Consider the following 72,089-nt stretch of genomic DNA (forward strand, 5'->3'; position numbering starts at 1 on the left):
TGCTTCCAGCAATTTCTCATACGTACAGGTCATGGCACTGTCACTCGTATGCGTCGTGCGAAGCCCCGGATATTAGGTTTCCAACGCAACTAGAACCGCCTCATTTGGACCTCTGTAGCTCAAGTTATGGTTGATTAAGTACCAAGAGGTCAGGCTGGACAGCTTTAGCAGTTCCTTCAGTTTCTTATATTCCTTCCACTTTTGCATGCTTCCTTTCCATCCTCTAAGCCATTCCTACCCTGTAATCCCTGAAATCACTTAACGCACATATCACGGCATCGAATGGTAATAAGAGAGGGTTAATATTAGCAATTTAAAGGCCCATGAAACATGTTTTCAATCATAGCACAAAATCAGGAAGGAAAACGTAAAACATGCGAATTGTATGAATAAGTATGAGAATAATGGATAAAATCCACTAGATTAAGCACAGGATAAACCCTAAAAATGGGGTTTATCAAAGGCCAAGAAACGAACAGACTTCCCTCACAGAAGAGGGGTAAGGCATACTAAAAATAACATTGACATTTTTTGGATCAACAGAGATCCCATCATTAGAGACAATATGCCCTAAAACAATACCTTGTCTAACCATAAAATAGCATTTCTCAAAATTTAACACAAGGTTTGATTTAGTACACATCTCTAATACTTTTGCATGATTGCCTAGACAAAGATCAAAGGAATCCCCATAGACGCTAAAATAGTCCATAAACACCTCCATGCAATGCTCCAAAAGATCCACAAGTATACTCATCATACACCTTAGGAATGTTGCCGGTGTGTTGCACAAGCCAAATGGCATTCTTTTACACACATACATTCTGAAAGGGCATGTGAAGGTGGTTTTCTCTTGATCTTCCGGAGCAATGTGGATTTGAAAATATCCGGAATAGCCATCTAAGAAACAGTAATGAGATTTACCGCATAGGTGATCAAGCATTTGATCGATGAACGGCAGTGAGAAGTGATCCTTCCTAGTGTCTAAGTTCAATCACCGATAGTCAATACACATCCTCCATAAGTTTTGGACTCTTGTGGCTATAAGCTCCCCCTTCTCATTCTTGATTGTAGTAACACCGGATTTCTTTGGAACCACTTGGACGGGGCTCACCCACTCACTATCCGAAATCGAATAGATAATATCCGCTTCTAATAACCGGGTGACCTCCTTCTTCACAACCTCTAGAATGGTAGGATTTAGACGCCTTTGAGGTTGTCTAACGGGTTTGGCTCCTTTTTCTAGGAAAATTTGGTGTTCACACACTTGGAGGTTAATGCCAATCAAGTCTGTCAAGCTCCACCCAATGGCCTTCTTGTTCCTCCTCAAGACATTAAGCAAGTTCTCCTCTTGATGGGAGGAGAGCTCCTTTGCAACAATTACCGGGAGCTTTTGGTCATCATTAAAGAAGGCATATTTTAGGTGGGATGGGAGTGATTTCGAATCTATCTTTTGTTCATGACTCGGCACTTTTTCATCTGGTGACATTGGAGGTGATAAGGCATCTTCTTCACATATATGGGAACTCCTTACACTTGGACTTTGAATCATACTTGTCTCTTCAAAACCATCTTGATGGACTTTGGCTACCACATTATCAATCAAATCACACTGGAAAATAGAGTGATCCTCCGGTGGATGTCTCATGGCTTCGTCAAGATTAAAGCTCACTTTTCTTCTATCGATCTCAAATGAGTAGGTACCCAAAAACGCATTTAATTTGAACCGGGAGGTCTTCAAGAATGGTCTCCCAAGCAAAATAGATGATGTCCGCCTGGAATCATTAGGGGGCATCTTAAGAATATGAAAATTAATCGGGAAGACCAACCCATTTATACTCACTAGTACATTCTCCGCAATACCAACTATGGAAATTATGCTTTTGTCCGCCAAAACAAACCGGACGGCCGACCATTTCAACGGCGGAAGCTTTAAGACCTCATAAATGGACAAGGGCATAATACTCACACAAGCGCCAAGATCGCACATACAATCAACAAATTCTACCCCATCTATGGTGCAAGTTACTAGGCAAGGGCCGGGGTCACCACACTTCTCCGGCACATCATCCATTAAAGCAGAGATTGAGCTTCCCAATGGAATAGTTTCTAAATCATTAAGCTTCTCCTTGTTCATGCATAGGTCCTTTAGAAATTTGGCATATTTTGGTACTTGGCGGATAGCATCAAAGAGAGGAATGGTTACCTCAACTTTCTTAAACATCTCCACCATTTTGGGATCCAACTCAACTCGCTTCTTGGTCTTCCTAGCCAATGTGGAAAATGGAATTAGAGTGGCTTCTTGCAAGACATTTCCATCTTTAGGAATTCCACCCCTAGGTTGGGCAATCACTTCTTCAACTACCTCTTGGGCTTCATCCTCCTCTTCGACTTCTTCTATCTCAACCACATCCTCATCTTGAGTGATCTCTATTGGACTTGGCTCTTCATGAATCCTCTCTTGCAATTTGGTACCGGACCTCAAGGTGATGGCATTGATGCCACCCTTGGGGTTGGATAAAGGTTGAGAGGGTAAGGCACTAGAACGTGGGGTTTGAGTGGTAGAGGTAGAGGTTGATTCTATGCGAGAAATAAGGGCTTGGATGGTAGAGGTAAGACCATTGATGCTAGAGTTAATCGAAGCTTGAAACTCTTTTTGGCCTTAAATGAGAGAATGGATCTCATCTTGGTTGGAGGGAGAAGAAGAAGGATAAGTAATTTGGGGGGCTTGTGGTTGGTTGGATTGAGGGGCTTGCCTTTGATGAGGTGCTTGGTAGGTTTGGTAGGCTCTTCTTTGGCTTTGGTTTTAGTATGGAGGGTTTTGTTGGTATCGATTTTGTTGGTTGTTGTTGTTGCTCTATCTTTGGTTCCCACCGTTATCCCTTCCCCCTTGATTATAATTGTCCCTCTATCCTTGGTTCCCACCGTTGTCCCTTCTTCCTTGATTATAATTTTCCCTCCATCCTTGGTTGGAGTTGTCTTGCCAACCTTGGTTATAATTACCCCCTTAATTATAGTTGCCTCCTTCTTGGTGATAACCTTGGTTTGGACGATTGTAATAGGCATTAGTAGCCGCTAAGGTATTATCATCTTGGAGGTTTGGGCATTCATCGGTGTAATGGGTGTAACAAGAGCAAATTTCACACACTCTTTGGGGACCAATTATTGACTTTGTTGTGGTTGAGGAGGTGGAGGTTGTTGTTGATTAAGTTGGAGTTGCTTAAGAATATTTGTCATCTCTCCCAAGGTTTGGGTAAGGGCGGCAGTCTCACCAGTAGTAGAAATTTTATTTATAGCTCTCGGATGAGTGTTCCTTTGTCTAGCGTGTTGGGTCGACTCGGCCAAATCGGTAATCAATTGCCATGCCTCCTCTGTCGTTCTATACTTTGTCAAGGAACCATTGCTTGAGGCATTCAAAAGGATCTTTTCTTGTGGTTTCATTCCTTGGCAAAAATAGCTAATTAACACTAGAGTGTCAATTATATGGTGGGGACATGAGTCAAGTAGCCTCCAAAACCGTTCCCAATACTCGTATAGGATTTCCATTTCACCTTGAACAATGCATGAAATTTCTTTCCTCAATCTATCCGTCACCTCTGAAGGAAAGAATTTGTCTAAGAACTCCCTTCTAAGCAAATTCCAATCACTAACAATTTTATCGGGCAATGTGTAGAACCTCTCTTTGGCTCTTCCCTCTAGAGAGAAGGGGAAGGCAAACAACCAAATAGGAACCTCATCGGAACCCTCCCGCCTTGTTGTTGAGCATACACCTTGAAAGTCCCTAAGGTGTCTAATAGGATCTTGGGCGGAGAGTCTATGAAACTTGGGTAGAAGATGAATCAAGGCAGTTTTGAGTTCAATATTAGCATTTAACTCCGGATGACGTACTTGAAGTGGTTGAAGAACAAAGTCCGGAGCACCGGCTTCCTTAAGAATGACTCTCCTTGGAGCGGCCATCGGTTCGGTACCTAGATTGATAGAAGAAGAATTAGTAGTATCGATGGAAGAATAGATGGTTTCCTCCTCAAATGACATTTTCGATTCAACCTCGGATAAGGTTGGTGAATTAGTAGGAACCCTTTCACCACCTCCAAAGGCTAACCGTCTCTGAGCTTGCCTAAGATGAATTAAATTCTCTCAATTTCGGGATTAAATGTGTCTAAGCTTGGATCCGGTAGTGAACGCGTCATTCAATGGAAGAAGCGTAGAGCTTATGACAACAAGATGTGCTAAACAAAGATTAATCCTAACTGACAATTAAACTAGAAAACAATCAAGAAAGAATGCAAGTATTCACATATCCATATATTTACACTAACCAACAACATGGCACACAATTGCAACTCCCCGACAACGGCGCCATTTTGATGAGAGATATTTTGTCAGTATAGAAATTTCCAATAGGATTATGTCGTGAGTATAGTCTAAACCAACAAACTATAACGTATCAAACATAGAAATGTGTGTCCACAATTCAAAATCAATAACTGAGAGTACAAGTCCCGATTCGTTCTCCCTAGGAGTTGCCCTAAGATGCACATCATTGGTTAGGAGTTCTCTTGTCGTTTGAGGTTGAGTACGAGAAATGTAAACAAACTTGCATAAAAGCAATGAACAAATAACAAGTAGACTAAGGGACACAAGAAATTGAACGAAACAAGGGTGAATGACAATCAATCAATATAAGGGCCTTGGCTAGGGTTGGGAATTGGAATTCCTATCCTCATTATTTCTAACAATTGTGATGAGAATTAGTTGTTGCTCCACTTAGTTAACCTCTAACTATGAAGGAAAGTCAAGTGGAGATAATCAATTTGAATCCACAAGTCCTAGTCAAATCCTAAGAAAAGTCTAGAGTTAGTGTCATTCAAATCAATTAGCAATTTTCAATTATCAATCAACAAAAGGCTTTGACAATTTAAGTGTCTCCAATTATCCAACCCCTAAGCCAAGAGTGAAAATCTACTCCATAGCTATAGTTGACATTTTCTCAAACAATTGGTGAACAAGAATGAAAGGCATTGTGAAATTGAGGAGAGAATTTGAATTCAAGCTATCTAACACAAGCAATCAACAACAATAAAGTAATTGATAACAATGAATATGAAATTCCTCAATGTATTAATAGAAATCAAAGTAACAAGATCCAAATCCAAGATCAACAATGCTAGAGTAGCAAAAACACTAAATTGAGAGTAGAAGAGTGAGATCTACAAACTAGAACAATATAGAATTGAGATTGAATTCAGATCTAACCAAAGGATCCAAGTGAAAATTGAGATTGAGAATGCCAAAACCTAGAGAGAAGTTAGAATTTCTCTCTCTAGAAACCTCCAAAACTAACTACCAAAAATATCTAAAAGTGTGTAAAGTGTGAATCTCCTTCAATCCTTAGTCCTTTTAGATCTTTTCCCTCCAAAATTCACCTCAAAACTGGACCAGAAGCTCTTCAGAATTCGCTAGTCACGATTTCACTAAAGAGGTCACGTGCCGAGCGTCACGCGTACGCGTGGGTCACGCGTACGCGTGGGTCACGCGTACGGGTGGGTCACGCGTATGCGTCATCTGGGTTTTTGCGATCCACGCGTACGCGTCAGGCGCGCGTACGCGTTGATTGAAAATTCTGCCCAGCCACGCATATGCATCCATATTTGCGCGCCAATCCCAAATTCAGCTCCCACGCGTGCGCGTCGGCTATGTGTGCGCGTCGATGTCAATACTTCAAAGCTCCATTTTTCATGCTCCTTCCACTTATGCATGCTTCCTTCATCTCTTCTAGACCATTCTTGCTCCCCTATAAACTCTGGAATCACTCATCAAATGGATCACGGCATCGAATGGTAATGGAGGGAGATTAAAATATAGCTTATTTAGGGCCTAAAAAGCATGTTTTCAATCATCAAGCAAAATTAGGAAGGAAACATAAAACCATGCATTTTATATGGATAAGTGTGATAGGATGTTGATAAAACCCTCTAAATTCTACACAAAGTGAACCCTAAGATTGGGGTTCATCATAGTCCTTGGCCACAAAATCTCTAACAAGGGCATAGAGTTGGAGAGCTAAGGTGGAGGTGATTGAAAAATTGCCCCCACCTTGCAATGTGAAAGTGATGACAAGTCATCTTAGCCTAGTTTCACTAGCCTTTTTCTTTGTTTTTATTAGGTTTTATGCACTTTCTTGCATTCTAAGTAAGTAATTTGGAATGAAAATCCATGCCTTCTTTAAATCAAACAACCACCATGTAATTGATGCTAAATCATGAGATTTAAGCTAAATTTAATTGATAATTAATTGATTTATAAACCTTGTAAAATTTGTGATACTTTGATTGGTTGAATTGATTACTTGTAGGTGAAGAAAGAAGAAAATAAGAAAAGCGTGGCTTAAGAAGCGTGCCCAAGGAAAGAAAAAGCGTGGCAAAAATCAAAGAAGAGTGAAAGCTAAGTTGAGAAAGCAAACTGAGCTTCACAAGGACAAATGGGAGAAGGCAAGGCACCAAGCTCAGTTCAATTAGTTAACTGAGCACTAAAGAAAGCAAGGAAACAACATAAGGCTCAGTTCACTAAGTGAACTTTATCGGGGGCTTCTCAAAATTAATTCAAGATGAAATTCCAAGGGAGGAAGCCATCAAGTTTCGAACTCATGAACTCAAGGAAGGCAAGGAACGCTCCTTGCAAGGAAAATCAAGAAGAAATGGCCAAAATGCTTCCTCCAAGGTTCGAACATGGAACCTCACGCTACCAAGCTTGCAAGGAAAATAAGCCAAAATTTGCCAAAAAACATTCACCAAGACTTGAACCTTGCGCCTAAAGGATGACAAGAAGGCGCTACTCCAAGGAGGCAAAGGCGCTCAGTTGCTTTACTTAACTGAGCGCTACATTATATTGCTAGGCATAAGGAAAATTGACTCCACAAAATGCATTCACTAGGATTCGAACTTGGGAGCCTCTCACTTGCAAGGAAGGAGCGCTACTCTTGGTGAAAGGAAAATGAGCCAAGATGGCTCCCCCAAGGTTCGAACCTGGAGCTTCCTTCTACAAGCACTCCTTACACTCCACTCCTCCAAGGAAAATAAACTCTCATTTGCTTCCACCAAGAGTTGAACCTGGGACCTTGGAGTGCAAAGCTAAGCGCTACACAAGGGGAGCTCAGTTGGTTTTTCCAACTGAGCACTACCTCCCCAATCTTCCCCACACTTTGACATGGCCATGACACCATGAGGCGCATCACATTGACACACATAGAGCTCAGTTCAAAATTCCAACTGAGCTCTAGTGTCAAGCAACACAGCAAGGAGCTGGGCGCACCACACTTGACACGGGCAGCAACATTTGGGCGCTCAGTTTGGTTTTCCAACTGAGCTTTCCCCTGGGAGGTGCAGTTGGGCTGGAAATTGAATTAAAAATCCAACTTAATTCATTTCTTCACCAAATCAAAAGCCCATCCAAATTCCAAAATCCAAGAATAGAAAGTGTATAAATAGGAGCTAGTTTGATGTAATTAGGACCTCTAGACTTTACTTTGAATTTTCCTTTTAATTGTCATTTTCATTTTTGAAGCCTTTTACTTCTGAATTTGGATCTTAGAGAATTTGGTAGGAGAATTGATCTCTCTTCTTCCTGGTTCTTGCTTGAGCACTCTTTACTTTTCTTGTTTTTGATCTTGGGTGAAGAATTGAAGAACTTCTGTTTCAATCTCACCTTGAGATCTCTTGTTTACTTTCTCTGCATAATTGAATTTCCATTTCTGTTTACTTTACTGCTTCATCTTCTCTTTAATTCTGCAATTTACTTTTCTTTATCTCCTTTGCAATTGTTCTTGTTGGATCAAGGAAGGATTTGAGATCTAGACTTGTTATCTAGTCTCTTCCACTCCTGAGATCTTCAACCTCTTTTAAATTGCTGCAAATTAAGCATTGCTCATCCTCTGTTTTTTTGTTTAAATTCTCAAAGCATTTTTACTTCTCTGTTGAGATTTAGTTTAATTCAATTAATCCTCTACTCTTCTGTTTATTGCAATTTACTTCTGTCTTGTTTAATTTCTGCAATCCCAACTCCCAATTCCCTTTATGATTCAAGCAATTTACATTTCTTGCACTTTAAGATTCAGTCATTTACATTTCTTACAATTTAAGTTTCTGCAATTTACCTTACTTGTTCTTTAAGATTTAGCACATTTACTTTCCTGCTCTTTCATTTACTGCAATTTATCCCTCTCCCTTTACATTTCAAGAAATTTAGTTTCTGTCAATTACAAACCACTCAACCAATACTTGATTCGCTTGACTAAATCAACCACTAAACTAAAATTGCTCAATCCTTCAATCCCTGTGGGATCGACCTCACTCATGTGAGTTATTATCACTTGATGCGACCCGGTACACTTGCCGGTGAGTTTTGTGTTGGATCATTTTCCACACATCAAGTTTTGGCGCCGTTGCCGGGGATTGATTAGATTGACAATGATTAAGTAAGGTGGTGGTCTAGATTAAGCACTTTTTCTTTTTCTTTTTACTAAGCATACTAACTGTTTGAATTTTTGCTTAAGCTAACACTAACTTCACTCTAGCAATAGAGTGTTTAATTCTGGTTCTTGGTTCTATGTTTATGTCAGGAGGAAGAAGCGATGAATCCACACCTTTTGATCCTGAAACACTTTGGGGGTTGAGAAGAGAACCAAGAACTGGAGGAAAATCCAACAAATCCACAAGTGGGAGTGGCCAACGACAATGGTCAGCCCCAAAGGAGAGTATTGGCTTCATATACATTTGCTAATCCAAGGCATTGTGGGAGTAGCATCCTTACCCCAAATGTCGATGCAAATAACTTTGAATTGAAGTCCCAACTCATCACCTTGGTGCAGAACAACTGTTCTTATGGAGGAGGACCACTTGAAGACCCAAACCAACACTTGTCTACTTTCTTGAGGATTTGTGACACTGTCAAAACCAATGGTGTGCACCCTGACAGTTACAAGCTACTGCTATTTCCATTTTCTCTTAGAGACAAAGCCACTCAATGGTTGGAATCCTTCCCAAGAGACAGCATCAACAATTGGGATGATCTAGTAACCAAGTTCCTTGCCAAGTTTTACCCACCTCAAAGAGTTATTAGATTGAAGACTAAAGTACAAACATTCACACAAATGGATGTTGAACCCTTGTATGAGGCATGGGAACGATACAAAGCTCTAATCAGGAAGTGCCCACCTGGAATGTTCAGTGAGTGGGACAGATTGCAGAATTTCTATGAAGGCTTGACATTGAAATCTCAAGAGGCTTTAGATTATTCAGCAGGATGCTCTTTGCAACTCATGAAAACTGAAGAGGAAGCCCAAAATCTCATTGATATGGTGGCCAACAACCAGTATTTCTTTGCTCACCAAAGGCAACGCCAACCATCACAAAGGAAAGGAGTGATGGAGTTGGAAGGAGTGGACTCAATCCTAGCTCAAAACAAAATGATGCAGCAGCAAATTCAACAATAATTTGAGCAAATAGCCAAGAGGATTGACAATCTTCAAGTTGCAGTAGTCAACACAAGCCAACCATCAACCACATGGGGGCAAAATGAAGAAACTCAAGAAGATCAGCAGCAGGAACAACCTCAATATATGCACAACCAAAGCTCTGGCCAAAATGAAGTCTATGGTGACACCTACAATCCATCCTGGAAGAACCATCCAAACATAAGATGGGAAAATAACCACACTCAAAACCAGCAACCATGGCAAAGAAATTCAAACCAAAACAACTCAAGAAACAACCAAAACCACAACCATCAAAACACTAACCCCAATCCATATAGAAAACCCCAAAACAACCACCCAAATTCTAGCTACTATCCACCCAATAACCAAACCACTAACCAAAACACATACCATCAACCTTCAACATCTCACAACCAGCCACAAGCGTCACAAGACACTCAAAAAATCTCCACTTTGGAGATATTGATGGAAAAGATGATGAAGCACCAAGACATAATAATGGAGAAACTCATGAAAAATCAAGAGATGGCAAGACAAGATCAGGAAGTAGCAAGGAAAGATCAAGCCATAACAAGTAAAAACCAAGAAGCTTTAATCAAAAACCAAGAAGCTTCAATCAGAAATCTTGAGAGGCATATAGAACAAATGGCTAAACGAATTACAGAGATGGGTGAGAAGCAATCAAATGCATCCCCTAGTGCCACTCAAGACCACCCAAGGGACAAAGAAAAATCTACAAAGTGGGAGGAGTGCAAAGCAATCATAGTGGGAAGTGAGAAGGAAGCAATCAATCAGGAAGAACACAACAGACAAGTTCCACAAGAAGAGACAGAAGAGAGAAGTAAAGAGGATAAAAAGACCAAGAATGCAAAAAGCTCAAAGAGAGATAAGAACATCCTTGAAACAAAGCTACAAGAGAAGAAGGAAGGGGTGAAGCCAGATGTCCCCAAACTTCCGTACCCTCAGAGGTTCAAAAAAGAAAACGAGGATAAGCATTACTCAAAGTTCCTGGACATATTCAAGACACTCAGCATCAATATTCTTTTCTTAGAAGCACTTGAACAGATGTCATTATATGCCAAATTTATGAAAGAAGTGCTAACAAAGAAAAGATCCTTGAAGGAAGGACAGATTGTTGAAATGACAATGGAGTGTAGTGCTATTCTCCAAAGAGGTCTACCAGAGAAGAAGGATGATCCTAGAAGGTTTTATATACCTTGTACCATAGGAGACATAACTATTGAGAAATCATTCTGTGACCTTGGTGCAAGCATAAACTTGATGCCTCTATCTCTTATGAGGAAGCTTCAAATTTTTGAACTGAAACCCACTCGAATAGCTCTTCAAATGGCTGACAAGTCCATTCAGCAAGCACTTGGAGTTGTAGAGAATGTGCTGGTAAAAGTGGAGAAATTCCTTCTCCCAGCTGATTTTGTCATCCTGGATATGGAGGAAGACCCTAACACTCCCATCATCCTGGGGAGTCCTTTTCTGGCTATGGGAAGAGCATTGATAGATGTTGAAAAAGGGGAATTGTTGCTGAGAGTGCATGATGAGCACCTAGCATTCCATGTTTTTAAAACCCTGCATGAGCCCACTCAAGAAGAAGATTGTATGGAGGATAAAGCTAGGGATCAAAGCTTGAAGGAGGTAGTCAATGAGTTAGCTCCAAGACTTCTAAATCCATGCTTGAAAGTAGTAGAGATGGTGCAGCAAACCAAAGAAATCAAGAAGGAACTAGATCCAAAACCTCCAGATGAGAAATTTAACATATCAGATAAGGAACCACCAAGGCAGGGAGTATCTTTTGAGAAAGAAAAGAAGAAGAGGCCAAGAGGGTGGAGAAACAAGAAGATCCCTACTGAAGGCTTTTCACCAGGGGATAAAGTGATGTTAAACACCCAACCAATGAAGGTGTCTCCACAATTATCTGAGTACTACACTGTGAACCGGATCCTTTCACTTGAACACCTAGAGATCATCAAAGAGGAGACCAGAAGGAAGTTCACAGTAAGAGGAGAAAAGCTAAGGCACTATGATTTTCAGCCTCCATGATCAAAGAACAAGATGTCAAGCTAGTGACATTAAAAGAGCGCTTGTTGGGAGGCAACCCAACCTGAGGTAGTTTTCTTTTAATAGCTATTTTAATAAAAAGGTTAATTAGTTTATCTATATTGCAAGGAGCTAAGTTTGTGTTGCACACCAAAATAATCTAAGGGAGAATGAAGGATTCTAAGTTTGGTATTCCACCAAAATCTCATCATAAAATATATTCTCACCTTCTGCATAATACTAGCTGCAAGCAATTAGATGAACCAATTAATCAAATTGCTGTTCTCTAATATTTGATTTTATAACCTTTAGCAAAGACAAAAGAATTCATGAATGGTTAACTGGTTGCATCGGAGACATTGGCAAGGAATTAAGTTTGGTGTTCCCACACCAAAATAAGTTTGAACGCCATGCTCAATTCTTGCACACTAACCAGTTGCCTAAGGGCTTGGGGAACAAGCAACTTTCAATATCTTTTGTAGGAAGTCATTCAATCTCTTGGAGGAAAAGGTACATCATCATGGACAGAGGGAGGACATGGAATCTAACACTGATAATGACACAGAGGAAACAAATAGACTCCAAGAGGTTGTATTGTTCTCTGACTGATTCTAGTTCAACTATGTTAATTGAAAGTGCAAATATCCCCTGTTAATTAGTGTCTTCTTATATTCATTTACTGTTTGCGAGTTTGTTTGTTTTCATTCTGTTATGGCTTGCTAGTCTAAGTGCTTGATTCACTTTCATCTTACTTGAATTATATGCTTTGTTCCTCATGCTTGAGTAAAAGAAAAATAATTGTGAAATAGAGAAAGAGTAAAAGTTTGGTATGATATGAGACAAAATAAGATTATGTGGTGGTATGTGCTGGTTCATTAGTTGATTTATAAATAAGGCTGAATGCAGGCATGACTTTGTGATATGAACTTGAGTTACATTTCATGAGACTTGACAAATGAAAAAAGTCCAAAATAAAAGAAAGAAAATACAAGAGAAATAAGCAAAAAGAAATACACAAGGCTAGGCACCAATGGCTGCAAATTTGGATAAATGCCTGTGATACTCTTGTACAAAGATAAGCTTGGATAACTAGGTTCTAAGGGGTGCTTCATCACCCGGCAACTTGAGTTAACTAACCCGGGATTGCCAACTGAAAGTCCACCATCAAGAGCTACTTTGAGACAAAGCATTTAGTAACCCAAAGAGGTGCTGGGCATCAATTTCCAAAGAACAAACAGAGATGAACAAAACAAGCTAAATGCCTGTGATGTGTGTGTGCTAAGGAGAGGCTTGAGCAAGTAAGCCCATAGGGCTGTTTCAACACCTAGCATCTTGAACCAACTGGGGCGGGAATGCTGGCTGAAAGCTTACTCTAAAAAGCTGCCTTACAACATAGCATTAAACCTCAGCCAAGAAAGAGAGCAAAAAAAAAAAAAAAAAAAAACCCAGGGACCAAACAATAACAAGTTTCATTTTTTTGTGTAATTCAAGTAAGGATCCAAAGGGATGTTGATGTCTCAGCCACAGAATAAAAATCACTAAGATACCATGCATAAAAACCCCATTTACCAGTATTCAATGTCTTCCAATAAAAGGCTTATACACTTCTCTGCTTCTAGTAATTTTCTTTAAGTTTTACTGCTTGCTTGGGAACAACAAGCAAGTTTTAAGTTTGGTGTTGTGATGACAAGTCATCTTAGCCTAGTTTCACTAGCCTTTTTCTTTGTTTTTATTAGGTTTTATGCACTTTCTTGCATTCTAAGTAAGTAATTTGGAATGAAAATGCATGACTTCTTTAAATCAAACAACCACCATGTAATTGATGCTAAATCATGAGGTTTAAGCTAAATTTAATAGATAATTAATTGATTTATAAACCTTGTGAAATTTGTGATACTTTGATTGGTTGAATTGATTACTTGTAGGTGAAGAAAGAAGAAAATAAGAAAAGCGTGGCTTAATAAAGCGTGCCCAAGGAAAGAAAAAGCGTGGCAAAAATCAAAGAAGAGTGAAAGCTAAGTTGAGAAAGCAAACTGAGCTTCACAAGGACAAATGGGAGAAGGCAAGGCACCAAGCTCAGTTCAATTAGTTAACTGAGCACTAAAGAAAGCAAGGAAACAACATAAGGCTCAGCTCACTAAGTGAGCTTTATCGGGGGCTTCTCAAAATTAATTCAAGATGAAATTCCAAGGGAGGAAGCCATCAAGTTTCGAACTCATGAACTCAAGGAAGGCAAGGAACGCTCCTTGAAAGGAAAATCAAGAAGAAATGGCCAAAATGCTTCCTCCAAGGTTCGAACATGGAACCTCACGCTACCAAGCTTGCAAGGAAAATAAGCCAAAATTTGCCAAAAAGCAATCACCAAGACTTGACCCTTGCACCTAAAGGATGACAAGAAGGCGCTACTCCAAGGAGGCAAGGGCGCTCAAGTGCTTAACTTAACTGAGCGCTACATTATATTGCTAGGCATAAGGAAAATTGACTCCACAAAATGCATTCACTAGGATTTGAACTTGGGAGCCTCTCACTTGCAAGGAAGGAGCGCTACTCTTGGTGAAAGGAAAATGAGCCAAGATGGCTCCCCCAAGGTTCGAACCTGGAGCTTCCTTGTACAAGCACTCCTTACACTCCACTCCTCCAAGGAAAATAAACTCTCATTTGCTTCCACCAAGAGTTGAACCTGGGACCTTGGAGTGCAAAGCTAAGCGCTACACAAGGGGAGCTCAGTTGGTTTTTCCAACTGAGCACTACCTCCCCAATCTTCCCCACACTTTGACACGGCCATGACACCATGAGGCGCATCACATTGACACACATAGAGCTCAGTTCAAAATTCCAACTGAGCTCTAGTGTCAAGCAGCACAACAAGGAGCTGGGCGCACCAGACTTGACACGGGCAGCAACATTTGGGCGCTCAGTTTGGTTTTCCAACTGAGCTTGCCCCTGGGAGGTGCACTTGGGCTGGAAATTGAATTAAAAATCCAACTTAATTCATTTCTTCACCAAATCAAAAGCCCATCCAAATTCTAAAATCCAAGAATAGAAAGTGTATAAATAGGAGCTAGTTTGATGTAATTAGGACCTCTAGACTTTACTTTGAATTTTCCTTTTAATTGTCATTTTCATTTTTGAAGCTTTTTACTTCTGAATTTGGATCTTGGAGAATTTGGAAGGAGAATTGATCTCTCTTCTTCCTGGTTCTTGCTTGAGCACTCTTTACTTTTCTTGTTTTTGATCTTGGGTGAAGAATTGAAGAACTTCTGTTTCAATCTCACCTTGAGATCTCTTATTTACTTTCTCTGCATAATTGAATTTCCATTTCTGTTTACTTTACTGCTTCATCTTCTCTTTAATTCTGCAATTTACTTTTCTTTATCTCCTTTGCAATTGTTCTTGTTGGATCAAGGAAGGATTTGAGATCTAGACTTGTTATCTAGTCTCTTCCACTCCTGAGATCTTCAACCTCTTTTAAATTGCTGCAAATTAAGCATTGCTCATCCTCTGTTTTTTTTTTTAAATTCTTAAAGCATTTTTACTTCTCTGTTGAGATTTAGTTTAATTCAATTAATCCTCTACTTTTCTGTTTATTGCAATTTACTTCTGTCTTGTTTAATTTCTGCAATCCCAACTCCCAATTCCCTTTATGATTCAAGCAATTTACATTTCTTGAACTTTAAGATTCAGTCATTTACATTTCTTGCAATCTAAGTTTCTGCAATTTACCTTACTTGTTCTTTAAGATTCAGCACATTTACTTTCCTGCTCTTTCATTTACTGCAATTTACCCCTCTACCTTTACATTTCAAGCAATTTAGTTTCTGTCAATTACAAACCACTCAACCAATACTTGATTCGCTTGACTAAATCAACCACTAAACTAAAATTGCTCAATCCTTCAATCCCTGTGGGATCGACCTCACTCATGTGAGTTATTATTACTTGATGCGACCCGGTACACTTGCCGGTGAGTTTTGTATTGGATCGTTTTCCACACATCAGAAAGTAGTTAGGAGCTTTTTGGGGCATGCTGGCTTCTATAGAAGGTTCATTAGAGACTTTTCAAAAATTGTTAAACCATTGAGTAAGTTGCTTGTCTCTAATGTACCTGATGACATGTCATCATGTCATGTTTTTCTATGCTTTTTCATATAAGAAATTGATGATTAGTGCTTAAATATTGAATGCTTTTGTGCTTAAATGATATATTTCTTTGATCTTTTGATTTGATAAACTTTGTAGGAAATAAGTGGAAAAAGAAGCAAAGAAGCACAAAGTAAGCTCAATTAAGCTCAAAAGGAGCAAAGAGGATTTGCAACCCTGACCTCTTCACAATCCAATAAGAATAACTCGAGCTACAAGGCTCCAAAATGAGGTGATTTTAGTGGCATTGGAAAGTAGGAATCTAGAGCTTTCCAAGCATATATGGCACTGCATGGTGGACACTAAATCTGAGGGAGAAAACTTACACCGAAAGTGCAAAGATGAACATAATATCAACCTGCAGTAAGGCTAGCTGACCTCTTCAATTTCCAAGGAGGATAACTTGAGCTGTAGAGCTTTAAATGATGCGCTCTCAAATGCATTGGAAAGTAGACATCCAGAGCTTTTCAACGATATATAATAGTATGTGGTGAACATTAATTTTGGGCTTCAGAAGCTGGCGCTAACTTTGGCCTCCAAAGCAGCGTTCACTAAGTGAACGTGGCATTCACTAATTGAATGTTTTTGACCTCAAAAATAGCATGACCAGGCCTTCTTCAAAGGACCATAACTGGATCTACAGATAACCAATTGATGCACTTCTAGTTGCGTTGAAAAGCTGACATTTAGAGCTTTCCAACAATATATAACAATCTATATTTGGCATGAAATTGAAGCATAAGTGATAGGCATCTTTAAGGCAAAAAAAACACACTTGGATAGAGTTCAAAGAAGCAAACGTAGCGTTCACTTTCTCAACGTTTTCGTGACTTTCAACAAGGAAGAGTGCTCACCCAAGGTGCAGCGCTCAAAAAGTCAACTCAGCGTTCACAAAAAGAATGCTGGCTAGTGAAATTGGCACCAAGCAGAGCGCTCAAGAAGTGAACTTGACGTTCACTAAGTGAACGCTAGAGGAGAAAAATTAAGCACGTGAGGAAGCATGCAAGCAAAGTGAACATGGAGTTCACAAAGTGAACTTAACGCTCCACTGGGAGGAGACCCAAGCCACCAAATGCATCCGGATCCACTCTCATTCAAATCCAAAGCAAGCAAAGCCATTTAACATGACTCAAAGGCATAAGAAAAAGCTAGATTAGGAATTTCATTTGAATTTGTTTTCAATTTCAATTTCATTTTCATTTTGTAAAGCCTATATAAAGGCATCAATTTCATTTAATAAAGGGAGGCAGGCTCTAATAAAGAGCAGTAGGAGTAGGAGTAGAATAGAGAGCTCTCTTTTAAGTTTTCCTTTTTGAATTTGAGAATTGGAAATCAGATCTGGGTTTTCTTTTCTTTTCTGTTTCATCTTCTTTCCTCTGCAATTTCTTTTCTGTTTTGATTGAGAGAGCAATTGAGCTCTTGGCTTTCTTTCTGTTTTTGCTATTTCATTGAAATTGTTAATTTCTCTTTAGGATTTTAGAATTGATCTAAGTCTTCTTACTGTTTTGATTCTTCTACACTTTTACATTTCTGTTTTGGTACTGAATTGATCTGTTTCTGAATTTCCTCATCTGAGAGCTCTTTAGTTTACTGCACTTCACATTTTTTCAGTTCGGTTTTAATTCCCAACACCCAAATCCTTTTATTCTTCATGAAATTTAAGTTCTTTTGCAATTTATATTCAGCAATTTAAATTCCTTGCACTTTAAGATTCAGTCATTTATCTTTCTTGCAATTTAAGTTTCAGCTCTTTTATTTTCTTGCACTTTAAGATTCAGCCAATTTACTTCTTCTGCACTTTTAATTCACTGCAATTTATCTTCTTCTAGTTCCATTTCACTAAATTCACCACTGTTAGCTTGACTAAATTAATCACCTCACTAAAGTTGCTTGATCCATCAATCCCTGTGGGATTGACCTCACTCTTGTGAGTTATTACTACTTGATGCGACCCGGTACACTTGCCGGTGAGTTTATGTGGAAATCTAATTTTCACCCATGAAGTTTTTGGCGCCATTTTCGGGGATTGATTTAGATCAACAATGATTAAGTGGGTGAGAAGTCTAGATTTAGCATTTTTCGTTGTTTTTGTTCTCTGTTTTAAGTTGATAGCAAGGTGTTTGAGTTATTGCCTCACTAAGAAATTCTTCTCTGAGACATGAATTTCAATTTTCATTGGTGTTATGTTTTACAAAATTTAAATGGAGTTCAACTCATCTTGTGATCAAACAAATTTTATGGGATATTACCCACCATCACCAATTGACTATTCTAATGGTGGTTGGGAATATCACCAAGAAAATATAAATTCTGAGCACTCCAATCAATGGAGATATGTTTCAGAGCCACAAGATGAGCAAGACAATTTCATGGGATATTACCCACCACCACATGATTCATATCAGTATCCTCATGGTGACTGGGAATATCAACAAAGAATGAGGGAGTATGAACAATCAAGTGAAATGAACTGTTTTCCAGAGCCACAAAGTGACTCATACTGTTATGACATACACACAAATGATGGTTGGGAAGGAAATTGCAATAATTCACATTCTAATTATTCAAAGACATTATCACTTGATTATGCCGTCAGTACATACATGGAAGATTATCCCTCCATACCATAAAAGAATCCACATTGTGATGAATTCAATAATCACTCAAATTGTGGGTGGGAGGATCAAAACCAAACAGCATTCAATAGTTCATACCACACTCATCAAGAAACATCATCTCTGGAGTATGCTTTCAATAAGTTCATGCAAGATTGTCCCCCAATGCCACAAGATGATCCATACCATGATGAATTCAACAATGATTCACATTGTGGATGGGAGGATTGGTACGCGGAATCGTGATCTCAACATTTCTTCATAACTCCGTGCAGCTTACCAGCAAGTGCACTGAGTCGTCCAAGTAATAAACCTTACGTGAGTAAGGGTCGATCCCACGGAGATTGTCGGCTTGAAGCATGCTATGGTCATCCTTGTAAATCTCAATCAGGCGGATTAAATTGGTTATGAGGTTTTGCTAATTAAAATATAAATAAAACATAAAATAAAATAAAGTTACTTATGTAATTCAATGGTGGGAATTTCAGATAAGCATATGGAGATGCTTTGTTGCTTCTGAACCTCTACTTTTCTATTGCCTTCTTCCAACCATGCGTTACCTCCTTCCATGGCAAGCTGTATGATCCTCTCGGATGAAAACAAATTCATATGCGCTGTCACCGCACGGCTAATCATCTGTCGGTTCTCGCTAGCGTCAGAATAGGACCATTGTCCTTTTGCACACTGTCACTGCGCCCAACATTCGCAAGTTTGAAGCTCGTCACAGCCATCCCTTCCCAGATCCTACTCGGAATACCACAGACAAGGTTTAGACTTTCCGGATCTCAGGAATGCTTCTAATGGTTCTAGCCTATAACACGAAGGTTCTAATCTCAGATTCAGATGCTCTGCTGTCAGGAGAGATGATGTGAATCGTTGATTAGTGACCCAAGAGAATATACTCCAGCTGTCGTCCAATGACTATGTTGAACATCATGCAGACTGCTTTGTGGTTGTCAGGCACGCGATACTGGCTAAGCGAGTAACGAAGATTGGGTGATTGTCACGGGTCACCCCTTCATTCTGACTTAACTGAATTAAGTACGAGAGTATATCTTGGAGAAGAAGTAGGCGTGAATTGAATAGAAAAACAGTAGTAGTTGCATTAATTTATGAAGAACAACAGAGCTCCACACCTTAATCTATGGGGTGTAGAAACTCTACCGAAGAAAATACATAAGTGAAAAAGGTCTAGGCATGGCCGTATGGCCAGCCCCCCAAAACGTGAACAATGGTCTATGATAGCATAAGATTCACAAAAGACCTAAAATAAATCTCTAAAAGTAGTTTTTATACTAGACTAGTAGCCTAGGGTTACAAAAAATGAGTAACTAAGTGCAGATAGTGTACCAATCCACTTTCGGGGCCCACTTGGTGAGTGCTTGGGCTGAGCATTGAAGCTTTTTCATACATAGGCTGTTATTGGAGTTAAATGCCAGCTTTGGTGCCAGTATGAGCGTTTAACTCCAATTCTGGTGCCAGTTTGGGCGTTTTACGCCAAGATGTTTTAGGCTGACTTTGAACGCCAATTTGCGCCATCAAATCTCAGAAAAAGTATAGACTATTAATATTTCTGAAAAGCCCAGGATGTCTACTTTCCAACGCAATTGAGAGTGCGCCAATTGGGCTTCTGTAACTCTAGAAAATCCACTTCGAGTGCATGAGGGTCAGAATCCAACAGCATCTGCAGTCCTTTTTCAGCCTCTGAATAAGATTTTTGCTCAAGTCCCTCAATTTCAGCCAGAAAATATCTGAAATTATAGAAAAACACACAAACTCATGGTAAAGTCCAGAAATGTCAATTTTGCATAAATACTAATAAAAATATAATAAAAAGTAGCTAAAACATACTAAAAACTATGTAAAAACAATGCCAAAAAGGGTATAAATTATCCGCTCATCACAACACCAAACTTAAATTGTTGCTTGTCCCCAAGCAACTAAAAACAAAATAGGATAAAAAGAAGAGAAAATACAGTAAATTCCAAACTTATCAATGAAGATTACTTTCAATTAGTTTAGCGGGACTTGTAGCCTTTTTTCTTCTGAACAGTGTTTGCATCTCACTTTATCCTTTAAAGTTCAGAATGATTGTATCTATAGGAACTCAGAATTTAGATAGTGTTATTGATTCTCCTAGTTCAGTATGTTGATTCTTGAACACAGCTACTTTATGAGTCTTGGCCGTGACCCTAAGCATTTTATTTTCCAATATTACCACCGGATACATAAATGCCACAAACGCATAACTGGGTGAACCTTTTCGGATTGTGACTCAGCTTTGCTAGAGTCCCCAGTTAGAGGTGTCCAGAGCTCTTAAGTACACTCTTTTTGTTTTGGACCACGAGTTTAGCCGCTCAGTCTCAAGCTTTTTACTTGACACCTTCACACCACAACCAAATGGTTAGGGACAGCTTGGTTTAGCCACTTAGGCCAGGATTTTATTCCTGTGGGCCCTCCTATCCATTAATGCTCAAAGCCTTGGATCCTTTTTACCCTTGCCTTTTGGTTTAAAGGGTTATTAGCTTTTTTTGCTTGCTTTTTCTTTTTCTTTCTTTCTTTTTCTTTTATTTTTTGCCCCTTTTTTGTCATATTTTTTCGCAAGCTTTGTCTATTCACTACTTTTTCTTGCTTCAAGAATCAATTTTATGATTTTTCAGATTATCAAATAACATTTCTCCTTTTTCTTTATTCTTTCAAGAGCCAACAATTTTAACATTCATAAATAACAAATTCAAAAATATACACTGTTCAAGCATTCATTCAGAGAATAAAAAGTATTGCCACCACATCAAAATAATTGAACTAATTTCGACATAGAATTCAAAATCATGCATTTCTTGTTCTTTTGCAATTAAAACATTTTTCATTTAAGAAAGGTGATGGATTCATAGGACCTTCATAGCTTTAAGACATAGACACTAGACACTAATGATCATGTAAAAAAGACAAACATAAAGCATAATTTTCGAAAAACAGAAAAATAAAAATAAGGAAATTAAAGAATGGGTCCACCTTAGTGATGGCGGCTAGTTCTTCCTCTTGAAGATCTTATGGAGTGCTTGAGCTCCTCTATGTCTCTTCCTTTCCTTTGTTGCTCCTCCCTCATGACTCTTTGGTCTTCTCTGATTTCATTGAGGATAATGGAGTGCTCTTAGTGCTCCATCCTTAGTTTCCCCATGTTGGAACTCAATTCTCCTAAGGAGGTGTTGATTTGCTCCCAATAGTTTTGTGGAGGAAAGTGCATCCCTTGAGGTATCTTAGGGATTTCTTGATGAGGAATTTCCTCATGCTCTTGTTGAGGTCCATGAGTGGGCTCTCTTGTTTGCTCCATCCTCTTTCTAGTGATGTGCTTTTGAGATGAATCTCTCCATCTCCCACGACTCAGAGTTGGAAGCAACTACCTTTCCTTTTCTCTTTCTAGAGGTTTCTCCAGCCTTAGGTGCCATTGATGGTTAAGAAAAAACAAAAAAAATCTTAGCCTTTTCCACACCAAACTTAAAAGGTTTCCTCGTCCTCGAGCAAAAGAAGAAAGAAAGGAGTAGAAGAAGAAAAAATGGAGGAGATAGAGGGAGGTGAGTGGTTCGGCCAAGGGGGAAGGAAGAGTTTGTGATGTGTGAAAATAATAGTAGTGAGGAAGGGGTATTTATAGGGTAGGGGAGAGAGGGAATTCGGTTATGGGTGGGTGGGTTTGGGAGGAAAATGGTTTAAATTTTAATGGTGAGGTAGGTGGGAATTTATGAATGATGGATGTGAGTGGTAAAGAGATTATGGAGAAGAGGGTATGATTTGATAGGTGAAGGGTATTTGGGGAAGAGTTATTGATGGGATTAGTCAAGGGTATTGGGGGAATAGTGTTATGGAAAGGTGTGAAGAGGAGAAAAGAAGAGGTGGGGTAGGTGAGGATTCTGTGGGGTCTACAGATCCTGAGGTGTCAAGGAATTCTGCTCCCTGCACCATTCTGGCATTCAAACGCCTATTATGTGCCAATTCTGGCATTTAACGCCAGCTCTGCTACCTTTTCTGGCATTAAACCCCACTCTGCTGCCCATTTCTGGTGTTAAACGCTAGCCAGATACCCATTTCTGGCGTTTAACGCCAGCCAGATGCCAGACAGCCCTTTCTGGCATTAAACGCCCAGAGTGCTGCCCATTCTGGCATTTAACATCCAAAATGCTGCCAGGCTGGGCGTTAAATGCCCATTCTGCTATCCTTACTAGCGTTTAAATGCCAGTAAGCCTGTCCTCCAGGGTGTGCTATTTTTGATGCTGTTTTTCATTCTGTTTTTGATTTTTCATTTGTTTTTGTGACTTCACGTGATCATCAACCTAAAGAAAACATAAAATAACAATGGAAAATAAATAAATATAATTAAATAACATTGGGTTGCCTCCCAACAAGCGCTTCTTTAATGTCAATAGCTTGACAGTGAGCTCTTAGAGAGCTTCACAGAGACTCAAAGCTTGATGATAACCTCCCAACACCAAACTTAGAAGTTAAGTTTAGGGGCTCTGTTTGACTCTGTATTGAGCGAAGCTTTTCATGCTTCCTTTCCATGGTTACAGAAGAAGATCCTTGAGCCTTAAACACAAGGTAGTCCTTATTCAATTGTAGGACTAACTCTCCCCTGTCCACATCAATCACAGTTCTTGCTATGGCTAGGAAGGGTCTTCCAAGGATGATGGAATCATCTTCATCCTTCCCAGTGTCTAGGATTATGAAGTCAGCAGGGATGTAATAGCCTTCAACCTTCACTAAGACATCCTGTACAAGTCCATAAGCCTATTTCCTTAAATTGTCTACCATCTCTAGTGAGATTTTAGTAGCTTGTACCTCAAAGATCTCTAGTTTCTCCATTATAGAGAGGGGGCATGAGGTTTATCCCTGACCCCAGGTCACATAGAGCCTTCTCAAAGGTCATGGTGCCTATGGTACAAGGTATTAAGAACTTTCCAGGATCCTGTTTCTTCTGAGGTAATTTCAGTTGAACCAGATCATTTAGTTCATTGATGAGCAATGGGGGTTCATCCTCCCAAGTCTCATTACCAATTAACTTGGCATTCAGCTTCATGATTTCTCCTAGATATTAAGCAACTTGCTCTTCAATAATATCTTCATCCTCTTCAGAGGAAGAACACTCATCAGAGCTCATGAATGGCAATAGTAAGTTCAGTGGAATCTCTATGGTCTCTATATGAGCCTCAGATTCCTTTGGTTCCTTATTAGGGAACTCCTTGGAGTCCAGTGGACGTCCATTGAGGTCTTCCTCACTGGAAATCACTGCCTTTCCCTCCTCTACAGGTTCGGCCATGTTGGACGTATGGATGGCCTTGCACACTCTCTTTGGATTTTCTTCTGTATTGCTTGGGAGAGTACTAGGAGGGAGTTCAGTAACTCTTTTACTCAGCTGACCCACTTGTGCCTCCAAATTTCTAATAGAGGACCTTGCTTCAATCATGAAACTAAGAGTGGTCTTAGATAGATCAGAGACTACAGTTGCTAAGTCAGAGTGACTCTGCTTAGAATTCTCTGTCTGTTGCTGAGAAGATAATAGAAAAGGTTTGTTATTGCCAAACCGTGCTCTCCCACCATTATTATTATTAAAGCCTTGATTAGGCTTTTGTTGATCCTTCCATGAGAGATTAGGATGATTCCTCCATGAAGGATTGTAGGTGTTTCCATAGGATTCTCCTATGTAATTCACCTCTTCCATTCCAGGATTCTCGGGATCATAAGCTTCTTCTTCAGAGGAAGCTTCTTTAGTACTGTAGGAAGCAGCTTGCATTCCAATCAGACTCTGAGAAATCATATTGACTTGCTGAGTCAATATTTTATTCTGAGCCAATATGGCATTCAGAGTATCAATCTCCAGAACTCCTTTCTTCTAAGTTATCCCATTATTCACAGGATTCCTTTCAGAAGTGTACATGAACTGGTTATTTGTAACCATTTCAATGAGTTCCTGGGCTTCTGCAGGTGTCTTCTTCAGATGAAGAGATCCTTCAGCAGAGTGGTCTAATGACATCTTGGACAATTCAGACAGACCATCATAGAATATACATATAATACTCCATTCTGAAAACATGTAAGAAGGATACCTTCTGATCAATTTCTTGTATCTTTCCCAAGCTTCATAGAGGGATTCACCTTCCTTCTGTCTGAAGGTTTAGACTTCCACTCTAAGCTTACTCAACTTTTAAGGTGGAAAAAATTTGGCCAAGAAAGCATTGACCAGCTTTTCCCAAGAGTTTAGGCTATCTTTAGGTTGTAAGTCCAACCATGTCCTAGCTCTGTCTCTTACAGCAAAGGGGAAAAGCATAAGTCTGTAGACCTCATAATTAACCCCATTGGTCTTAACAGTATCACAGACTTGCAAGAATTCAGCTAAAAACAGATGAGAATCTTCCAATAGAAGTCCATAAAACTTGCAATTCTGCTGCATTAGAGAAACTAATTGAGGCATGAGCTCAAAGTTGTTTGCTCCAATTATAGGAATTGAGATACTCCTTCCACAGAAGTCAGAAGAGGGTGCAATAAAGTCACCAAGCATCTTCCTTGCATCTCCACCATTGTTATTGGGTTCGACCATCTTTTCTTCTTTTTCGAAAAATTCTGTCAGGTCCTCTCCAGAGTGTTGTCCTTTAGCTTCTCTTAGCTTCCTCTTTAGAGTCCTTTTAGGTTCTGAATCAGCTTCAACAAGAATGTTCTTATCCTTGCTCCTACTCATATGAAAAAGAAGAGAACAGAAAGGAATAGGAATCCTCTATGTCATAGTATAGAGATTCTTTTATGTGAGTAGAAGAATAGAAGAAATAGAATGAAGAAGGGATAATCGAACACAGAGAAAGGGAGAGGGTTCTTAATTATAAGAAGAAGAGAAGTATTAGTAAATAAATAAATAAATAGAAAGGGATGAGAAAGAGGAGAAATTCGAATATTAATTTAAAAGAAAAGAAAAATATTTTTGCTTTTATTTTAATTATTGGTTAGAATTCGAATTTAAGAAGGAAAATAAAATAAAATTAGAATTTAAAATAATTAGTTAATTAAAAAGAATTTTGAAAAAGAGGTTAATGATTTTCGAAAATAAGAGAGAGAAAGGTAGTTAGGTCGTTTTGAAAAAGATAAGAAATAGTAAAACAAAGAAAAAGTCAAGTAGTTAATTGAAAAAGATTTGAAAATCAATTTTGAAAAGATAGAAGTTAGAAAAAGATTTGAAATTAAGTTTTGAAAAAGATATGATTGAAATCTATTTTGAAAAAGATTTGAAAAGGAAATTAAAAAGATTTGATTTTGAAAATTAAAGTTGATTACTTGACTAACAAGAAACTAAAAGATATGATTTTTAGAATTTAAAGATTAAACCTTTCTTAATAGGCAAGTAACAACTTGAGATTTTTGAATCAAAATATTAAATGTTAGTATTAATTTCGAAAATATGAAACAAAATTAAGAAAAAGATTTTGAAAATTGATTTTGAAAATTTTTTGAAAATAATTAAAAAAAATGAAAAAGATTTGATTTTTGAAAAAGATTTGAAAAAGATAGAATTTTTAATTTGAAATTGACTTGACTAACAAGAAACAACTAAATTTTAAAATTTTTTGACCAAATCAATTCAAAATTTTGAAAATTATGAGCAAAATAAAGGGAAAGATATTTTTTTATTTTTGAAATTAATAAGGAAAGAGAAAAACATCAAACAGACACAAGACATAAGAAATTAAAATCAAAACAGCTAATGCATGCAAGAACACTTTGAATGTCAAGACGAACACCAAGAACACTTTGAAGATCATGATGAACACCAAGAACATGTTTTTGAAAATTTTTAAGAAAAGAAAAACATGCAAGACACCTAACTTAAAACTTGATACAAGACTCAAACAAGAAACACAAAATTTTTTGTTTTTATGATTTTATTAAATTTTTAATATTTATTTTTTCGAATTATTTTTCGAAAATAAAATTAAAAATAGAATGCTTAAACATAAAATAAAATTACCTAATCTGAGCAACAAGATGAACCGTCAGTTGTCCAAACTCGAACAATCCCCGGCAACGGCGCCAAAAACTTGGTACGCGAAATTGTGATCTCAACATTTCTTCACAACTCCGTGCAGCTGACCAGCAAGTGCATTGGGTCGTCCAAGTAATAAACCTTACGTGAGTAAGGGTCGATCCCACGGAGATTGTTGACTTGAAGCAAGCTATGGTCATCCTTGTAAATCTCAGTCAGGCGGATTAAATTGGTTATGAGGTTTTGCTAATTAAACTATAAATAAAACATAAAATAAAATAAAGTTACTTATGTAATTCAATGGTGGGAATTTCAGATAAGCGTATGGAGATGCTTTGTTGCTTCTGAACCTCTCCTTTCCTATTGCCTTCTTCCAACCATGCGTTACCTCCTTCCATGGCAAGCTGTATGATCCTCTCGGATGAAAACAAATCCATATGCGCTGTCACCGCACGGCTAATCATCTGTCGGTTCTCGCTAGCGTCGGAATAGGACCATTGTCCTTTTGCACACTGTCACTGCGCCCAACATTCGCATGTTTGAAGCTTGTCACAGCCATCCCTTCCCAGATCCTACTCGGAATACCACAGACAAGGTTTAGACTTTCTGGATCTCAGGAATGCTGCTAATGGTTCTAGCCTATACCACGAAGGTTCTAACCTCAGATTCAGATGCTCTGTTGTCAGGAGAGACGATGTGAATCGTTGATTAGGGACCCAAGAGAATATACTCCGGCTGTCGTCCAATGACTACGTTGAACATCATGTAGACCGCTTTGTGGTTATCAGGCACGCGATCCTAGCTAAGCGGGTAACGAAGATTGGGTGATTGTCACGGGTCATCCCTTCATTCTGACTTAACTGAATTAAGTATGAGAGTATATCTTGGAGAAGTAGGCATGAATTGAATAGAAAAACAGTATTAATTGCATTAATCTATGGGGTTTAGAAACTCCACCGTAGAAAATACATAAGTGAAAAAGGTCTAGGCATGGCCGTATGGCCAGCCCCCCAAAACATGAACAATGGTCTATGATAGCATAAGATTCACAAAAGACCTAAAATAAATCTCTAAAAGTAGTTTTTATACTAGACTAGTAGCCTAGGGTTACAGAAAATGAGTAACTAAGTGCAGATAGTGCAGAAATCCACTTTTAGAGCCCACTTGGTGTGTGATTGGGCTGAGCATTGAAGCTTTTTAATGCATAGGCTGTTCGTGGAGTTAAACGCCAGCTTTGGTGCCAGTTTGGGCGTTTAACTCCAATTCTAGTGCTAGTTTGGGCGTTTTACGGCAAGATGTTTTAGGCTATCTTTGAACGCCAATTTGAGCCATCAAATCTCGAGCAAAGTATGGACTATTATATAATTCTGGAAAGCCCAGGATGTATACTTTCCAACGCAATTGAGAGCGCGCCAATTGGGCTTCTGTAGCTCCAGAAAATCCACTTCGAGTGCATGAGGGTCAGAATCCAACAGCATCTGTAGTCCTTTTTCAGCCTCTGAATAAGATTTTTGCTCAAGTCCCTCAATTTCAGCTAGAAAATACCTGAAATTACAGAAAAATATACAAACTCATAGTAAATTCCAGAAATGTGAATTTTTCATAAATACTAATAAAAATATAATAAAAAGTAGCTAAAACATATTAAAAACTATGTAAAAACAATGCCAAAAAGGGTATAAATTATCCGCTCATCAAGGATCAAAACCAGAAAGCATTTGACAGTTCATACTCCACTTATCAAGAGCCATCATCACTTGAGCAAACCTTCAATTCATTCATGGAAAACTGTCCACCCTCACTTCCCAGTTTCTCATTTGAAAATTCTTCATCACTTGATGATGCCTCAACACAAAGTTTCCTCCATGATCCATACCAAGCACAAAATTCATTCCACAATTCACAAAATTCATTCCATGCCACTCAAAACATCACCACAACACATCCATGCCCACAAAATTTCTCTCAACCCCCATCTCTTGAGCTAACAGAGGATCTCCTTCAAAAGTCCAGAGAATTTTTTGAAAGACAAGAACAATTCTGGAAAGGCAAGAACTCCTACTCAAGAAGATGGATGGGCATTTAGAGAAAATAAGGAGAAACTTAGAATTATCAAACAGTGAGGATGAAGACCAATTTGTGGGAGGAAGTGGAAAAACAAGAACAAAAGGTCCATGTGTCAAATGAAATTGCAATGAAGGATGAAGTTGTGGAGGTATATGAGCCAAGGATTCCATATTCACAGAGGCTAATTGAAGTGACAATGGAACATGAATATTCCCTCCCAAAGGACTTAATGGAAAATCATGAAGAAGAAATGGAGGAAGACACTCAAGGAGATTCACATTCAATTGAAGCAGAGAAGTGCATAGAGGAAGGGCTCATTGAACCACCAATTCAAAAGGCTCTTCATGGAGAAAACACTCCAACCATCACACAACCACCAAGTATTGATATCCAAGAAGTGAAGGCAACTAACAAAAGCACCAATCCTACCCCTGATCCAGCCAGCAAGCTTAATCAAGCCATTAATAAAAGGAAGCTTGCTGAGGAGAGACCAAGACAGGGGACAATAGCTGAATCTTCTCCCCCCTTGAGGTCATTCCTCTTAACAAACTGGAAGAAGAGGAAGAAAGTGAAGAATAACATGTCAAGCTAATGACACTAAAAGAGCGCTTGTTGGGAGGCAACCCAACTGTAGGTAACATTTCATTTCTTTGCTTTGTTTACTCTCTCTGTCTGCTTTGTTTATTTTCTTTCTCTGCTTTGTTTAAATTTCAATAAATTGGCATATGATTACATTCTAAGTTTGGTGTTGCCCTGCAACAAATTATTTTCAAATTCTTCTGGATGATTGCATCAAATCAAAAATGAAAGTGTCACACTAAGATTCTAAGTTTGGTATGCCACTTATTTTCTATGCAATTTATTCAGCAACACCACTTGTCTGCATAATCATAATGCCCTTTGCAGTGTTATTTTTTTTTAGTTGGACAATTTTAGTTTTCTCTTTGTTTTAGTCATTTCCTTGTTTTTAATGCTTTCTTTTATTAACTATTTTTGTTAATACATCACCAAGAGATCCTTATTCATGACAGATTCTTGGCTTGGTGACTGTACTTAACATATAACAATTTCATTTGTTTAGTTTTAGTTCAAATAAATTGACATATGGTTGCATTCTAAGTTTGGTGTTGCTATGAAACAAAATTTGCTTCCAATCTTTACTGGATACTTGCATCAAGTCCAAGTGAAAGTGTCACACTAAGTTTGGTGTGCCACTCATACTTTATGCAATGTATCATGCACACCCTCTTAATTTTGCAATCACAATGTCTCTGTTTCTCTGTGCCTTCATGGTTATCTTTAATTTTGCTTGCTTAAAACACATGTACTACTAACATTTCATTGTGTAAGACACTCATGATCTATCTTAGCCCCATCACTAATGTTCTAATTATTGCTTGAGGATGAGCAAGCATTCTGAAATTGGTAGGGGAAGGAAAAGAATGGGAGGAAAATGACAACAATAGAGAAGATGAATTACAAGGTTGTAAAGTTCCTTTTCCTCTCATTTGTTTCCAACACTTTAAATTGCATGATTGTCTTTATCTTCTCTGTTTACTTGTGTGTATGAATAAGCATAGCCTGAATTTTGATTTGTAACATGTTGCTATGTCATTATGACTAACAACTTGGGTTTTGAAGTTCAAAGCAGTGAAGTATCATGATCATAAACAAACAAAGGAATTAAAGAAGAACTTAGCATGTGCATACAAGTATTGGAAGGCTAGAATGATTAATTGTTGCTAATTGCATTTGAATGTATTTAATTGAAGTTTTCATCTAGGACATTTTATGAAATTTTTGAAATCATGAAAACCTTGAAGAAGCAATTGCAATTAAGGCAAGGAAAGAAAAAGGGAAAGAATGAGAAAGCTGAGGGCTCTGAGTACCAATGACAATTCAATTGTTAAGTACTTGTGGTGTTTATGTATCAGGCAAAAAAGCTTGAAAACAAAACACTTAGAGTCAAGGCTAGGCTCAAGTGCAAAAGCACTCCCTCAAAGCTCAAGGTTCTGAGCATCAATGATTAGAGAGTCAAGAAAAGAAACAAATGAGCTTAATGAAGTCCTCTAATTCAATGCTTGTGGTGCTTATGTATCAAGTGGTAATACTTGAAAACAAAGCATTTAGAATCGTAGCTTTGTTATCAACTCATGGGGTAAAGCACCCAAAGGGAGAAGCTAATAAGAAAATTAAAAGCTTGTTTCAAGGAAGAAACATAAGGAAAAGATTTCATAAAATGAGCTAGATAGAAGCATCAATCACTTACATTTCTTTTGTGATTGTAGCATGCATAGAAAACTAGCCTACCATGAACATTAACTTGCTATTCTTCTCACCTTATTTTGTCAAAATGTGCTGCATGATTCTTTTCTTGCTTGGGGACAAGCAAGGTTTAAGTTTGGTGTTGTGATGACATGTCATCATGTCATGTTTTTCTATGCATTTTTCATACAAGAAATTGATGATTAGTGCTTAAATATTGAATGCTTTTGTGCTTAAATGGTATATTTATTTGATCTTTTGATTTGATAAAATTTGTAGGAAATAAGTAAAAAAAGAAGCAAAGAAGCACAAAGTAAGCTCAATTAAGCTCAAAAGGAGCAAAGAGGATTTGCAACACTGACCTCTTCACACACCAACAAGAATAACTCGAGCTACAAAGCTCCAAAATGAGGTGATTTTAGTGGAATTGGAAAGTAGGAATCTAGAGCTTTCCAAGCATATATGGCACTGCATGGTGGACACTAAATCTGAGGGAGAAAACTTACCCCGAAAGTGCAAAGATGAACATAATATCAACCTGCAGTAAGGCCAGCTGACCTCTTCACCTTCCAAGGGGGATAACTTGAGCTATAAAGCTCTAAATGATGCGCTCTCAAATGTATTGGAAAGTAGACATCCAGAGCTTTCTAACGATATATAATAGTATTGGGTGAACATTAAGTTTAGGCTTCAGAAGCTGGCACTAACTTTGGCCTCCAAAGTAGCGTTCACTAAGTGAACGTGGCGTTCACTAATTGAACATTTTCGGCCACCAAAACAGCATGACCAGGCCTTCTTCAAAGGACCATAACTTGAGCTATAGATGTTCAATTGATGCTCTTCTAGTTGCGTTGGAAAGCTGACATTCAGAGCTTTCCAACGATATATAAAAATCTATATTTGGCATGAAATTAAAGTACAAGTGATAGGCATCTTTAAGACAAAAAATACACTTGGCTAGAGTTCAAAGAAGCAAACGTAGCATTCACTTTCTCAACGTTTTTGTGACTTTCAACAAGGAAGAGTGCTCACCCAAGGTGCAGCGCTCAAAAAGTGAATTCAGCATTGACAAAGAGAACGCTGGCTAGTGAAATTGGCACCAAGCAGAGCGCTCAAGAAGTGAACTTGACGTTCACTAAGTGAACACTAGTGGAGAAAAATTAAGCATGTGAGGAAGCATGCAAGCAAAGTGAACGTGGAGTTCACAAAGTGAACTTAACGCTCCACTGGGAGGAGACCCAAGCCACCAAATGCATCCAGATCCACTCTCATTCAAATCCAAAGCAAGCAAAGCCCATTAACATGACTCAAAGGCACAAGAAAAAGCTAGATTAGGAATTTCATTTGAATTTGTTTTCAATTTCAATTACATTTTCATTTTGTAAAGCCTATATAAAGGTATCAATTTTATTTCATAAAGAGAGGCAAGCTCTAATAGAGAGCAGTAGGAGTAGGAGTAGAATAGAGAGCTCTCTTTTAAATTTTCCTTTTTTAATTTGAGAATTGGAAATCAGATCTCGGTTTTCTTTTCTTTTCTGTTTCATCTTCTTTCCTCTGTAATTTCTTTTCTGTTTTGATCGAGAGAGCAATTGAGCTCTTGGATTTCTTTCTGTTTTTACTATTTCATTGAAATTGTTAATTTCTGTTTAGGATTTCAGAATTGATCTAAGTCTTCTTGCTGTTTTGATTCTTCTGCACTTTTACATTTCTATTTTGGTACTGAATTGATCTGTTTCTGAATTTCCTCATCTAAGAGCTCTTTAGTTTACTGTACTTCACATTTTTCAGTTCTGTTTTAATTCCCAGCACCCAAATCCTTTTATTCTTCATGCAATTTAAGTTCCCTTACAATTTATATTCAACAATTTAAATTCCTTGCACTTTAAGCTTCAGTCATTTACCTTTCTTGCAATTTAAGTTTAAGCTTTTTTATTTTCTTGCTTTAAGATTCAACCAATTTACTTCTTCTGCACTTTTAATTCACTGCAATTTATCTTCTGCTAGTTCCATTTCACTCAATGAAGTACAAAAGAACTACACTACCGCAGAAAAAGAACTTTTAGCTATTGTCTTTGCTTTTGAAAAATTCAGATCTTACCTCATTGGTTCTAAAGTAGTTGTCATTGCTGACAATGCAGCACTAAAATACTTACTAACTAAGCAAGAGTCCTTGCCAAGGTTAATCATATGGATCCTACTACTCCAGGAATTCAACATTGAAATCAAGGATAAAAGTGGAGTAGAAAACAAAGTAGCAGACCACCTTTCAAGGATTCCATGTGTAGACAATAAAGATTACACATCTAGTGTAAATGAAAGCTTCCCAGAAGAATAATTAATGATGCTTCAAGAGGCACCATGGTTTGCGGACATTGCCAACTTCAAGGCCATTGGAGAGCTACCACCTAATACCAACAAGCACTCAAGAAGAAAGCTCATTAATGATGCCAAACACTTCATATGGGATGAACCATATCTCTTTAAAAGATGTTCTGATGGAATATTGAGAAGGTGCATTTCATATGAAGAAGGACAAGAAGTCCTTTGGCATTGCTATGGATCTACCTATGGAAGACACTTTGGAGGAGAAAGGACTGCAACATAGGTGTTACAGTGTGGATTTTTTTGACCTACCATCTTCAAAGATGCAAGAGAGTTGGTGAAGAGGTGCAATGTGTGCCAGAGAGCTGGAAACCTACCCAAGAGGAACGAAATGCCACAAAAGTTCATCATGGAATTAGAGTTATTTGATGTATGGGGAATTGACTTTATGGGACCTTTCCCATCCTCATACTCAAATAGCTACATATTAGTGGTAATAGACTATGTATCCAAATGGGTAAAGGCTATTGCAACTTCAACCAATGACAATAAAGTGGTAATCAATTTCTTGAGAAAGAATATATTGAGTAAACTACCATTTCTATCCACGAAAGATGAAAACGCTGATATATCTACCCATAGAAAATAAAAATTACCATTTGTATCCATAAAAAATAGTTTTTGCAAGCAAAATTATCCAAACTCTAAAAAATTAAATAAAATTCCTAAACTACCCTTCTCTCTACCACTATCATCTCGTCCCTCTTTTCTCTTTCTCTCTCAATATTCTCAGTCACCCAATTCCAACATCAACCACATACCACCGTATCACCCTCCTCATCACTGTTCACCCCCTTCTCCGCCAGCAACGTACAGACCTACGTCGAGCCCAGGAGCACCGCGCCAGCTTCTCCTCGCCACTATCACCATCGGCCTCGAACCAGAGCCTACTGTGTCAGAGATCCTCCTCTTCACGCTACCTTATCACCGTCATAGCTAACCCTCTTCACCTCTTTCTGTGTCGTAGAACCACCACCGTTGTTGCCTGATCCCTACCGTTGTTATATCTACCTCTCCCCTGATTTCCTTTTGCTTTGCTCTTTATTACAGGTTCATGAACCAACCCATTTTTTGCAGGCTCCGATGGTGCAACCAGCTCTCCCTGTAGGTGGAGCACCAGGCCTTCACCCCCAAGAGGACGACACCATAATTAGAGCTCACGCTCGGTTTGGCAACAAGTGGGCCACCATAGCCCGACTCCTCTCTGGCAAAACTGACAAAGCCATTAAGAACCACTGGAACTCCACCCTCAAATGCAAGTGCACCTCCATGGGCTCCATCGACGATCCTCACTTGGCGCAACCACTCAAATGCTCCGTCAGCGTTTGCGCCACCGTACCTGTGTCGTTGAGGTCAATGGCGGTGTTAGAGAAAGCTTGGAGGATTTCAGGGTTAGAGTCATAGATTTTAACCTTGTTGATTAGTGTTTTCGATCAACCCTTGAAAAAGTCGCAACCTTTGAGTATGTGCAGAGAAAACCTAATCCATTCAGGTGGTGAAGTTAACGGTAGTGATGGCTGATGGTGATGGTGGTACTTTTGAGTCGCGATTGACACCGATAGGGGAGTGTGCAGAAAAAGGGGTTAGGATGACGGTTGAGGGGGAGGGTGAGATGTTAGTATGTAGTTGATGTTGGAATTGGGTGGCTGAGAACATTGAGAGAGAGAGAGAGAGAGAGAGAGAAAGGAAAGAGGGAGAAGATGATAGTGGTGGAGAGAAGAGCAGTTTAGGAATTTTATTTAATTTTTTAAGGTTTGGATAATTTTGCTTGCAAAAACTATTTTTTATGGATACAAATGGTAATTTTCATCTTCTATGGGTAGATATGTCAGTGTTTTCAACTTTTGTGGATAGAAATGGTAGTTTACTCGAATATATTTAGCAGGTTTGGGGTGCCAAGTGCTCTCATAAGTGATGGAGGGAGTCACTTCTGCAATAAATAACTGGAGACTCTCCTCCTCAAATATGGAGTCAAGCATAAGGTAGCTACACCTTACCACCCACAAACCAATGGACAAGCAAAAATTTCAAATAGGAAGCTCAAGAGGATTCTTGAGAAGACTGTTGGGGCCTTAAGAAAAGATTGCTCAAAGAAATTAGATTATGCTTTATGGGCTTATAGAACAGCTTTTAAAACCCCAATTGGTATGTCTCCATATAAATTAGTGTATGGAAAGGCTTGTCATCTGCCTGTAGAACTTGAGCATAAAGCATTTTGGGCTCTTAAAGTGCTGAATTTTGACAAACAAGCTGCTGGGGGAAGAAGAAAACTACAACTGAATGAACTGGAGGAATTTAGGATTCAAGCCTATGAAAATGCAAAGATTTACAAAGATAAAACAAAGAAATGGCAAGATCAAAGGCTAGCACAAAGGAACTTTGCAGAAGGACAAATAGTCCTCCTCTACAACTCAAGACTCAAACTCTTCCCAGGAAAGTTGAAATCAAGATGGTCAGGACCTTTCACAATCACTAAGGTCTCACCATATAGTCATGTGGAACTCATAGAGGAGAATTCACAAAGGACCTTCACTGTCAATAGTCATAGGCTTAAGCATTATCTAGGGGAATCAATGGAGGAGCACAGGGTGAACTATAACCTCAGCTAAGCATGGAAGAACCGTCAAGCTAGTGACGTTAAAGAAGCGCTAGTTGGGAGGCACCCCAACAACCATATCCTTTTTTTACTGTTTTCTAGACTTTTAGTGTTAATTGTTTAAGTTTCATTTTTGGGTAATCTTTAGTCTCTAAGAATAAATTGTGGATTACTTCATAGTGTAGAGATGGTTGCTTACAAATTCCCCCCTCATACATTCATGAATCAATTGTGTGTAGTTCTTTAATGATTCAAGGAGATGTTGAGAAATTAAGTTTGGTGTGGCCACTGTTCCAATTAATTTTAACCCACCTTGCAACTTAGATTATCTTAAGAGTAGGTCACAAAAATTAAGTTTAGTGTGGCCACTAACATGAGAAGCAAACCTCTCAAATTTTTACTTTTGATAAAGGAGGAACCTAGTTAGATTGGTGTCTCAATCCATCGAATATCATGGTGAGATGAAGGAGCAAGAAATTGATTGCATACACATAGAGTGAAAGTGGAATGGAATGAAAAATTATTTTATACTCATAATGTATGCAATCAATTTTTAATTATTAGTACCAGTTACAAGATGCAAAGAAACTAAGTTTGGTGTCCAAGAGACACCCAAACTAAATACTAATTAATTAGGAAAGAAGAAGTTGAAACAATTTTCTTGTCATTAATATGAAAAATTTTGCATTTTCAGGTGAAAGTAGCCCTCACAAGACATTGACGAATCTTCTCTCTCATCAAGTCATGTGAATCAAGTGTAAGTACACTTGGGAACTCACACTTTGAATGCAAAAAGCTGAACCACTTTCAAGGGGCGCTTTTTCCCACGCTGGGCGCCAAACTTCAATTCAAACTCACCCTTGGGAAACCTCAAACGCAGCATTATGAGACCCCCCTATCCGTTTCTTCTCACCCTTTCAACCTTCTATGAAAAGAGCTCCCCCTTTTTCTTTTCAACACACTTCCCTCCCCCTCTTCGCTCTATTTTTTCACACTTCTTCTTACCTTCATTCTTCTCTTTCTTCTTGCTCGGGGCAAGCAAGTCCTAAGTTTGGTGTTGGTAAGCAAAATTCTTTTTCTTTTCATTATTCTTCTCTTCACCATTTACCAATGGCACCACCCAAAGCTTTAAAATCTTCAAGCTCAAAGAAAAGAAAGACAAAAGAGCAAGCATCAGCTAGTGCACAAGGTTATGATGAGCACAAATTTTGTTCACTCTTCCACCATAACTAATTCCATGGGTGGGTAAGAGAGAGACAAATCATTCTAGAGGTGGACTTTCAACTAGGAAGGGATGAGCACAAGGAGATAAATGTGAAAATCAATAGAATGGGGTGGACAGTTCTATGCAATCCAACAAGGAAGGTGGTCATAAGCATAGTAAGGGAGTTCTATGCAAATGCGTCTCAACCCCTGGGATAACCACTCACCTATCAAAGTTATGTGAGAGGAAAAGTCATTGATTATAGCCCTGCTAACTTGGATAGAACCTTTGAAGTAAGAAGGACAAGAACCACCAACAGCTTCAAAGAAAGGGTGAAGAGAGATGATCCTGGTTTTGAGGACATCATCAATAAAATCTGTGTTATCAACACTGAATGGATAAATGATGCAAATGGGAGGCCAAATAAACTAAGGAGGAGAGATCTTTGCCCACAAGCAAGAGGCTGGCTAGATTTCATAGGAAAATCACTCAATCCCACCTCCAACACCTCAGAAGTGACCTTAGAAAGGGCTGTACTCATTTACAGCATCATGAGACGTGAGGAAGTGAATGTTAGAGAACTCATTGCTGGCAATATCCAAAGGGTAGTCACAAGCACCAAGGACAACACAAGATTGGCCTTCCCTAGCATCATTCAACGTCTGTGCAATGAAGCTGGGGTAGAGACCAATGATAATGAAGCACTGCTGGAAGAAGATCGCCTAATCACTGCCAAGAAGATAGAGAAGGTAGTGGCAGTCAATCCACTACAAAGAGCAAGAACCCACAGAGCCAACATACAAGCCCCACAACACATACCACGGCCACCACAACAAGAAGAACCAAATGTTCAAATGCCAAGTCAAAAAAGCCTCAACTGGGAGCAGATTCAAGGAAGCATAAACCAGATGCAAGGAGACTTAAATCAGCTCATGGAGCAGCAGAAGCACTTCAACTGGGACCAAATGCATGGAAGCCTCAACCAAATCTTGGAACAACAAATGGTACAACAAAGGAATCTTGCTGAATTTAGAGCACTCTATGAAGCTAGAAGAATTCAAAGGAGGCAATATGATGTCAATACACAAGCAAAGCTAAATTACTTGTTCTCCACAATAGCAACCCTAAAACCAAACATTCCAACATTTGAACAAGGGATAGATGCATTAAGGGTATGACAAGAAGAGATCCTGGAACAGTACAAGGAAGATGAAAGAGCATTCATGAGGAGGCTTGGCTTTTGGAAGACACCAGAGACTCAAGGACAAGAAGGGTCTTCAAGAAGGAATGATTGCAACACTTCCAAGGTTGCTTCAGCAAGAAAAAAGCACCAATGCCATGATGGGAGCAATAGCATGATAAAACAAAGGTGGTTAAGTCCCATTAAGAAGCATTTAGTTTATCTAGTAGTCTCTTCATATGTTAATTTCTTCTTGCATTAAGAGTTTTACTATGACCATTCTATGTTGCTAGCACTTTTATTTGAGAAAGAAAATGTTGCATGTTATCTTCACAATATTAATGAATTTAGCTTGTTAGTGCACGAAATTCTGATCATCAATGGTGTCAACAACTTGGTACGCACAATTGTAATCTCAACTCTTTGTCACAACTCTGCACAACTAACCAGCAAGTGCACTGGGTCATCCAAGTAATAAACCTTACGTGAGTAAGGGTCGATTCCACGGAGATTGTCGGCTTGAAGCAAGCTATGGTCATCTTGTAAATCCCAGTCAGGCGGATTCAAATGGTTATGGAGTTTAAGATAATTGAAATATGAATAAAACATAAAATAAGATAGAGATACTTATGTAATTCATTGGTGAGAATTTCAGATAAGCGTATGAAGATGCTTTGTTCCTTTTAAACCTCTGCTTTCCTATTGTCTTCTTCCAATCATTCATACTCCTTTCGATGGCAAGCTTATGTTGGGTTTCACCGTTGTCAATGGCTACCTCCCGTCCTCTCAGTGAAAATGGTCCAAATGCGCTGTCACCGCACGGCTAATCATTTGTCGGTTCTCGATCATGTTGGAATAGGATCCATTGATCCTTTTGCGTCTGTCACTACGCCCAACACTCGCGAGTTTGAAGCTCGTCACAGTCATCCCTTCCCAGATCCTACTCGGAATACCACAGATAAGGTTTAGACTTTCCGGATCTCAGGAATGCTGCCAATAATTCTAGCCTATACCACGAAGACTCTGATCTCACAGAATGGAAGGCTCGATTGTCAGGCGAGGCAACCATGCGTCATGAACCAGGAGGCTAAGAGATACGCACTCAAGCTATTACAAGTAGAACGGAAGTGGTTGTCAGGCACGCGTTCATAGGTGAGAATGATAATGAGTATCACGAATCATCACATTCGTCAGGTTGAAGAACGAGTGTATATCTTAGAGAAGAAATAGGCTTGAATTGAATAGAAAAATAATAATACTTTGCATTAATTCATGAGGAACAGCAGAGCTTCACACCTTAATCTATGGTGTGTAGAAACTCCACCGTTGAAAATACGTAAGAACAAAAGGGTCTAGGCATGTCCATGAGGCCAGCCTCAAACATGAACATATAAGTTCCAAAGATATCTGAAAGTATATAGCAAAAGGTCCTATTTATAGAAAACTAGTAGCCTAGGGTTTACAGAAATAGGTAATTAATGCAGAAATCTTCTTCCGGGACCACTTAGTGTGTGCTTGGGCTGAGCATTGAAGCTTTCACATGTAGAGACTTTTCTTGGAGTTAAACGCCAGTTTTTTTGCCAGTTTGGGCGTTTAACTTCAGCTTTTATGCCAGTTCTGGCGTTTTGACGACAGAATTTTTATGCTAACTTGGAACGCCGGTTTGGGCGATCAAATCTCGGGCAAAGTATGAACTATTACATATTGCTGGAAAGCCCAGGATGTCTACTTTCCAACGCAATTGAGATCGCGCCATTTGGGCTTCTGTAGCTCCAGAAAATCCACTTTGAGTGCAGGGAGGTCAGAATCCAACAGCATCTGCAGTCCTTTTTCAGCCTCTGAATCAGATTTTTGCTCAAGTCCCTCAATTTCAGCCAGAAAATACCTGAAATCACAAAAAAACACACAAACTCATAGTAAAGTCCAGAAATGTGATTTTTATTTAAAAACTAATAAAAATATAATAAAAAGTAACTAAAATATATTAAAAACACACTAAAAACAATGCCAAAAAGCGTATAAATTATCCGCTCATCACAACACCAAACTTAAATTGTTGCTTGTCCCCAAGCAACTGAAAATCAAATAGGATAAAAAGAACAGAATATACAATGAATGCCAAAAACATCTATGAAGATCAGTCTTAATTAGATGAGCAGGGCTATTAGCTTTTTGCTTCCGAATAGTTTTGGCATCTCACTTTATCCTTTGAAGTTTAGAATGATTGGCATCTATAGGAACTCAGAATTTAGATAGTGTTATTGATTCTCCTAGTTTAGTATGTTGATTCTTGAACACAGTTACTTTATGAGTCTTGGCCGTGACCCTAAGCATTTTGTTTTCAAGTATTACCACCGGATACATAAATGCCACAGACACATAACTGGGTGAACCTTTTCAGATTGTGACTCAGCTTTGCTAGAGTCCCCAATTAGAGGTGTCCAGAGCTCTTAAGCACACTCTTATTGCTTTGGACCACGACTTTAATCGCTCAGTCTCAAGTTTTCACTTGACACCTTCACGCCACAAGCACATGGTGAGGGACAGCTTGGTTTACCCGCTTAGGCCAGGATTTTATTCATGTGGGCCCTCCTATCCACTGATGCTCAAAGCCTTGGATCTTTTTTATTTTACCCTTGCCTTTTGGTTTAAAGGGCTATTGGCTTTTTCTGCTTGCTTTCTTCTTTTTCTTTCTTTTTTTCTTTTCTTCTCTTTTTTTTTCGCCATTTTTTTTCGCAAGCTTTTCACTGCTTTTTATTGCTTCAAGAATCAATTTTTATGATTTTTTATATTATCAAATAACATTTCTCCTTTTCCATCTTCTTTCAAGAGCCAACAATTTTAACATTCATAGACAACAAATTCAAAAATATGCACTGTTCAATCATTCATTCAGAAAAACAAAAAGTATTGCCACCACATCAAAATAATTAAACTATTTTAAAATTCGAAATTCATGTGCTTCTTTTTCTTTTTGCAATTAAAACACTTTTTATTTAAGAAAGGTGATGGATTCATAGGACATTCATAGCTTTAAGGCATAGACACTAAGACATTAGTGATCATGTAATGCGACACAAACATAAATAAAACATAAAGCATAATTTTTGAAAAACAGAAAAATAAGAACAAGGAAATTAAAGAACGGGTCCACCTTAGTGATGGCGGCTTGTTCCTCCTCTTGAAGATCTTATGGAGTCCTTGAGCTCCTCAATGTCTCTTCCTTGCCTTTGTTGCTCCTCCCTCATGACTCTTTGGTCTTCTTTAATTTCATGGAGGAGGATGGAATGCTCTTGGTGCTCCACCCTTAGTTGTCCCATATTGGAACTTAATTCTCCTAGGGAGGTGTTGATTTGCTCCCAATAGTTTAGTGGAGGAAAATGCATCCCTTGAGGCATCTCAGGAATCTCATGATGAGGGATTTCCTCATGCTCTTGGTGTGGTTCATGAGTGGGCTCTCTTATTTTCTCCATCCTTTTTTTAGTGATGGGCTTGTCCTTATCAATGAGGATGTCTTCCTCTATGTCAATTCCAGCTGAATTGCAGATGTGACAAATTAGATGAGGGAAGGCTAACCTTGCCAAAGTAGAGGACTTGTCCACCACCTTATAGAGTTCTAGGGATATAACCTCATGAACGTCTACTTCCTCTCCAATCATGATGCTATGGATCATGATAGCCCGGTCTATAGTAACTTCAGACTGATTGCTAGTGGGAATGATTGAGCGTTGGATGAACTCCAACCATCCTCTAGCCACAGGCTTGAGGTCATGCCTTCTTTGTTGAACCAGCTTCCCTCTTGAATCTCTCTTCCATTGAGCGCCCTCTTCACAAATGTCTATGAGGACTTGGTCTAACCTTTGATCAAAGTTGACCCTTCTAGTGTAGGGGTATACATCTCCTTGCATCATGGGCAAGTTGAATGCTAACCTTACATTTTTCGGACTGAAATCTAAGCATTTCCCCCGGACCATTGTAAGCCAATTCTTTGGATCCAAGTTTACACTTTCATCATGGTTCTTGGTGATCTATGCATTGGCATAGAACTCTTGAACCATTAAGATCCATTCTTCTTGGCCACAACTTCATAGAAGTGGTCTTGATGCACCCTTGAGATGAATCTCTCCATCTCCCATGACTCGGAGGTGGAAGCTTTTGCCTTCCCTTTCCTCTTTCTAGAGGTTTCTCCGACCTTAGGTGCCATAATTAGTTATAGAAAAACAAAAAGCTTTAGCTTTTACCACACCAAACTTAGAAGGTTTGCTCGTCCTCGAGCAAAAGATAAAAGAAGAGGGTAGAAAAAGAAGAAATAGAGGAGACAGAGGGGGGTTTAATGATTCGGCCAAGGGGTAAGTAGTATGTATGATTTGTGAAAATGAAGGAGTGAAGATGGGTTTATATAGGAGTGGAGAGAGGGGTAGGGTTCAGCCATGTATGGGTGGGTTTGGGAGGGAAAGTGGTTTGAATTTGAAAGGTGAGGTAGTGGGGTTTTATAGTGGATGGATGTGGATTGGTGAAGAGATTATGGAGAAGAGGGTAGGATTTGATAGGTGAGTGGTTTTTGGGGAAGAGGTATTCAGGTGATTGGTGAAGGGGAGAAGGGTGTAATGGGAAGGTGTGAAGAAGAGAGAGAGAGATGAGGTAGGTGAGGATCCTGTAGGATTCATAGATCCTGAGGTGTCAAGGATTTCTCATCCCTGCACCATATTGGCAAGTAAACACCCCTTCCTGTGCCAATCTTGGCGTTAAAAGCCAGGTTGCTGCCCATTTCTGGCGTTTAATGCCAGCTTTTCTCCCCTTTCTGGCGTTAAACGCCAGCTCTTGCCTTTTTCTGGCATTAAACGCCAGCTTGGTGTCCATTTCTGGCGTTAAATGCCTAGAATTGTGCCAGACTGGGCGCTTAATGCCCATTCTGCTACCCTTACTGGCGTTTAAACGCCAGTAAGCTTCTCCTCCAGGGTGTGCTATTTTTAATACTATTTTTCATTCTATTTTTGCTTTTTCAGTTATTTTTGTGACTTCACATGATCATCAAACTACAGAAAACATAAAATAACAATGGAAAATAAATAGATATAATTAAATAATATTGGGTTGCCTCCCAACAAGCACTTCTTTAATGTCAATAGCTTGACAGTGGGCTCTCATGGAGCCTCACAGATACTCAGAGCATGATGATAGCCTCCCAACACCAAACTTAGAGTTTAAATATGGGGGCTCTATTTGACTCTGCATTGAGAGAAGCTTTTCATGCTTCCTCTCCATGGTTACAGAGGGAGATCCTTGAGCCTTAAACACAAGGGAGTCCTCATTCACTTGACGGACCAATTCTCCTCTGTCAACATCAATCACAGCTTTTGCTGTGGCTAGGAAGGGTCTGCCAAGGATGATGGATTCATCCATACACTTCCCAGTGTCTAGGATTATAAAATCAGCAGGGATGTAGTGGTCTTCAACCTTTACCAAGACATCTTCTACAAGTCCATAAACCTGTTTTCTTGAATTGTCTGCCATCTCTAGTGAGATTCTTGCAGCTTCTACCTCAAAGATCCCTAGCTTCTCCATTACAGAGAGAGGGATGAGGTTTATGCTTGACCCTAGGTCAGACAGAGCCTTCTCAAAGGTCATGGTGCCTATGGTACAAGGTATTGAGAACTTTCCAGGATCCGGTCTCTTCTGAGGTAATCTCTGCCTAGTCAAGTCATCTAGTTCTTTGGTGAGCAAGGGGGGTTCATCCTCCCAAGTCTCATTACCAAATAACTTGGCATTTAGCTTCATGATTGCTCCAAGGTACTTGGCAACTTGCTCTTCAGTAACAACTTCATCCTCTTCAGAGAAAGAATACTCATTAGAGCTCATGAATGGTAGAAGTAGATTCAATGGAATCTCTATGGTCTCTGTATGAGCCTCAGATTCCCATGGTTCCTCATTAGGGAACTCCTTGGAGGCTAGTGGATGTCCATTGAGGTCTTCTTAAGTGGAAATCACTGCATTTCCCTCCTCTATGCATTCGGCCATGTGGGACGTGTTTATGGCCTTGCATTCTCTCTTTGGGTTCTCTTCTGTATTGCTTGGGTGAGTACTAGGAGGGAGTTCAGTAACTTTCTTACTCAGCTGACCCACTTGTGCCTCCAAATTTCTAATAGAGGACCTTGTTTCAGTCATGAAACTCTGAGTGGTCTTAATTAGATCAGAAACTACAGTTGCTAAGTCAGAGTAGTTCTGCTTAGAATTCTTTGTCTGTTGCTGAGAAGATGATGGAAAAGGCTTGCTATTGCTAAACCTATTTCTTCCACCATTACTGTTGTTGAAGCCTTGTTGGGGCCTCTGTTGATCCTTCCATGAGAGATTTGGATTACTTCTCCATGAAGGATTATAGGTGTTTCCATAGGGTTCTCCCATGTAATTCACCTCTTCCATTGCTGGATTCTCAGGATCATAAGCTTCTTCTTTAGATGAAGCTTCTTTGGTACTACCTGTTGCTGCTTGCATGCCAGACAGATTCTGAGAAATCATATTGACTTGCTGAGTCAATATTTTATTCTGAGCCAATATGGCATTCAGAGTATCAATCTCAAGAACTCCTTTCTTCTAATTTGTCCCATTATTCACAAGATTCCTTTCAGAAGTGTACATGAATTAGTTATTTACAACCATCTCAATGAGTTCCTGAGCTTCTGCAGTCGTCTTCTTCAGATGAAGAGATCCTCTAGCAGAACTGTCCAATGACATCTTAGACAGTTCAGACAGACCATCATAGAAGATACCTATGATGCTCCATTCAGAAAGCATGTCAGAAGGACACCTTCTGATCAATTAGTTGTATCTTTCCCAAGCTTCATAGAGGGATTCACCTTCCTTCTGTCTGAAGGTTTGGACTTTCACTCTAAGCTTACTCAATTTTTGAGGTGGAAAGAACTTTGCCAAGAAGACATTGACTAGCTTTTCCCAAGAGTTCAGGCTTTCTTTAGGTTGTGAGTCCAACCATGTCCTAGCTCTGTCTCTTACAGAAAAAGAGAAGAGCGTAAGTCTGTAGACAGAGCTAAAGGGAAGAGCATAAGAGATAAAGCTAGAACATGGTTGGATTCATAACCTAAAGAAAGCCTGAACTCTTGGGAAAAGCTAGTCAATACCTTCTTGGCAAAATTCTTTCCACCTCAAAAATTGAGCAAGCTTAGAGTGGAAGTCCAAACCTTCAGACAAAAGGAAGGTGAATCCCTCTATGAAGCCTGGGAAAGATACAAGTAATTGATCAGAAGGTGTCCTTCTGACATGCTTTCAGAATGGAGCATCATAGGTATTTTCTATGATGGTCTATCTGAACTGTCCAATATGTCATTGGACAACTCTGCTGGAGGATCTCTTCATCTGAAGAAGGCGCCTGCAGAAGCTCAGGAACTCATTGAAATGGTTGCAAATAACCAATTCATGTACACTTCTGAAAGGAATCCTGTGAATAATGGGACAAATCATAAGAAAGGAGTTCTTGAGATTGATACTCTGAATGCCATATTGGCTTAGAACAAAATATTGACTCAACAAGTCGATATGATTTCTCAGAGTCTGTATGGAATGCAAGCAGCAAAAGGCAATAGCAAAGAAGCTTCATCTGAAGAAGAAGCTTATGATCCTGAGAACCCAGCAATGGAAGAGGTGAATTACATGGGAGAACTCTATGGAAACACCTATAATCCTTCATGGAGAAATCATCCAAATCTCTCATGGAAGGATAAACAGAAGCCTCAACAAGGTTTCAACAACAATAATAGTGGAAGAAATAGGTTTAGCAATAGCAAAACTTTTCCATCATCTTCTCAGCAACAGACAGAGAATTCTGAGCAGAGTCTCTCTAGCTTAGCAGCCATAGTCTCTGATCTATCTAAAACCACACTAAGTTTCATGACTGAAACAAGGTCCTCCATTAGAAATTTGGAGGCACAGGTGGGTCAGCTGAGTAAGAAAGTTACTGAACTCCCTCCTAGTACTCTCCCAAGCAATACAGAAGAGAACCCAAAAAGAGAATGCAAGGCCATAAACACGTCCCACATGGTCGAATGCATAGAGGAGGGAAACGCAGTGATTTCCACAGAGGAAGACCTCAATAGACGTCCATTGTCCTCCAAGGAGTTCCCTAATGAGGAACCATGGGAATCTGAGGCTCACACTGAGACCATAGAGATTTCATTGAATTTACTTCTTCCATTCATGAGCCCTGATGAGTATTCTTCCTCTGAAGAGGATGAAGATGTTACTGAAGAGCAAGTTGCTAAGTACCTAGGAGCAATCATGAAGCTAAATGCCAAGTTATTTGGTAATGAGACTTGGGAGGATGAAACCCCCTTTCTCACCAAAGAACTGGATGACTTGACTAGGCAGAGATTACATCAGAAGAGACAGGATCCTGGAAAATTCTCAATACCTTGCACCATAGGTACCATGACCTTTGAGAAGGCTCTGTGTGACCTAGGGTCAAGCATAAACCTCATGCCTCTCTCTGTAATGGAGAAGCTAGGAATCCTTGAGGTACAAGCTGTAAGAATCTCACTAGAGATGGCAGACAATTCAAGAAAATAGGCTTATGGACTTGTAAAGGATGTCTTGGTAAAGGTTGAAGGCCACTACATCCCTGCTGATTTTATAATCCTAGACACTGGGAAGTGTATGGATGAATCCATCATCCTTGGCAGACCCTTCCTAGCCACAGCAAGAGCTGTGATTGATGTTGACAGAGGAGAATTGATCCTTTAAGTGAATGAGGACTCCCTTGTGTTTAAAGCTCAAGGATCTCCCTCTGTAACCATAGAGAGGAAGTATGAAAAGCTTCTCTCAATGCAGAGTCAAACAAAATTCCCACATTCAAACTCTAAGTTTGGTGTTGGGAGGCCACAACCAAACTCTAAGTTTGGTGTTGAGAGGCTATTATCATGCTCTGAGTATCTGTGAGGCTCCATGAGAGCCCACTGTCAAGCTATTGACATTAAAGAAGCGCTTGTTGGGAGGCAACCCAATTTTACTTATCTATGTTAAATTTCTATTTTCCATTGTTATTTTACATTTTCTATAGGTTGATGATCATGTGAAGTCACAAAAACAATTGAAAAAGCAAAAACAAACTGAAAAACAGAATGAAAAATAGCACACCCTGGAGGAGAAGCCTACTGGCGTTTAAACGCCAGTAAGGGCACCAGACTGGCATTTAACGCTAGAAAAGGGCAAGAAGTTGGCGTTAAACGCCAGAAATGGGCAGCAACCTGGCGTTTAACGCCAGGATTGGCAACAGAAGGCGTTTTGCACGCCTAATTGGTGCAGGGATGAGAAATCCTTGACACCTCAGGATCTGTGGACCCACAGGATCCCCACCAACCTCAACTCACTCTCTCTTCTTCACACATTTCCATAATTCATTTCCCCAAATACCCTTCACCAATCAACTCAATACTTCTTCCCCAAAAACCCCTCACCTATCAAATCCCACCCTCTTCTCCATAAACTCTTCACCAATCCACATCCATCCATCATAAAACCCCACCTACCTCACCATTCAAATTCAAACCACTTACCCTCTCCCCACTCCTATATAAACCCATCTTCACCCCTTCATTTTCACACATCTTAAACACTACTTCTCCCCCTTGGCCGAACCACTAACCCCCCTCCATCTCCTCTATTTCTTCTTTCTCTACTCTCTTCCTTCTTCTTTTGCTCGAGGACGAGGAAACCTTCTATGTTTGGTGTGGTAAAAGCTAAAACTTTTTGTTTTTCCATAACCATTTATGGTACCTAAGGCCGGAGAAACCTCTAGAAAGAGGAAAGGGAAGGCAAAAGCTTTCGCCTCCGAGTCATGGGAGATGGAGAGATTCATCTCAAAGGTGCATCAAGACCACTTCTATAAAATTGTGGCCAAGAAGAAAGTGATTTCTGAGGTCCCTTTCAAGCTCAAAAAGGGTGAATATCCGGAGATCCGGCATGAGATTCGAAGAAGAGGTTGGAAAGTTCTCACCAACCCCATTCAACAAGTCGGAATCTTAATGGTTCAAGAGTTCTATGCGAATGCATGGATCACCAAGAACCATGATCAAAGTGTGAACCCGGACCCAAATAATTGGCTTACAATGGTTCGGGGGAAATACTTAGATTTCAGTCCAGAAAATGTAAGGTTAGCATTCAACTTGCCAATGATGCAAGGAGATGCACACCCCTACACTAGAAGGGTCAACTTTGATCAAAGGTTGGACCAAGTCCTCATAGACATTTGTGAAGAGGGCGCTCAATGGAAAAGAGATTCAAGAGGGAAGTCGGTCCAACTAAGAAGGCATGACTTCAAGCCCGTGGCTAGGGGATGGTTGGAGTTCATCCAACGCTCAATCATTCCCACTAGCAACCAGTCTGAAGTTACTATAGACCGGGCTATCATGATCTATAGCACCATGATTTGAGAGGAAGTAGAAGTTCATGAGGTTATATCCCTAGAACTCTACAAGGTGGCGGACAAGTCCTCTACTTTGTCAAGGTTAGCCTTCCCTCATCTCATTTGTCACCTTTGCAATTCAGCTAGAATTGACATAGAGGAAGACATCCTCATTGATGAGGACATGCCCATCACTAAGAAAAGGATTGAGCAAACAAGAGATCCGACTCATGGACAAGAACATGAGGAAATTCCTCATCATGAAATCCCTGAGATGCCTCAAGGGATGCATTTTCCTCCACAAAACTATTGGGAGCAAATTAACACCTTCCTAGGAGAATTAAGTTCCAATATGGGACAACTAAGGATGGAGCACCAAGAGCATTCCATCCTCCTTCATGAAATTAGAGAAGATCAAAGAGTCATGAGAGAGGAGCAACAAAGGCAAGGAAGAGACATTGAGGAGCTCAAGCACTCCATAAGATCTTCAAGAGGAAGAACTAGTCGCCATCACTAAGGTGGACCCGTTCTTTAATTTCCTTGTTCCTTATTTTTCTTTTTTTCGAATTTTTATGCTTTATGTTTATCTATATTTGTGTCTTTATTACATGATCATTAGTGTCTCAGAGTCTATGTCTTAAAGTTATGAATGTCCTATGAATCCATCACCTTTCTTAAATGAAAAATGTTTTTAATTGCAAAAAGAAAAAGAAGTACATGAATTTTTAATTTTAAAATAGTTTAATTATTTTGATGTGGTGGCAATACTTTTTGTTCTTCTGAATGAATGCTTGAACAGTGCATATTTTTGAATTTGTTGTTTATAAATGTTAAAATTGTTGGCTCTTGAAAGAATAATGGAAAAGGAGAAATGTTATTGATGATCTGAAAAATCATAAAAATGATTCTTAAAGCAAGAAAAAGAAGTGAATAAAAAAAAAAGCAAGCAGAAAAAGCCAATAGCCTTTTAAATTAAAAGGCAAGGGTAAAATAAAAAGGATCTAAGGCTTTGAGCATCAGTGGATAGGAGGGCCCACAAGAATAAAATCCTGGCCTAAGCGGCTAAACCAAGCTGTCCCTAACCATGTGCTTGTGGCGTGAAGGTGTCAAGTAAAAACTTGAGATTGAGCGGTTAAAGTCGTGGTCCAAAGCAAAAAGAGTGTGCTTAAGAGCTCTGGACACCTCTAATTGGGGACTCTAGCAAAGCTAAGTCACAATCTGAAAAGGTTCACCCAGTTATGTGTCTATGGCATTTATGTATCCAGTGGTAATATTGGAAAACAAAATGCTTAGGGTCATGGCCAAAACTCATAAAGTAGCTGTGTTCAAGAATCAACATACTGAACTAGGAGAATCAATAACACTATCTGAATTCTGAGTTCCTATAGATGCCAATCATTCTGAACTTCAAAGGATAAAGTGAGATGCCAAAACTGTTCAGAAGCAAAAAGCTAAAAGCCCTGCTCATCTAATTAAGATTGATCTTAATAGATGTTTTTGGAATTCATTGTATATTCTATTCTTTTTATCATATTTGATTTTCAGTTGCTTGGGGACAAGCAACAATTTAAGTTTGGTGTTGTGATGAGCGAATAATTTATACGCTTTTTGGCATTGTTTTTAGTATGTTTTTAGTATGTTTTAGTTAGTTTTATTATGTTTTTTTTAGTTTTTAAATAAAAATCACATTTCTAGACTTTACTATGAGTTTGTGTGTTTTTCTGTGATTTCAGGTATTTTCTGGCTGAAATTGAGGGACCTGAGCAAAAATCTGATTCAGAGGCTGAAAAAGGACTGCAGATGCTATTGGATTCTAACCTCCCTGCACTCGAAGTAAATTTTCTGGAGCTACAGAAGCCCAATTGTCGCTCTCTTAATTGCGTTGGAAAGTAGACATCCTGGGCTTTCCAGAAATATATAATACTCTATACATTGCCCAAGATTTGATGGCCCAAACCGGCGTTCCAAGTCAGCATAGAAATTCTGGCATCAAAACGCCAGAACTGGCATAAAAGCTGGAGTTAAAACGCCTAAACTGGCACAAAAGCTGGCGTTTAACTCCAAGAAAAGTCTCTACACATGAAAGCTTCAATACTCAGCCCAAGAACACACTAAGTGGGACTGGAAGTGGATTCTGCATCATTTACTCATTTCTGTAAACCCTAGGTTACTAGTTTTCTACTAATAGGACCTTTTACTATTGTATTTGGATGATCTTTGGACGTTAAGTCCTTAGACCTTTGAGGCTGGCCATTCGGCCATGCTTAGACTATTTTCACTTATGTATTTTCAACGGTGGAGTTTCTACACACCATAGATTAAGGTGTGGAGCTCTGCTGTTCCTCATGAATTAATGCAAAGTACTATTATTTTTCTATTCAACTCAAGCCTATTTCTGTTCTAAGATATCCATTTCTTCTTCAACATGATGAATGTGATGATCCGTGACACTCATCACAATTCTCACCTAAGAACACGTGCCTGACAACTACTTCCGTTCTACATGCAATCAAGCTTGAATGTGTATCTCTTGGGTTTCTAATCTAAGATTAGAACCTTCGTGGTATAGGTTAGAATTATTGGCGGCCATTCCTGAGATCCGAAAAGTCTAAACCTTGTCTGTGGTATTCTGAGTAGGATCTGGGAAGGGATGACTGTGACGAGCTTCAAACTCGCGAGTGTTGGGCGTAGTGACAGACACAGAAGGATCAATGGATCCTATTCCAACATGATCGAGAACCGACAGATGATTAGCCGTGCGGTGACAGCGCATTTGGAACATTTTCACTGAGAGGACGGGAAGTAGCCATTGATAACGGTGATGCCCAACATAAAGCTTGCCATGGAAAGGAGTATGAATGATTGGAAGAAGCCAATAGGAAAGCAGAGGTTCAGAAGGAACAAAGCATCTTCAAACGCTTATCTGAAATTCCTACCAATGAATTACATAAGTATCTCTATCTTTATTTTATGTTTTATTTATCTTTTAATTATCAATTCTCCATAACCATTTGAATCCTCCTGACTGAGATTTACAAGATGACCATAGCTTGCTTCAAGCCGACAATCTCCGTGGGATCGACCCTTACTCACGTAAGGTTTATTACTTGGACGACCCAGTGCACTTGCTGGTTAGTTGTGTGGAGTTGTGACAAAGAGATGAGATTACAATTGTGTGTACCAAGTTGTTGGTGCCATTGATGATCACAATTTCGTGCACCAAAAGCCTTCTAGTAAAATCAAGAGAAAAGAAAGAAGAAGAATAATGAAAACTATTATTGATCCATCAAATTACAACAGACCTCCCTAACCCAATGAAAAGGGGTTTAGTTGTTCATAGCTCTGGAAATGGAAGAAGATAAAAAAGAATGCATTGTCAAATTAAACTAGAAATTACAGAGAAAGTAAAATATACAGAGTGCAGTTCTCCAAAATGCCAAAAGCTCCCCCTTAGTTCAAAACTACTCCTATATATACTACTCTTCTGATCTTCTAGTTGGCTCTTCAAGTCTTGGATATGGGCCTTTGATCTTGAGTTGAAGCAGTTATAGTCTTCAGTGGGCTCAGCTTTGCTTGCAGAAAAAGTGTGAGTTAGGCATGGACGTTAGTTAGGACGTTAGTGGTGTTAACGTTAAGTGAAAATGTGGGTTCGAGAAAGTTAGTGACGATCACCTTTTTCACTAACGTTCCAAACCAAAATGATCCACATTAACTTCAATGTTAGTGGCACTAACGTGACCACTAATGTTGCCTCTTGGTCCTTCGCAAACGTTATTGGCATTCACCTTTTCTAATAACGTTGCTAATTGCCTCTTTTCCCCACGTTAGAGTTCACGTTAGTATAACTAACGTGACCCTTAACGTGGGCATGCCTAAGCTTCAAGAGCGTTGGTGACACTTACCTTTGTCACTAACGCTCCAAACGCCCCTCCTTCTCACGTTAGAGTTCACGTTAATTAGATTAACGTGGCCACTAACGTGGTGGTAATTGCCATCTCCAACGTTAGTGACAAAGGTGAGTGTCACTAACGTTGGCCTATCACTCCTTGCTCCACGTTACCCTTCACGTTAGTGGTCTTAACATGACCACTAATGTGGGCAATGTTGGCCTAGTCCAACGTTAGTGACAAAGGTGAGTGTCACTAACATTGGCGATTTCTTCCTCCTCCCACGTTAGAGTTCACGTTAATTAGATTAACGTGGCTCTTAACGTGGCTTATATATGGCCTTTTGGAATGTTAGTGGTGTTCACTTTTACCACTAACGTTGGAGCTCCTCTTTTCTTTCCACGTTAGCTCCCACGTTAATGTAACTAACGTGGGCTTTCGAAGGCGTTATTGGCGATCACTTTTCTCATTAACGCCACAAGCTTATGCCCATTCCACGTTAGTGGTCACGTTAATTAGACTAACGTGGCTACTAACGTAGCTCTTCCTTGCTTCCTTTGTCCTGAAATCAAGCAAATAAAGTGCATCAAAGCTCTATTCCAAGTCATGAGATCATGCATTATCCAATTTGTCATTCAATTCATGCATAATTCTCATGAAATCATGTAAAGTTTACAATGTTTGCTTGAATCAAGATGCAAGTGTATTTCTACCCAAAACTTGCTTATTTACTAAGAAAATGTATGAAACTACCCTAAAACAGTAAAGAAAAGGTCAGTGAAACTAGCCTAAATGCCCTGGCATCACAACACCAAACTTAAAGCTTGCTTGTCCCTAAGCAAGTACTGAAACATCAGAATGATGAATGAAAGAACGAGAAAAACAAGTTCTTATTATAGAAGTAAAGCTCTTGGTTTATGGGGTTTCATGCATAGCAACTTAGGTTCATTCCTTTACTGGTTTCCAGGTCCTTATCATGCTCTTGAATACTTGCTTGATTGCATCCTATGAGATCCTTATTCTTTGATCCTCCCTTTTTTTTCTCAGGGTTTATTGCATCCTTAGGCTAAGTGCTCTGTGAGGGGGCAACTCTTTAAAGTAAGCTTTCAGCCAACACTCCCGAACCAGTTGGTTCAAGGTGCTAGGTGTTGAAACACCCCTAAGGACTTACTCCCTCAAGTCTCTCTCCCCCATACATGCACACCATAGGCACATGGTTTGTTATTTTCTTTCTTTGAGGCCTTGGTGTTCAGCACCTCTTTGGGTTACTAAATGTTCTGTAGCAAAAGTTTCTCTTGATAGTGGACTTTCAGATGATAATCCCGAGTTAGTTAACCCAAGTTACCAAGTGATAAGGCACCCCTGAGAGCTTAGTCATCCAAGCATATCCTTTGCACAGGAGCACTACAGACATATGCCTCAGTATTCAAACCCTTGGTGCCTAGCCTTATTTCTTATTATTTTTCTTTCTTTTTCAAACTCTTATTGTTCTTTCTTTTTTTCTTATTAGGATCTTGTTGTTTGGCTAATCTCATAGAATGTGCTTCAAGCATGTACTTCAATACACATGAGTGCCCTCATACCTTATAGGTGATCCAACTTAGCTAATCTATTATCCCACCACCAACCTTGAGGACTTACTTCACCATATGAACCCTACTCTAGTTTCTTTCATAGCATTCTCTTTTATTGAATTCAAAGGGCAAGCATACAAGTAAGTAGGATAAAAATGAAAACAGGTAACTTGGACCAGCACACATAACTTAATAACTGAAAATGCTAAAGATAGAATTGAAAATTCCTAAGCTACTATGGAAGCATGTTCTATTTCATACATGATTTTCCTTATTTAGACTTGAAAAAGATAAAACGAAGAGGGAACTCCACCACCTTTTACTCATGGGGCTGCCCATGCTCTCTCTCTTGTTCGTCCTCTTTGTGTCCTTCTTGAGTGCTTGAACCCCCATTTCCCTTGCGCTTTCCGACCAACTTTTTCCAGAAGCCAGCATCTTCCATCTTCTTTTTCAATGTTTCCTTCTGTTGTTTCACTTTCCCCTTCCTCTTGTTCTGTTAGATCTTTTTGGACTGAATCATACCTTGGGATTGCAGAGTGCAAATGATGCATATGCCCGGACACATAGTTCAACTTGGCTTGAGTGTTTATGTTGAATTCTTCCCTATGTAGTTGCCGTCCTTCATTAAGCACGCTGAACTCGTTGAATGCTTTCATCTGAGCTAGCTGACGTTGGTTGAGTTCTTGAAGGCATTTATCTTGACATTCTTGCCTTTCAGTCACTTGATTGATGGCTTGAGTGAGCTAGGAGTAGTGTTCCTGTTGCTACTCCATTTGTTGTTTCTGCCACTCTCCTTGTTGATTCATCCAGTTGGCAAGTAGTTCTTCCTGATGATCCATCCGTTGGGATTGAAAGTGTAGTTGTTGCTCTTGTCCTTCCATATGTCTCCTTGCCAAGTCCTCAATGGCTCCTTGAATATGAACCAGATTTATATTGGTTGGATCATAGTACTCTTCTTGCTGGTATTCTTCTTGATGAGGTTCTTCTTGGTGAGGTCCTTCTTGTGATGTTCTTTTCCTTATTTGAGGCCTTCTTTGTTGTTGGGCGGGTGCCACATAAGTTATACGCTGAAGCGTAACTAACCTCCCAGGGTTTACCCAATGTGGATTGCTGTCTTTGAAGACCACCTTGGCTTTCTTACATAGTCTCAGGATGGTACTAGGATACAAAAGCCGAGCACTCGGATCACTCTTTTCGGCTGCTTCTTGGATTCCCTCAGCTATAATTCATGTACATTGATGTCTCCACCGCTCATAATGCAATATAGCATAGTAGCTCGAGCAATGTTGACCTCAGAATTGTTCGAGGCTGGAAGGATAGATCTTCTCACGAGCTCAAACCATCCTTTGACTTCCGGGATGAGATCTCCTCTTCTAATGAATCGTGGCCTCTTATCCGAATACCTTTCCCAATCCGATCCTATGACACACGTCATTCACAATTTCTTCAAGCTCATCATTGTCGGGGCCATTACTTATTCTTGCTTGATAACTTGGCTTGTCAGAGGGTTGTGATCTAAAATAAAGTGTCCTCATTATAGCATTGGGACTGAAATCCACCTATGTTCCTCTCACATAGCTTTTGAAGGTAGGAGCCTCGGTATTGTCTTCTCTGGCTATATTGGCATAGAACTCCTTAATGAGATTTGCATTTATCTTTGTTTCTGGGTTCATGAGCTCTTGCCAACCCCTCTGTTCAATCTTTTCTCTAATCTGCAGGCAGTCATCATTGTTGAATTGGAATGTCAGCTCTGGAAATACTTTCTTGTGTTTTATACGTTCGAATTAAAGCTCATGAAAGGTGGTCTTGATGATGCCATAAGTGTCTTTCCCTTTCGCCGGTGTCTTTCCCTTTCGCCTTTTGGAGCTTGATGATGCCATAAGTGACCTTTGATATGTGAAGGTGTTAAAGGGTGTGGATAGTTGATGGAATTTGGCCGGGTTAGGATAGGGTGTAGTTAAGGGAGTGGGTGAGAGTGCTTTCGATGGGGTAAGAGGTGTTGAGTTCCGAGAGTGAGAAATACAAAGAAAGGGGAATTGGAATGTAAAGAGGTACGGACTAAGAACCACTTATATAGAGAAGTGTTGAGTAAATGAAAAGTGTGGATTGATGGTGTGGGCTAATAATGGATGGATGGGGTTTAGCATGGGATGGGCACAAGGATCATCACTTTTATGATATGAGTGGTTCGGTTTCCAAGGGTGTTATTCTTCCAATGTTGCATGGCAACATTTCCCAATGTATTCCCTTTGAAGACATGTGTATAGTCCCTATTTTTTTGAAGTGGCCAAACCCTCCTTCTTCACTTGTCCCATCAATTTCTCTTTAATCCTTCCTTTAATTTCTATACAAGACAAAGGAATAACATTAATAACGTTGAAAGTTGGCGGCAAAATTAGAAAATGGGATAACTACTTTTTAAAATTTTTGTTTTTAACTAACTAAGTGCTATTCATGAATGCAAACCAACTGACTATTTAACTATCCATGTATGTAACATTGGTGACACCAAACTTAGTTTGTGGCCATGTGGTGTAAAAAGATTTGTTCAAGGTTCTAAGAGTGACATGATATGAATTGCATTTATGTTCTCTTAGTGTGCCTTGAACACCAAACTTGTTCTTCACTATATGTTGCATACAAGGATTCATTTAAGTGTATGTCAAAGTTGATTTGGAATTCATGAACCTTGCTTTATTAACTACTTTAAAAGCATATAAAACATGGATTGCCTCCCATGAAGCGCTTCTTTAGCGTCACTAGCTTGACGTTCTGCCTTTGTCAGGGTGGTTGGTAATGCTTCAGATCTTCTCCCGTCACAGTGAATCTATCTCCATTGGCTTCATTAAGGATCTCCACATGTTCTAAGGAGAGAATTCTGCTGATGGTGAAAACTTTAGGCAGCTAAGATGGGATGGTGGGGAGATGAGGTGGAATAGCTGGAAGATGAGCTGAGATCACTTTATCCCCTTGAGAGAAATCCTCTGTAGGGATCTTTTTGTTCCTCCATCCCCTTGGTGCCTTCTTCCTTGTTTCTTTTAACGCTACCCTGCTCCTTATGGCCTCTTTTTCCGAGGAAATCTTGTTGCTGGTCTCATATGACTCTGGTGGTTTTAGCTCTTCTTGGGTTTCCTTTAGCTGTGGCACCTTCTGACTGTTTTGCTTACCAACCAAAGGGATTCCAGGGTGTACTGTTTGTGTTTCGGTGCTTATTTCTTTCACCAGTGCCTTGTTGTGATCTTCCCTTGGTTCCTTGTTTTCTTGATCTGCTTCTTGTGAGGGTTTGAAGACATTGAAGGTAAGTTGTTCATCATGTATTCTCAGTATTAGCTATCCTCGCTCCACATCTATAAGTGCTCTGGCTGTGGCTAGGAATGGTCTTCCCAATATGATTGGGTGGAGGTGACTCTCTTCCATTTCCAATATGACAAAGTCTGTGGGAAGGAAGTAGTTTCCAACCTTTACCAACACGTTTTCAACCACTCCTACTGCTTGTTTTTTAGTTTTGTCAGCCAGCTTGATGACTACGTCTGTAGGCGTTAGCTCATTGATCTGCAGCTTCTTCATGAGGGATAAAGGCATTAAGTTGATGCTTGCTCCCAGGTCACAGAGTCCTTTATCAAACCTTGTTTTTCCTATGGCACAGGGGATGTGAAAACTCCCTGGATCCTTCCTTTTGTAGGCAACTCTAGTTGAATAGGAGCACTACACTCCTTATTCATCACTATTGTTTGCCTTCCTTTGAGTGAGCTTTTCCTGGTCAGCAGCTCCTTCATACACTTAATGTATGAGGGCATTTGTTGGAGAGCCTTGATAAATGGTATGTTTACTTGAAGGGATGCAAACATGTCGAGGAACTTTGATTATATTCTCTTTTCTACACCACCTTTGAGTCTTTGGGGAAAAGGTGCATAGAGTTTCAGAATCTCCTTCTGTGTAGTTTTGGTTTCTTGGTTACCCTCTTCCTGCTTCTCTGCTGAAGTATCTCCAGAATGTTCTAAGGGTTTGTTCAGCTCTTCTTCAGTCCCCCTATCACTTATAGTGACCATCTTGCATTCTTCCCATCTTATTTTCTTTGCTTCACCTCTCGGGTTTTTCTCTGTGTCACTTGAGAAGCTGTCAGTAGGTTTGGGAATCTTCTCAGAAAGGTATCCCACTTAAAATTCCAGCCTCTTGATGGTGTCTCCCTGGTTTTTTATATTAGCTCGCACCTCCTCTTTGAATACCTTGTTATCTTGAATTTCCTTACATATGCCTTCAAGTAGAGTCTCAATCCTTGAGAGTCTATCTTCGGATGATGGTGAGTTGAGATTGGAGGGATGAGAAGGGCCATTTTGGTTTTGATATGGATGTTGAGAGGTATTGTTAGGTGGGTGCTGATATGATCTCTGTGTGGAATGTTGGTGAGCTGCATTGTTGTTGGGGTTGTGACGTCTCTGATCTTGGACTTGATCTTGTTGATTTCCCCACCCAAAGTTCGGGTGGTTCCTCCAACCAGGATTATAAGTTTTGGAGTATGGATCATGGGTCTGCCTAGGTGAGTTCCCAATGTAGTTGTCTTGTTCATGATCACCCTCTACCTCTACGTTCACTCCTTCTTGAGCTGCTGATGAGGTGGTGACTGCTGCTACCTATTTCCTTTCCATCTTCTTGGTGAGGTCAGCCAGCTACTTGGTGATCATCTTGTTTTGAGCTAGTAGTGCATCCACGTTGTTCAGCTCTATCACTCCTCTAGTATTGCCCCTTTCAGAAGCATAGAAGTAATCATTCTCAGCTACAGTCTCAATGACATCTATGGCTTCTTCAATGGTCTTCTTTTTGTTTAGAGATCCCCCGGATGAATGGTCTACTGCCTTCTTTGATTCATAAGAAAGACCCTCATAGAAAATATGTAACTGCACCCATTTATTGAACATGTCTGGTGGGGACCTTCTTGTCAAGTCCTTAAACCTCTCCCATGCTTCATAGAGAGTTTCATCATCTTGTTGCCTGAATGTTTGTACTTCAGCTCTCAACCTATTAATTCTCTTAGGAGGGTAGAATCTCGCCATGAATTTGTTCACCACATCTTCCCATGTTGTTAAACTCTCCTTCGGGAAAGATTCCAGCCATTTAGATGCTTTGTCCTTGAGTGAAAAGGGGAACAAAAGCAATCTATAGGTGTCAGGATGAACACCATTAGACTTCACAGTATCACATATCCTTAGGAAGGTGGTGAGATGTTGATTGGGGTCTTCTTGGACACTTCCTCCTAATGAACAGTTGTTCTGAACAAGGGCGATGAGTTGGGGTTTTAGTTCAAAGTTATTGGCATGTATGGTTGGCTTTTGGATGCTACTTTTGCAATTTCCTGGGTTTGGATTGATGTAAGAGCCCAGAACTCTTTTCTCTTGCCCAACATGATGCACTGGACCTTCTCTGCCATGGTTGTGAGCCTCTTCTTCATGGTGGTTCTCCATATTCTCCTCCATGTTTGGTTCAAAATATTTCTCCTCTTCCTCAGCACCAACGACTCTATTTCCTCTTGCTTCCCTCTTTAATCTAAGGAAGGTCCTCTCAGGTTCAGAATCAAAGGTAGTTGAAGCCCTGCTTCTTCTACCTGTCATACAATCAACAGAGCAAAAAGCAGGAAAGAGAATTGATGGAGAAGTTACTCCTATTAAGGGTGCTGTTAGTGTGAGTGATGCAATATATCAAACAGTTAGTGGGTTAGTGGACTGAATTGTAAAAAAAATGAAGATAACACCACAAACGGGTAAGGGGTAAAGGGAAGAAAATTAACTAAAACTGAAAGTAAATCACTCAAATGAAATTAAATCAAAGAAAAATGCCCAATCTAGTTATCTACCAATTTAATCATTGTTGATACAAAATCAATCCCCGGCAACGGCGCCATAAACTTGATGCATGAAAACTTGTCTCTCAACAAAATTTCCTTTGGCAAGTATACCGAATTGTCATCAAGTAAAAACTCACAATAGAGTGAGGTCGAATCCTACAGGGATTGATTGGTCAAGCAACTTTAATCAGAGGAATGTTCTAGTTTAGCTAAGCAGAAATTGGGTTGAGATTTACAGAAAGGTAAATGGCAGGAAAGTAAATAACAGAAAATGTAATTGCTGGAAGTAAATGGCAGAATGTAAATGATGGAAAGTAAATTGCAGAATCTTAAACGGGGGTTTGGGGAAATGAACATAAAAGTAAATGGCAGAAAGTAAAAAGAATGGGTAAGATCAGAAATGGGGGATTCATTGGGCCCAGAAGATGTTGTATTCTCCGGATCAAGTTCATTCTCATCTCTTCCTCAATCAATGCATTCATTGATCTCCTTGGAAATCTTAAGTGATTGGATTCTAATTCCTTGGTAATTCAATCTCTCAAATCTTGATCAATAGCCAATTCCTTGGTCTAATTGCTCATGAGAAGAGATGAAGTATGGTCACTGATTATACTACATGTATTCCCAAATCAAAGTGTTGGTAGGATTATATGTCACTATATCCATCCAAACCCCAATTTGGTCCAACATGAGAAAGTATTTCTAGCATGATCTCTTCATTCCTCTTCCAAGGTTCCGAAGAGATCCAAGTATGAATAGCTTCTTTTCCAAGACAACTACCCAATTGGATGAAGATTTAAAGCCTTCTAGTAAAATCAAGAGAAAAGAAAGAAGAAGAATAATGAAAACTATTATTGATCCATCAAATTACAACAGAGCTCCCTAACCCAATGAAAAGGGGTTTAGTTGTTCATAGCCCTGGAAATGGATAAAGATAAAGAAGAATGCATTGTCAAATTAAACTAGAAGTTACAGAGAAAGTAAAATATACAGAGTGTAGTTCTCCAAAATGCCAAAAGCTCCGCCTTAGTTCAAAATTACTCCTATATATACTACTCTTCTGATCTTATAGTTGGCTCTTCAAGTCTTGGATATGGGCCTTTGATCTTGAGTTGAAGCAGTTATAGTCTTCAGTGGGCTCAGCTTTGCTTGCAGAAAAAGTGTGAGTTAGGCATGGACATTAGTTAGGACGTTAGTGGTGTTCACGTTAAGTGAAAATGTGGGTTCAAGAACGTTAGTGACGATCAACTTTTTCACTAACGTTCCAAACTAAAATGATCCACGTTAACTTCAACGTTAGTGGCACTAATGTGACCACTAACATTGCCTCTTGGTCCTTTGCAAACGTTATTGGCATTCACCTTTTCCAATAACGTTGCTAATTGCCTCTTTTCCCCACGTTAGAGTTCACATTAGTATAACTAACGTGACCCTTAACATGGGCATGCCTAAGCTTCAAGAGCGTTGGTGACACTTACCTTTGTCACTAACGCTCCAAACTCCCCTCCTTCCCACGTTAGAGTTCACGTTAATTAGATTAACGTGGTGGTAATTGTCATCTCCAACGTTAGTGACAAAGGTGAGTGTCACTAACGTTGGCCTATCACTCCTTGCTCCACGTTACCCTTCACGTTAGTGGTCTTAACGTGACCACTAACGTGGACAATGTTGGCCTAGTCCAATGTTAGTGACAAAGGTGAGTGTCACTAACGTTGGCGATTTCTTCCTCCTCCCACATTAGAGTTCACGTTAATTAGATTAACGTGGCTCTTAACGTGGCTTATGTATGATCTTTTGGAACGTTAGTGGTGTTCACTTTTACCACTAACGTTGGAACTCCTCTTTTCTTTCCACGTTAGCTCCCACGTTAATGTAATTAACGTGGCAACTAACGTGGGCTATGATGCCTTTCGAAGGCATTATTGGCGATCACTTTTCTCATTAACGCCACAAGCTTATGCCCATTCCACGTTAGTGGTCACGTTAATTAGACTAACGTGGCTACTAACGTGGCTCTTCCTTGCTTTCTTTGTCCTGAAATCAAGCAAATAAAGTGCATCAAAGCTCTATTCCAAGTCATGAGATCATGCATTATCCAATTTGTCATTCAATTCATGCATAATTCTCATGAAATCATGTAAAGTTCACAATGTTTACTTGAATCAAGATGTAAGTGTATTTCTACCCAAAACTTGCTTATTTACTAAGAAAATACATGAAACTACCCTAAAACAGTAAAGAAAAGGTCAGTGAAACTGGCTAAAATGCCCTGGCATCAAGACCTCAGGGTCAACCCCATTGGTCTTAACAGTTTCACAGATTTGCAAGAATTCAGCTAAGAACTGATGAGGATCTTCTAATGGAAGTCCATGGAACTTGCAATTCTGTTGCATTAGAGAAACTAATTGAGGCTTAAGCTCAAAATTGTTTGCTCCAATGGCAGGGATAGAGATGCTTCTCCCATAGAAGTCGGGAGTAGGTGCAGTAAAGTCACCAAGCACCTTCCTTGCATTATTGGCATTGTTGTTGTTTTTGGCTGCCATGGCTTCTTCTTGTTTGAAAATTTATGTTAGGTCCTCTACGGAGAGTTGTACTTTAGCTTCTCTTAGCTTTCTCTTCAAGGTCCTTTCAGGTTCAGGATCAGCTTCAACAAGAATGCCTTTGTTCTTGCTCCTGCTCATATGAAAGAGAGGAGAAGAAAGTATGGAATCCTCTATGTCACAGTATAGAGATTCCTTGAGGTGTCAGAGGAAAAGAAGAATAGAAGGAGGAGGTAGAGAGGAGACAATTCGAACTTATAGAGAGAGAGTCTGAATTGCTGATAGTGAAGGAGTGTTAGTCCTTAAATAGAAGGATGTGAGAAGAGGGGAAGAATTTTCCAAAACAAATTAAAGGGATTTTGAAATAATTAAAAAAAATGGTTGATGACTTTCGAAAATTGAAATTGAGGTAATAGTTAATTCATTTTGAAAAAGATTTTGAAATTAGAAATCAAAAAGATATGATTTAAAATTATTTTGAAGAAGATGTGATTGAGAAGATATGATTGAAAATCAAATAAAAAAAAGAAAGTTTTAAAATTAAAGTTGATTACTTGACTAACAAGAAATTGGAAGATATGATTCTAGAATTTAAAATTTGATCCTTTCTTAATAGGCAAGTAACAACTTGAAAATTTTGAATTAAATCATTAATTGTAGCAAGAATTTTCGAAAATAAAAAAAATGGAAAGAAATTGATTTTGAAAAGATATGATTGAAAAGATATGATTTGAAAGAAATTTGATTTTGAAAAATTATGAAAGTTTGAAAAAGATTTGATTTAAAAACAAAATCTTCTCTCTTGTGCCATCCTGGCATTAAACGCCCAGAATGGTATCCATTCTGGCGTTTAACGCCCAAAATGCTACCCTTTTGGGCGTTTAACGCCCAGCCAGGTACCCTGGCTGGCGTTTAAATGCCAGTTTTCCTTCCACACTGGGCATTTTGAACGCCCATCTTTTTCTATGTAATTCCTCTGCTGTCTGTTCTGAATCTTCAATTCTCTGTATTATTGACTTGAAAAGACATAACTTTGAAAATTTTTTGAATTTTTTAATGATGAGAAACAATCAGAATGCAACTAATCATGGAAAACTAAGATTAAATCAACAATGCATGCAAGACACCAAACTTAGAAGTTTGTATACTAACGACTATAACAATTTGAAAATGCATATGAGAAACAAGAAGAGACACAAAACAAGAGAATTTAAAGATCAGAGCAAGAGAATCATCAAGAATAACTTGAAGATCAATGAAGAACATAATGCATGTAATTTTCGAAAATTAGAAGAATAAAGACATGCGATTGACACCAAACTTAAATTAGACACTAGACTCAAACAAGAAACATAAAATATTTTTTACTTTAAGATTTTATAAATTTTTTTGTGATTTTTCAAAAATTATATGGAAAAGAAAATAAAGAGATTCAAAATTTTTAATGAGAATTCCAGGAATCATGCAATGTTAGTCTAAAACTCCGGTCCAGGAATTAGACATGGCTTACTAGCCAGCCAAGCTTTCAGTGAAAGCTTCGGTCCAAAACACTAGACATGGCCAATGGCCAGCCAAGCTTTAGCAGATCATTATTTTCAACAGCAAAATTGATAGAAATCAATAAGCTCTTGTGATGGTAAGTTAAAACCTCAGTCCAAAAGATTAGACATGGCTTCACAGCTACCCAGACTTCAACAAATCATCATGAAACTCTAGAATTCATTCCTAAAAACTCTGAAGAACAGAATAGAAAATTTTTTCTCTTTTTTTTCTTTTGAAAATTTTCAAAAATAAAAAGTAAAAAGCTTAAACATAAAATAAAATTACCTAATCTAAGCAACAAGATGAACCGTCAGTTGTCCAAACTCGAACACTCCCCGGCAACGGCGCCAAAAACTTGGTGCACGAAATTATGATCATAAATGGTGCCAACAACTTGGTACGCACAATTGTAATCTCAACTCTTTGTCACAACTCCGCACAACTAACCAGCAAGTGCACTGGGTCGTCCAAGTAATAAACCTTACGTGAGTAAGGGTCGATCCCACGGAGATTGTCGACTTGAAGCAAGCTATGGTCATCTTGTAAATCCCAGTCAGGCGGATTCAAATGGTTTTAGAGTTTAAGATAATTGAAATATGAATAAAACATAAAATAAGATAGAGATACTTATTTAATTCATTGGTGAGAATTTCAGATAAGCGTATGAAGATGCTTTGTTCCTTCTGAACCTCTGCTTTCCTATTGCCTTCTTCCAATCATTCATACTCCTTTCCATGGCAAGCTTATGTTGGGTTTCACGTTGTCAATGGCTACCTCCCGTCCTCTCAATGAAAATGGTCCAAATGCGCTGTCACCGCACGGCTAATCATCTGTCGGTTCTCGATCATGTTGGAATAGGATCCATTGATCCTTTTGCGTCTGTCACTACGCCCAACACTCGCGAGTTTGAAGCTCGTCACAGTCATCCCTTCCCAGATCCTACTTGGAATATTGATAAACCCCGATTTTGTGGTTTATCTTGTGCTTATTTTGGGGGATTTTATCACCTTTTCTCACATTTATTTAATGAAATAGCATGGTTTTGTAATTCTCCCTTGAATTGTGCTTAAATGTGAAAACATGCTTTTTAGGCCCTAAAATTGGTGATTTTAATTCACTTTAATTCCATTCGATGCCTTGATATGTTTGTTAAGTAATTTCAGGTTTATAAGGCAAGTATTGGATGGAGGAAGTGAAGAGAAAAGCATGCAAAGTGGGAGAACTCATGAAGAAATGAAGGAACCATAAAGCTGTCAAGCCCGACCTCTTCGCACTCAATCGACCATAACTTGAGCTACATAAGTCCAAATGAGGCAGTTCTAGTTGCATTGGAAAGCTAACATCTGGGGCTTCGAAATGATGAAAATTTGTAATATGTTGCTTCGCGTTCAGGGTGCGCACGCGCCATGTACGCGTGCGCACCGATGGAGCTGCGTGGGTCCACTTTTTGCACTTCGTTGGGGGTGATTTCTAGCTCATTTTGGGCCCAATCCAACTCATTTATGATGCTATTGAACCCAAGGATTGATGGGGGAATGAACCAAGTAGTCATAGTTTAGTTTTCATCATGTTTTAGGGTAGAATTCTAGAGAGAGAAGCTCTCTCTTCTCTCTAGAATTTAGGGTAGTTTAGGTTTAATTTTCATAAATCCAACTTTTAATTCTTGTTTTAATTTAGTTTCTACTTTTAATTTCTTGTTGCTACTACTCTATTCTTCTTAGTTCTCTTGTCAATTTTACTTTTATGTCTCTTTTTATTTTCATGAGCCCTTTGTTGGATTTGGATCTTTTCTTTAATGAAATTTAATGTTTGATATTCTTTTATTGATGATTTGAGTTGTTGATTTACTTTTCTTGCAATTGGTAGTTGGTATATTTTATTATTCTTGCACATTTACCATGCTTTCCTTTTGTACCCACCAAGTGTTTGACAAAATGCTTGGTCGGGCTTTAGAGTAGATTTTGAGCATTCTTGGCTTGGAAAGAGTAATTGGGCAATCTTGAGTCATCAAAACCCAACTCATGTTGGTGATCTAGAGTTGTTAGCTAATATTGTTTCCATTGACGTTAATCTTTTGCTAATTTAATTAGTAAGTTGATTAGGACTTTTGGATTGAGATTAGCTAGTCTTATTAGACTTTCTCTCGTGGAAGATAATATGATACCTTCTTACAATGTTGGAGATGACGTAATAAGATAAATTCTTGTTATTATTGTGGTATGATTGATTAGTTTTGTTTGACTTTCTCCCTATTTGTTGGAGTTGACTAAGTAAGATGAATTAATCATTGCATGACTAGGATAGAAAGCCTATAATCTCAATCATTTCCATGAATGTCTCTCTTTATTAATTGCTTTCTTTAATTGCTTGATTTACTTTTCTTGTCATTTATTTTCTTGCCCTCTTATCAATCAAAAACCCCCTTTACCCCTTCATAGCCAATAAGCATACACTTCATTGCAATTCCTTGTGAGACGACCCGGAGTCTAAATACTTCGGTTAATTCTTATTGGGGTTTGTTACTTGTGACAACTCAAATTTTTGATGTGGGAATTGTTTGTTTGGTTTAGAAACTATACTTTACAACGAGACTCCATTAGATAAATTCTAGACCACACAAAAGTTTGTTCATCAAAATGGCGCCGTTGCCGGGGAGTTGCAATGGTGTTATGTTATTGGCTATTGTATATATGTTAATATGCTTCTTTGCTAGTTTTTGCTTGTTTTAGGAGTTAGTTTTTATTAGTTCTTACTAGTTTTGTTTTTATTTTCATTTGCTATTATGAATTCTCACCCCTTTGGCTATTGATGACAAGTCATCTTAGCCTATTTTAACTAGTCTTTTTCTTTTGTTTTCACTTGAATTGTACACTTTCTTGAGCTACAAGTAAGCTAATTTGGGTAGATTTTCATGTTTCCTTTGATTCAATCAACCATGTATGAATTCATGCTATTTCATGAGGTTTTATTCTATAATCGTCACATATTATGAAAGAATGAATATCTCATGATTTTAAGCATAGCTTTGATGTGTTTGGTTGATTAATGATAGGTGAAGAAAGCTTGGAGAAAGGTTGAGCAAGAAGGAAAAGTTAGGAGTAAAGAGAAGACAATGGAATAAGTGAAATTGAACCAGGAAGCAAAAAGCTGGACCTAAAGTTAGCCTTAAACTTTTGCACAAACTTTTGGGTGAAAAGTTAGCCCCAACGTTAGCCCCTAACTTTTGGGCTAACGTTGGAACTTGAAAATCACTCCCTGGGTACTAAAAGTTTGCGCCAACGTTAGCCCCTAACTTTGAGGCTAACGTTGGCACATGAAAATCACCCCTGGGCACCAAAAGTTTGCGCCAACGTTAGCCCCTAACTTTGAGGCTAACGTTGGCATGAGAAAAACACTCCCTGGGCACCAAAAGTTTGCGCCAACGTTAGCCCCTAACTTTTGGGCTAACGTTGGCACATGAAAACTACAAGGGGAGGAGCAAACGTTTGCGCCAACGTTAGCCCCTAACTTTTGGGCTAACGTTGGCACCACAAGTGCACCAAGGAAGGCCAACGTTGGTGCAAAAGTTAGACCCCTAACTTTTGCACCAACGTGAGTATCAGCAAGATATGGGAGCTGATATGAAAAGTTGGACCAAAAGTTAGACCCTAACTTTTGCTCCAACTTTTGCTCCAACTTTTGCAAAACTCCAACCCGGTTCATTTGGTTCACTTTGGTTCTTCTCCAAACTCCAAGAGCAATCAACCAAGGCCTCTTTCAACCCAATTCCACCAAGAGCAAAGGCCCAACTCAAGGCTTGAAGATCATTTGAAGAAAGTGTATAAATAGGCTAGAATTCAAGTTCTTCGGGGAGCTTTTCTTTGGAATTTTCATAATAGTTTTCGGAGAGCTTTGGATATTGAGTGATCTTTAATTTCTTAGTCTTGGGGAAGGAGAATTCACTTCTCTTCCTCTTAGTTTTATTGCTTTCAATTTCAATTACAATTGTCTTGGATCTTGGGTTGAAGAATTGAAGAAATTCTGTTTCAATCTCATCCTTGGATCTCTCTGTTTATTTCCTGCTTAATTGAATTTCAGTTTCGGTTAATTGTTCTTCATCTACTTTCTTTGCAATTTACTTTTCCCTTGCAATTTTTCTTGTTGGATCAAGGAAGGTAGTGAGATCTAGACCTGGTTTTCTAGTCTCTGGACCCCTGAGATCTGAAATTCCAATTTACATTCTGTTTTTGCTTTTCATGTTCATTTACTTGTTTTGCTTCAGATCCGATTCAACCCAAACACTTTTTTACTTTTCTGTTTGATGCAATTTACTTTTCCTTGTTTAAATTCTGCAAATCCAATCCCCAATTCCCTTTACAATTCCAGCCGTTTACATTTCTTGCACTTTAAGATTCTGCAATTTACATTTCTTGCATTCTAAGTTTCTGCCATTTAATTTCTTGCTCTTTAAGATTCAGCACTTTAATTCCCTGTTCTCTTTAATTCCATGCAATTTAATTTCTGCAATTCACAAAACACTCAACCAAATCTTGATTCGCTTGACTAAATTAACCACTAAGCTAAAATTGCTCAATCCTTCAATCCCTGTGGGATCGACCTCACTCCCGTGAGTTTTTATTACTTGATGCGACCCGGTACACTTGCCGGTTAGATTTGTGTATTTTGGGAGAAATTCACTTTTCCACCAAAATACTCATCAGCTATGAGTTTGGCTCAAATTATATTGTAGGGAATGAGAACTATAATGACAATATGCATCAAGGATGGAACAATCAAAGGTGGGAGGAGCCTCAAAGGATTGATCACCCTTCTTGGCAACAACCCCCTCCGATTTCTTATGGGTGTAATTCTAATCCTAATGCATATCAATCTAATGGATGTGGTGACCCTTATTGTGATTGTCAACAACCACCACCACATGCCTATGAACCACCCCCTCAACATGATTTTGAACCACCTTACTCACAAGCCCCATACCACCAAATACCTCATTATGACCCCAACCCTTATCCATCATACCAACCACCTTATGAACCATATGAACCACACATGGAACTACCACCATTCCAACACAATTACTCTCAAGAACCACCTCCATATACACCATCTCCATACCCTTACCAAAATGAACCACCTTCCAACTATAATGCCTTCCCCTCAAATAATGAACCTTCTTTTTCCACACCACCTCCAATGGATGATCCTCTCCAAGAATGTGTTAGTTCTTACATTCGAAAGCAAAAAGAGAATCAAAAGGAGTTCAAGGAGCTAGAAGCCAAGATGGCTATCCTAGCGGAAGCCGTTAGCAATATGGTCTCCTCCCGCCTAAGCCTATGTGATCAAGGAACTCCCATTGTTGAATATGGAGAAGCACTTAAGGAGCATAGTGAAGGAGTAAGCTTAGAGCTTCAAGGTGAAGAAGAGGAGTTGAAGCAAGAATTGTCACAAGGGGAAGAAGTTGAGATAAATGTGCCGGAAGAAGTGGTTGAAAATATAGGAGATGTTGGAAGTCCATGGGAATGTAGCATTAGAGAGCCCTCTTTCAAGAAGCTTGACATTGATGTTGAGGAGGGTGTACAACCTCCAAAGCATATCTTGATTGAAGACTTTGAAGAGGTTGATCAAGAGATGGATTCAATCATTGAGGAGTTCCTATCTACAATTGAATCCTCTTCCATTGGGCTTGACATGGAGATCAAAGAGGAAGAGGCACAACCTCTCATGCTCTTGGTGAGCAATGAAGAAGAGATTGAATTGGAAGAGAGCCACCAAGAGGAAGAGGTTGAAGTTGAGGAAAGTTGCAAGGAGGTGGAAGATGCAAAGAAAGAGAACAAGGGAGTAGACCTCGCATTGTCCAAATATGGGGAGGTTTCCCTTCCTAAGTCACCATCCAACACAACATTCAAGTGGGTAAAATTCTTATGCCTAAGCTTTACTTTCCCACTTGAATATGGTTTGATTGAAAATGATGGTCAACTTAGAGCTCTTTGTGGAGTTAAGAGTAAGAGAGAGTTGTGTAGTGGTTGGAAACATCATTCTAGGTTCATTATGGTTGCTTGCTCAAAGTTTGATTGCAAGATTTGGTGTGGAGCTAAATTGTATGGGTCTAAGAAGTTGTTTGGAGGCTTCTTTGAGAATTCCAAGGCTAAACCACCCAATTGGAATCATGATGATCACTTTGAAGATGGGTGTCAAAACAAAGTATGGGATCCCGGATTGCACAAGGAGAATCAAATTTGGGAGCTTATGGTCTGTGAAGAACTCCATCAAAACTTGAAGATATTAAAATTGAAGAATGGAGCTTATTGGAGACTCAAACATTGGTGGATGTTCAAGGATAGCTTCAAGCACAAGCCACCTTAAGAGGAGCTCCCCATAAGTCCAACTTAAGGACAATAAACAAAAGTGCTAGGTGGGAGACACCCCACCATGGTAATATCTTTTCATTTTCTCGTTTGTAAATATTGGTAGAATTAGTTTAAATTCATATTTAGAGTAGTTTATTGAGTTTATTTGGTAGTATAATATGTTAAATAAGGTTTTATGGTGTTTGGGTAGCTGTTTGGAGGTTTGGAATGCTTAGTTTGGTGTAAGAACTTGGAAAAATTTTGAAAAACAGAGCACCAATCCGCGCGTGCGCGTACCTGGCGCGTACGCGCGCCTCAAGCATTTTTGACCATCCACGCGGACGCGCCATGTACACGGATGCGTGGATGCAAAAATCTCACCCCTCTATACATTGACCCGAGAGTTGCGCCTACACTGCGCCAGCACCATGCCTGAGGCACAAAACCTCCCGCGCGTGCGCGCACCTGGCGCGTACGCGCCCTTGAAGCTAATTGCGTAATGCGCGCGCACGCACGCTGTGTGCGTGCGCACCGATAGCGTCACCTACCCTCCTGGTACATGTCCCAGAGAGTTATGCCCAGTTTGTGCCTATCCTGTGCCTGCAACCCACGCGTGTGCGCACCTGGCGCGTACGCGTCCTTTAGCCAAACTGTGCATCGGCGCGAAAGCGTGCATGACGCGTCCGTGCCGGTAAAAAAAAAATTTCTTTTCTTCCATTTTCTTTTATTACATTTGTTTATTTTCATTTATTGCATTTTAATTTTATTTTTATAACTTGTTCTTATCTTCTTTTCTAAGTTTGTTATTTTAATAATGGTGTTGAATTCTCTTACTCAATTGTTGAGAATTTCTTGGTTAATCTTGGTGCTTCTAGACTTGTTTGATATTGATGGGTAATGAAATATTTAATTCAATGCTTAACCTTTGATGATCCTTATATTCTTTGTGCATTGACATGAGCTTACATGTCTTTCATGACCCACTCTTTCTAGTCGAACTTGATGCTTTTGAGTGCTCTTCATGCCTTGACTTTACTTTTGCATCAAGTATTAGTTGATATGCCCTTAGCTTATATTATTTTCTCACTTATATGTTGTAGCTACCATGTATTTGAGAACCATACTTGTATTTGGCATTAGCCCCCGCCTATGTTCTAATTTCTTTCATATCTTTGTTATAGGCTTAATTTTCTTTCTTTTTCTCTCCTTTAAGATTGGCCACCAAGAAGAAAAGGAATGGAAGGGCTTCTAAATGGGATAACAAACAAGTCCTTCCGTACAACCTTTTGGAGGAACTCATCAATTGTAGCAACCCATTCACCTTGCTCTTCTTTGCATGCACCGAGGACGGTGCAAATTTCTAAGTGTGGGGAGGTCATCCGACCGACCTCCATGGGTAACAACTTCCTTTTTCAACACCAAATTCTTAATTTTTGTCTTTCTTAGAATAGTTGTTGCATTGCATGATAGATTGCATGTTAGTTAGAATTTGTACATATTTTCACCATTTCTTTTTATGTTAGGACTACTTGGTTAGGGTGATGACTTCTTTTCCAAGAAAAAAATTTTTTTTAGGGCACTCTACCAATTTGAAATTTTTTTTCTTGTTGAACTTGCTTGAAGAACTTATTTTGGAACATGGTTTTTGAGTTAAGAACACAAGCATGTGAGTTTTGAGCCTTATTGTGTGGTTACATCTTATAACCACTTATTTTCATTCTTGTGTGCATTGTTCTCTTTCTATGATTGTAATCTTTGATTTGTTTGATTCTTTATGTCCATTATTTTGTGTATACACGCATTTATATGATTGAGGCCATCATTTCATTTAGCTCACTTACCCAAATAGCCTACCTTTCATCAACCATTGTTAGCCAATTTTGAGCCTATTTAACCCCTTTTGTTCTTAATTTTAGCACATCACTACCCCTAAGTGAA

At 39.2% G+C, this 72,089-nt stretch overlaps 1 protein-coding gene and 2 non-coding genes across 3 annotated transcripts; 2 read left to right on the plus strand and 1 right to left on the minus strand.

Moving 5' to 3' along the window:
- Window positions 1-24,379: 24,379 nt before the first annotated feature.
- LOC148552976 (small nucleolar RNA R71) lies at window positions 24,380-24,487 on the plus strand. Its single transcript, XR_015893524.1, has one exon. It is a non-coding gene; the product is annotated as a small nucleolar RNA R71 (small nucleolar RNA).
- A 10,060-nt stretch (window positions 24,488-34,547) lies between these two features.
- LOC107607268 (uncharacterized) lies at window positions 34,548-35,643 on the plus strand. The gene is made up of 2 exons (XM_016309240.1): window positions 34,548-34,648; window positions 35,157-35,643. Exons 1-2 carry the CDS (start codon window positions 34,548-34,550, stop codon window positions 35,641-35,643), a joined length of 588 nt encoding a protein of 195 aa, XP_016164726.1.
- A 9,541-nt stretch (window positions 35,644-45,184) lies between these two features.
- LOC148552977 (small nucleolar RNA R71) lies at window positions 45,185-45,292 on the minus strand. The gene has a single exon (XR_015893746.1). It is a non-coding gene; the product is annotated as a small nucleolar RNA R71 (small nucleolar RNA).
- Window positions 45,293-72,089: the final 26,797 nt, after the last annotated feature.

Source organism: Arachis ipaensis, chromosome B7 (assembly GCF_059453495.1).
Source record: "Arachis ipaensis isolate K30076 ecotype BB chromosome B7, ASM5945349v1, whole genome shotgun sequence".
In the NCBI taxonomy this organism is placed as follows: Eukaryota; Viridiplantae; Streptophyta; class Magnoliopsida; order Fabales; family Fabaceae; genus Arachis; species Arachis ipaensis.

Excerpts from the sequence above, each read along its gene's own strand:
- LOC107607268 (XM_016309240.1), top strand. The coding sequence starts at position 34,548 with ATGGCTGATGGTGATGGTGGTACTTTTGAGTCGCGATTGACACCGATA. Across the intron at positions 34,649-35,156 it reads GTTGAGGGGGAGGGTGAGAT|AACAGCTTTTAAAACCCCAA; the intron begins GTTAGTATGTAG and ends ATGGGCTTATAG.